The sequence below is a fragment of the Salvia miltiorrhiza genome, chromosome 7 (assembly GCF_028751815.1).
Source record: "Salvia miltiorrhiza cultivar Shanhuang (shh) chromosome 7, IMPLAD_Smil_shh, whole genome shotgun sequence".
Taxonomy (NCBI): domain Eukaryota; kingdom Viridiplantae; phylum Streptophyta; class Magnoliopsida; order Lamiales; family Lamiaceae; genus Salvia; species Salvia miltiorrhiza.
Window position 1 is genome coordinate 7,992,398 of NC_080393.1, and position 70,883 is coordinate 8,063,280.

General features: G+C 34.9%; 8 protein-coding genes across 18 annotated transcripts in view; 4 read left to right on the forward strand and 4 right to left on the reverse strand.

Moving 5' to 3' along the window:
• LOC130992261 (protein REDUCED CHLOROPLAST COVERAGE 3) overlaps positions 1–8,385 on the reverse strand; it is a 15,207-nt gene extending 6,822 nt beyond the window's left edge. Inside the window, exons 1-11 of one of the 2 annotated variants that reach the window (XM_057916815.1) lie at positions 8,229–8,385; positions 7,873–7,995; positions 7,712–7,773; positions 7,495–7,587; positions 7,278–7,350; positions 2,339–2,647; positions 2,178–2,242; positions 1,786–1,917; positions 1,411–1,452; positions 801–1,328; positions 362–516 (exon numbers count right to left, since the gene is read on the reverse strand). In XM_057916815.1, the coding sequence (XP_057772798.1) occupies positions 362–516; positions 801–1,328; positions 1,411–1,452; positions 1,786–1,917; positions 2,178–2,242; positions 2,339–2,647; positions 7,278–7,350; positions 7,495–7,587; positions 7,712–7,773; positions 7,873–7,942 (1,529 nt within the window). In that variant the 5' untranslated portion in view covers positions 7,943–7,995; positions 8,229–8,385. The other variant, XM_057916814.1, reaches the window with a different exon arrangement.
• Positions 8,386–24,532: 16,147 nt separating this feature from the next.
• On the forward strand, positions 24,533–30,522 carry LOC130992263 (formamidopyrimidine-DNA glycosylase). 3 transcript variants are annotated; one of them, XM_057916818.1, is made up of 11 exons: positions 24,704–25,030; positions 26,134–26,185; positions 27,132–27,189; positions 27,542–27,610; positions 27,744–27,869; positions 28,332–28,382; positions 28,673–28,750; positions 28,829–28,921; positions 28,982–29,084; positions 29,547–29,581; positions 29,665–30,522. In XM_057916818.1, the coding sequence occupies exons 1-11, from the start codon at positions 24,802–24,804 to the stop codon at positions 30,088–30,090; spliced, it is 1,320 nt and encodes a 439-aa protein (XP_057772801.1). In that variant the 5' UTR covers positions 24,704–24,801; the 3' UTR covers positions 30,091–30,522. The 3 variants fall into 3 exon arrangements, with proteins under 3 accessions (XP_057772799.1, XP_057772801.1, XP_057772800.1); XM_057916816.1 differs by lacking the exon at positions 28,829–28,921 and having other exon boundaries at positions 24,533–25,030; XM_057916817.1 differs by lacking the exon at positions 28,982–29,084 and having other exon boundaries at positions 28,829–28,928.
• A 365-nt stretch (positions 30,523–30,887) lies between these two features.
• LOC130992264 (uncharacterized) lies at positions 30,888–33,935 on the reverse strand. Of its 2 annotated transcripts, none has more exons than XM_057916819.1 (11): positions 33,595–33,935; positions 33,344–33,419; positions 33,190–33,275; positions 32,916–33,009; positions 32,745–32,821; positions 32,533–32,660; positions 32,326–32,397; positions 31,929–31,999; positions 31,517–31,592; positions 31,187–31,330; positions 30,888–31,107 (listed from the first exon to the last, which is right to left on the reverse strand). In XM_057916819.1, exons 1-11 carry the CDS (start codon positions 33,832–33,834, stop codon positions 31,068–31,070), a joined length of 1,104 nt encoding a protein of 367 aa, XP_057772802.1. In that variant the 5' UTR covers positions 33,835–33,935; the 3' UTR covers positions 30,888–31,067. The 2 variants fall into 2 exon arrangements, with proteins under 2 accessions (XP_057772802.1, XP_057772804.1); XM_057916821.1 differs by having other exon boundaries at positions 33,572–33,701.
• Positions 33,936–34,795: 860 nt separating this feature from the next.
• LOC130992265 (protein FAR1-RELATED SEQUENCE 8-like) lies at positions 34,796–38,289 on the forward strand. Its single transcript, XM_057916822.1, has 2 exons — positions 34,796–35,016; positions 35,917–38,289. Exons 1-2 carry the CDS (start codon positions 34,948–34,950, stop codon positions 38,173–38,175), a joined length of 2,328 nt encoding a protein of 775 aa, XP_057772805.1. The 5' UTR covers positions 34,796–34,947; the 3' UTR covers positions 38,176–38,289.
• A 220-nt stretch (positions 38,290–38,509) lies between these two features.
• Positions 38,510–43,876, forward strand: LOC130992266 (protein FAR1-RELATED SEQUENCE 6-like). Of its 2 annotated transcripts, XR_009091265.1 has the most exons (3): positions 38,510–38,764; positions 39,634–41,794; positions 42,654–43,876. XR_009091265.1 is itself a non-coding variant. In XM_057916823.1 (2 exons), the coding sequence occupies exon 2, from the start codon at positions 39,634–39,636 to the stop codon at positions 41,653–41,655; it is 2,022 nt and encodes a 673-aa protein (XP_057772806.1). In that variant the 5' UTR covers positions 38,510–38,764; the 3' UTR covers positions 41,656–41,964. The 2 variants fall into 2 exon arrangements, 1 of the variants encoding a protein (XP_057772806.1); XM_057916823.1 differs by lacking the exon at positions 42,654–43,876 and having other exon boundaries at positions 39,634–41,964.
• LOC130992267 (checkpoint protein hus1) lies at positions 42,556–43,663 on the reverse strand. The gene has a single exon (XM_057916824.1). It carries the CDS (start codon positions 43,661–43,663, stop codon positions 42,719–42,721), a length of 945 nt encoding a protein of 314 aa, XP_057772807.1. The 3' UTR covers positions 42,556–42,718.
• A 19,697-nt stretch (positions 43,877–63,573) lies between the features above and the next one.
• LOC130992268 (PX domain-containing protein EREL2-like) lies at positions 63,574–69,781 on the forward strand. 6 transcript variants are annotated; one of them, XM_057916827.1, is made up of 11 exons: positions 63,574–64,139; positions 64,991–65,101; positions 65,596–65,694; positions 65,876–65,962; positions 66,456–66,564; positions 66,711–67,259; positions 67,368–67,498; positions 68,205–68,369; positions 68,447–68,689; positions 69,014–69,226; positions 69,316–69,781. In XM_057916827.1, exons 1-11 carry the CDS (start codon positions 63,885–63,887, stop codon positions 69,538–69,540), a joined length of 2,187 nt encoding a protein of 728 aa, XP_057772810.1. In that variant the 5' UTR covers positions 63,574–63,884; the 3' UTR covers positions 69,541–69,781. The 6 variants fall into 6 exon arrangements, with proteins under 6 accessions (XP_057772810.1, XP_057772813.1, XP_057772814.1 ...); XM_057916830.1 differs by having other exon boundaries at positions 68,456–68,689; XM_057916831.1 differs by having other exon boundaries at positions 67,368–67,381.
• Positions 69,782–70,077: 296 nt separating this feature from the next.
• Positions 70,078–70,883, reverse strand: part of LOC130992269 (signal recognition particle subunit SRP54 2) — a 5,359-nt gene continuing 4,553 nt past the window's right edge. The window contains exons 8-9 of the mRNA XM_057916832.1: positions 70,802–70,883; positions 70,078–70,684 (exon numbers count right to left, since the gene is read on the reverse strand). The exon at positions 70,802–70,883 is cut by the window's right edge and continues 33 nt beyond it. Of these exons, the coding sequence (XP_057772815.1) occupies positions 70,356–70,684; positions 70,802–70,883 (411 nt within the window). The 3' untranslated portion in view covers positions 70,078–70,355. The remainder of the gene's footprint in view (positions 70,685–70,801) is intronic.

The window sequence follows — 70,883 nt, forward strand, 5'->3', positions numbered from 1 at the left end:
CGGTGCTATCAACTTCATTCTAAAACAAATAACATGCATATAACACTGTCAAATCCAGCAAGCAAGCCCCGCATAAGGTACACCTATCATTTAAAGTTTCAAAAACGAATTACAACATGGATCATAAAACATTTGATATAATTACTATTCTCAGTTATCGCCCACTTGTTCATCATTACAGAAATGAGAAAACCTTACAGGTTCTACTAATAACTTACTTCTGTTACAGGAACAGATGGAAACAACTGCTGACTAAAGGAGCTAACATATTATTCCATATTGACTCAGACAACATTTCTTTGTTAAACGTAATCACACCATTAAAGTAAGAATTTACACTAGGAAACATAAATGTTAGAACCTGTTAATATTAAGGGCATTGGCCCCCCCATCAGGTTGGTCCTCAATTTCAATATCTTTTAAAAGGTTCCTTCCGCTTTTTACATCACCAACAACCTTGACTGTGGCAGTGTAGCCACGATGCTTGACAACTACAATACCCAAAGAAGAAGTATCCTGAAAGCAGAGACAGATTGTTTCATGCTCAAAGATTACAAAAGTCACGAAAAGGAAAGAGTTCACTTAAATAAGAGTGTGTGCCTTCAATTATAGGCTTAGGAGAGACGATGGTTGCATATTTTAATGAAAATGGATAATCCTACTGAATGTTTTTGTGGGTGTAGAATGGATGTCCCATTGAACGTTTTTTTCTGCTTTGTATTATTGCAGAAAAAATAAGCTTTTATGCACTTCCCATATTGGCAGGATTTAATAATATAATGAGAGTGGAAGTTACTCACATGTACAACAACACTTTCATCGGCGGTTACTCCTTTTAGTATGTTTCTCTGGGAAACTTCCTTCACGGATTCATTCATTGTTTTGCTGCCGATAATCTTGAGTTCCCTTTTCAAGCTAGTATCTGCCTCATCTCGTTTGACTGTAATATTTAGGTCTCCAAGTCTGGTCTCAAACACAACTGAACCCGAAGAAAATTTTGATGCAGCCATAGCATTAGAGTCTATGACTTTCTGTATGGATGAAACAGCTTTAAAAATGGAGACATCCAGAAATAGATTATGAACCAAAAAAGCCTTTCTATCACGAACAACTCTCTCTTCCTCTGTTTTGCAAGGAAGGCTTGCCAATATTGCAAAATCTGTTGCCCATGGCCTATGATCGTACTCTCCCTGTCTTCCCTGGCCTCCACCATTTCCTCCCCAGTTTTCATCCTCCATTGGGAGGGGCACATAGTGAGATGCGGAATCAGCAATCGAGGGAGGAGCAAGCCAAGTATTGGCACGGAAACCATATGGAAGGTTACCAAACTGTAAAAAGCATCATAGTGAGTCATCTATCCTTTCAATAACTCCAAGTTAAGATAGTTACTTAAGCTAAAGAGATGATCACCTTATTGTGTTCAACAAAAGCTTTCATCAAGGATGCATATGCCTGCAAATAAACATCACATTTTTAGTCTTGTCACCAAAAACAAGGTTTTGCTGCAAGTATGTGCATTACAGTAATCAGAACCAACAGTCAGCTAATGTTCAATTATTTGAGAACTAGTTTCTGGATTCTGGACTGTAAAATTCTTATAGTCAAAATAAATATTTAAGTATACCGTGGATCAGAGTCATCAAGGTTTGACTGAATAGTGAAACAAATAGAAACACCTTTCTCCATGTGCTTCTTTTAGTGCATCTTTCTATCTGATTCTGTTTACTAGATTCAGATGGATAAGCACTGAAATTTGGATCAACAAAATCATATAGAATCACTCACATTGGCAAAAGCTTGACTTTGCTGTTGCAGTAAATCCACCAGAGAATGGTTCTGCAAGTATTGTTTCCCCAAAGTATAGAAACCTTTCGCGGATGCCATCACTTGTATGATCTTCCCATTGCATATCTTTATCTGCAAGCATGTTGCAAGACCATCAGTCCTCAATCCCCAGGAAAATATACCATGTGTACCAAAAGTATTGTTACTATTTGCAATAAGCAATCGTTCTACGCAAACTAATTATTTCATTTTAAAGAAAACTTGGAACTATTAATGTAGTTTTGCTTCATTAAAGAAGTGCGATAATGCCAACAGTTCTTCATAAATGTGGCATATTCATATTCACCAAAACACGGACATTTCCAGAAATAAAAGGATTTTCAAATAATGACCTGCATTTCGAAATAATCGCCATCTCGCCTCGTTTCTCCGTCTTTACTTTCCACTCTTTTCAAATCTAAAAATGGCAAAATCTAAATAAATAAATAAAAAGAAGAAGATAACGACCAACATATGAAAGCATATGACATAACAGAAAAGAAAATAAGCTCACGTAGTATGGGCGGAGAGAGGTGTGAAAGAGAGAAGAACTCATAGAAATCCGAGAGCTTGGGAATGGGGTGAATCGCCACCATCTCGTAATTCCCCGAAACCACCGACTGCGTAGTCTCCGGCAACCGAGATTCTCCATCTTGCCGCGCTGGTACAGCCGTGCTCTGCTGTACTTTACTTTTCTTCGGACGAGATTCCGCTCCACCGCCGCCGCCGCCGCCCTTAGGCTTCGCGAAGCGCGTAGTACACGCGACGATATCGAGGAGCCTCCGCACGTGGGACACGGCACGTGACTCATCAGTGTAATCCTCTGTATTGACAGTGGCATTTTTGTTAATAATAGGGACTTTCCGGGCAATTATTTACTCATGCAATTATGACGTATAGTGTAGTGTGGGGGATTTGATCACGTTTTTTGTTGCGGTCTTATAGTATTTCAAATGTGATAATTAAATGTTGCTACGCAAAGCTAAACAAGATCTTTTATTGGAGTATGATCCGAATCAAATACTGTACTTAGAATAAGTATATAGAGAAGGGGGCCGTGGCAGAGGACCACATGCTTGATTTGAAATTTATGGACTTGTTTCACGTGTTAGGTTTTTTTTTTGCGAAAACGATATGTATTGATTGAACAAATACACTTTAAAGGGAAAAAATAACCATAATTGTCAATATCGTAACAAAAATATTTAGCTGACTTATATTAATGAAATGATACCTAACAACGCATTTGGTGATAATGATTTCAAATAGTGTTAGCAAAGTGATGTGGACTTTCTCCTGTGCATTGAGAATGGCAAATTTTGTGTTACATGTTTATATATACGAGCTTGTCGAGAGAAATCTATATTGAAATGTTAAAAGAAGATAAATCCAAATTTTAAATATCAGTTGAATATATTAATTTCATACTCAAACTTTTAGTTCGTCCTCAAAATTCTATCCAAGTCAAGTCAAAGTTTCCTCGCTTTAAAAATGAATGACAAAAATTAATTAATATATCACATATGTATATATAAGGGGTGATAGCATGTAAACTATTGAATTTTAATCAAATTTTAAATTTGTGATTATAAATAAAATAGTGCATGTAAATGAGTATACTTTTAATTGATTCGGACATGCAACAGAGATTGATTTACTCCAAAATTGATGCTAACATGACTACCTGAAAATTTAATAAATCAATTTAGGTCGCAAAATGACTCAATTGGACACGCATAAATTTTTATGATATGCAAAATTAAAATTAAACTAAGGTTTTGATAATAGACTATTATCCTATAAATAAAGGTGGGTGGGTTTGACTCTGCATACATGCGCGAATATTTAAAGGTAACGTATACATGTATATTATTTTATCCTATACATCATTGTATATTTTATTGGAACTAACTCTCTCTTAGTTGAACTAGGGGAGTTTCCCCTACATTGTTTGAATACTAGTATTATGTAATTCCGGACGTTCATGGATAATTAAAGTATCTAATCAATGCATCCATTATTTATCTGACCCAACTTTGTAATTAACAATACTTACACGAAATATTAATAAAATATCTAAAGCTATCAAACATGAGGTGTTAATAATGCGACAAGCGATGCTGCATAGCAGGACCACAAGCTAACGACGCTCTATAAAACAATATAACCATGTTTGAATCGGTTATAAAAAAAGTAATACTCCCTCCGTCCCTGAAATAAGTTCCTCTTTTTCCTTTTTGGGACGTCCCCCAAATAAGTTCCTCTTTCTTTCTTTCCATTTTTGGACATTGACCCCACCACTAATAATACTTTATTTATTCTTACTTTTCACTTTTTCACCACTCCCAATACTAATTATAACATTTTTTCACCTTTTCACCACTCACAATACTAATTATAACATATTTTTCTCCCCTATCAATACACTTTATCATTTTTCCTTAAAACTCGTGCCGTCCCCAAAGAGGAACTTATTTTGGGGACGGAGGGAGTATTATTAACATTCCGAAAGTACTCCACTTTTTACTGCTTCAACTTTTTTCTATTAAAAAAATATATCATAGTTTCGCTGCTTATGATCATGCAATGCTCAATTTATTTCAAAACAACATAAAATAAATAGTAGTAGTAGTATTTATTTTATTTATAAAGCAGGCAACTCAAATAAAAACAACCACTTCATGTATTAGTTCATGCATGTTTATACTAAGAACCCCAATTAGCAAAATATTTTTCATTTGAGGAAATAAACAAGAAAATGAGAGTAAAACTTCGAAAAACTATGAGTTCGCAAGAATGCCGTATTTGTAGACGTGTGTGTGGGAATAATATATAGTACTCCCTCCGTCCCACTAATGAAGACACACTTTCCTTTTCGGGCTGTCCCAATAATAAAGACACATTCCAAAAAAGGAAAGAATTAGGGCATAAGATACACTAATTAATCTAGCTTCTCTCACTCTTTCCTCTCCGCCTCTCTCACTCTCTCGTCTCTCTCTCTCTCTCAATCTAGCTTCTCCGGCGAGCCTCCGACCACCGCTGAGCACCCCTCGCCTCTCCGACCACCGAACGCCCCTCGCCCCTCCGGTGAGCCTTCGATCGCTCGCGCACACACTGACGGGGGCAGAGGGCCGAGACCTAGCCCTAGCCCCGCCGAACAGCGCGGCGCCCCTCCCCCTCTCTTCTCCTTCTCCGGCCGACGGCGGCTCTGGGGCCGCGCCGCGACCGCCTTCCTTCTTCCCCTCGCATCTCTCTCTGTCCGACTCCTCTCTCTTCCCCGTCTCGGTTCTCCCTCATCTCTCTCGCTCATCTCTCTCTCCCTAGACTCTGTGTGCCGTGATTCTCATTTTTGGGTTAGGGACTAGGGTTTGCCGCGATTCGATTTTTGGGTTCGATTTTGGGTTTGATTTTGGGTTTGATTTCTGGGATTGATTTGGGGGTTGAATTTTTGAGGTGGTGGTGGTTGTCGTAGGCGGCGGTAGTGTCGATTTTGGGTATGAATTGGGGGTTGAATATCTGAGGCGGCGGTGGTGGTTGTCGGAGGTGGTGGTTGGCGGCGGTGGTGGTTGTCGATTTTGGGTTCGATTTTTGAAGTTAAAAAATTTAAATTCCAGCATAAACATTAAATAAATTCACTAAACTTAAACTAATCAAATACACTAATGATGTGGGCCACACCTAAACTATCTCACTTTATCACCTAAACTACCTCTTCTTAATCTCCGTGCCCAAATGAAGTGTGTCTTCATTATTGGGACGGAGGGAGTACTGTATATAGTCCAAAAATGGCATAGTATCTTTTTTAGAGTAAAAATGGCATAAAACTGAACAGACTCTTGCTAATAAAAAAAACAATACCCTGGTCCCCAATTTTAACACAAAATTATAATAAAACTTAATAAGAGAATCACGCCAAATAATTTGTGATGGTTGTGTTTTTCAATAGTCTACGTACCAAACTCTCGTTTTCATGTGAATTAATTGTCAATGATTCTCCCCATATAATATGCAAAACGGTAAGGGCATTACTCAAAAATAAAAATATAGTAGTAATATATATGTGCTGCAACATTAATATTTAGTCAGATTGCGTTTACTTTGATGGATAAATTTATTCATAGAAAAGGGTGGATAACAAAAATTTATATCTTTAAATGTTTTATTTCTTTTCCAACATTTGATACAAAAATATTTTTCCTTCTTTATTTTCACTTCAAGGATGGATAATATTATCCACTAAAAAATGGAGGGATAATATTATCCATCTTTGAAGTAAAAATAAGGAATGAAAAATGTTTGTGTCAAATGTTGGAAAAGAAATGAGACATTTAAAAGCATAAATTTTTCTTATCCATCATTTTTCATGAATAAATTTATCCACCAAAATAAACGCACCCTCAAAAAAAAGTAGGAGTATTAAATATTAGGCCTAAAATAAATGGGAACCACTTGTAAAGAGAAAGATGAAAAATAAGTTTATTGTATAAAATAAGTGGGGATCACTTGTTTAGAGTGTAAAGCAAACTGAGCTCCGAGTCTTAGGGAGCCAAATTATTTTTATTTTTGAACTAGGTGATTATCGATGCGACACACGATAATGGAAAGTAATCCATTATCAATGAGACGAAGGAGTAGTATTTTAATGCGCAGTTCTATTTTCAAAGCTAGCGGAGTTTCTTTTCAAGAATTTAAAATGAAACGATCAAAAATACTAAAATAGTAATGTAGCCACCCTGTAAGGTATATTCTTTTTCACCGAATAACTAAATGATGTTAAATTATGACATTTACCACACACAAAAAGAATAAACAAAGACACAAATAAATAAAGTTGTTGGGAAATCCGTCTAGTTGTACTAATTTTTATCGAAAAAATGGAAGCTGTTGTTGAGTAAACATAGCATTCAACTTCAAATAAAATTATTACTAAATTAAATTAAATTATAATTTTAAAGTACTAATATATAATTATATTATATTTCGAATTATTAATCACAAGATGACATCTTTGTCATATTTTTTTTATTATAGACAAATTTAATTAATGTAAAGTTGAGATTCAATTATTTTATTTGTAGAAGTTTGAATATATGTTTACCTTCATAAATTGCTTATGCTCCCCAAGAGAAGAAAACATAAAATAAAAGCCAGTAGAAAATCGTTGAAAATATATATACACATATGTATCTGATGTGTCTCTTTCTAGTTGTCCTTTTTGACTTGAAGTTTTAAATATTTTACAAATTTGAGTTTTTTCAAATATTACCCTTAAAAACATAAATCTCCTTTAAGAAATCCAAAATATTATTTCGCACCCCAAAAAAGGAGTTAATAATAAAATTAGATTTTCCAAAAAGAAAAGGTAGAAGAAAGAAGAAGAAGAAGTAAAACATAGAGTTGGCCACACAGCTGCCTAAAAGTGTTGTACCTGCAGCACTGAAATTGATACCTACCTTCAACCATTCTCAGCAAACATGGCTTCAGACCAACAACCTCCAACTTATCATTCAATTTGTGGCCTTTAACCTGTTTGCACACAATTCAATGCACCGTCATTTTCTCATGCTTTTACACATAATTGAATTCCAATAATGAAATTAAGCTACGTGAAAAATAAACACACAACAGCTCGTGAGGGAGAGAGAGACTGACTCGTTGCAGCTGAATTACCTCATGAGAGAGAGAATACTGTGTCAGGTGGCATGTTTCAACATTAACTGCCAAAAGCTTCTTCACATCCAGTATCTTATCAGTCGATATGCCCTTCATTTTCGTTAACAAAATTTAGGAGAGAGAGAGAGAGACAATTAGTTTTTGAGTTGATATTAATTAATTTTGAGTGTGAAGAGGGAAATGGAGAGTTAATGTGCGCATGGCTGTGTTGTACCTTGAGCACAACTTGAGTTTCGTATGGGGTGATGACAGCTATGTCAACAACACTTGGTACAACTGCAAAATGAAGGTTGTCAAAATTGATGAGAAAGAAATCAAAAATTAAAGAAAGAATCGAGAAACAAATAGATATGAATTTTGGGATTAATTTCTTACCTTTCTCTTCTTTCTTCTTCTTCTCATTCTTGGCTTTGTTTCCCTTGCTCCTACTTGACCTTGGGGCCATTCTCTCTGCAAATCTTTTTCTTCAAATCCTTATTTACTTTGTTTTTTTTCAGTCTAAATAAAAGGCGATTAATAGGTTAAATCCAAAGCTATATGAAACTCCAAAGAAAAAAGAAGATTAAAATTAAAAAGTGAGTTTGTTTTATGGGAGAAGAAGCTAAGAAACCATGCAAAAAGGGGGAAAAGGGAGAGGAGATTTAGAAGAGCAAAGGCAAAGTTTAGGAGATATAGAAAAGTGGTGAAGGTTTGGGAGAAGATAGATTGAGATAAGGGGGTTTTGGTTTTACCTTTGGATATGATGAGGATTTTGTTAAATAAATTGTGGCCTCTCCTTCTTGCTTTCTCCTGATTATCTATCCCCCACACAGGACTCTCTCTCTCTCTCTCAACAAACACACACAGTCACTTGTCTCACTTCTCTCTCTTCTCTCTTCAAACGATACATGTGAAGGCCCTTTTAAGAGAGCAATGTGTAGCCCATGCGGTTCGGAGCGGACCCAAACAGGAGCGGGTGGGGCTTAGAGGGTGACCGCTGATATTGCGCCACGTGGCGTTGCGGATGGGCCGGTCTTAATTTCTTCTCTTGTTTCTTCATTTGTTTGCTTCTATTCTTGTGTTTTTGTCATTGCTCTAATTGTGGGTGATTTTGAGACTTCCATTTTGGCCTCTCATTTTCATTTTCATTTTATTTATATATACTTTTGCTAGCTGGTCTTCCTGAGATTATGCTAATTAATTTTGCGGGTATATTATTGATACTAAGTTGAGTGATTATTTTTGAGCTCGACATGTGTAACGGCTTAATTTGTCGAATACATTTGCAATACAATGAATATTTGTTTTAAGTGTACGCCGCGGGTGTATAGTCTTCGATATAAAATGTTGGATTCGAATTGAGATACTTTTTTATGATCGAACGAAAAAATTATGTCGGTGTATACGACAATTTTACCATTATATATTGGAAGTGTTAGATTGAAATTGATGAACTTTTTATGACCAAACAAATAACTGTGATGACGTGTGTAACGACGGTGAAAAAATGTTGAATTTGAATTGAGATACCTTTTTTATGATCAAACGAATATTTATGTCGACGTGTGTGACAATTTTACCAATATATGCTGGAAGTGCTAGATTGAAATCGGTGAACTTTTTATGATCAAATAAATATTAATTGTGTCAGTTAAGATTCGAAGAAAATATTAGATTCGAATAAAGATATATATTATTTTATGATCAAACGAATATTTGTGTCAGTGTGTATTACAGTTTTATCGTTAAATATTGAATGTAGATTGAGATCGATGAACTTTTTATGATCAAATAAATAATTGTGATTACGTGTCTTAACAATTATATTTTTGTTTATTAAAAAGTGTTAAATTTAAAAATGTATTTCCCTTTTTTATGGTCGTACAAATGTTTGAATTGGGGTGTCGAAAGTGCTGGATTTAAATGGGCTCCATTTTTTATAATCAAATAATATTTGTGTTGGTTAAAAGAGCTAACTATCAAAATTATTTCTATTTACTATAAATATATCGTCAAAAACATGATTTTAAGGTGCATCATAATTACCGTTTAACCATCTCACTCTAAAACCCTTTAAAAAATAAGAATAATGATAAACACACATAATATGTGCGCACATAATTGGACTTTTTTGTCATTTTACATATTTTCGTAAAATAAGGAATTATTTTTATTTTATTTGAAATTACAATTTACATAAAGGGCCATGGAAATTATTAAGGAAAGGATTATCCATAAATCTTTCCTTAATAATTCAAAATCATATTCCTTTCAAAGTTCAATTATATGAACGGGATCTTAAGAATAATTAGTACAATCCCACGTCAAATAACTACAACAAAAAGTCAGCTTTGAACTAACATATGAGAGAATATAGGAATTATTTTCTTTGCTATTCTTCAATTCAAATAGGTACCATGGATATATCATATGAACTTCTAATACAAATAGAAGTTAGTTTTAAATTTTTATATACGAGTTTCTGATACGAACTTTTAATAAAAATTAAAAAATTACTCCTAATATGAATTGAAATAAAAATTAGAAAATATAAATGAATGACTATAATTGTTTTTAATAAAATCATAAGTTAGGACGTCGATCAAAAACAAAATAAAAATATATAATAGAACAATTTAAAAATTAGTGAGCTCAAAATAAAAATATTTAATAATTAAAAAGAAATGACCATATATGTTAAAATAATAGCATATGTTGAGCATATCGATCGCTTACTCAATAAAAATATGTTGTAGGATATTATTATATTATAATAATAAATTAGTGAACTTAAAAAAATATATATGAAGGAATCACTATCATCGTTAGAATTATATCATATGCTAGTTATGTTCTTTGATTATTTCATAAAAGTATAGGTTGATGAAAAAAATCATAAAAAAAACTAATGAAATAAAATAGAAAATAGAAAGTATAAATGAATGACTATAATTTTTTTGAATAATGTCATACGTTGAGATATTGATCGATAACTCAATAAAATTACAGTACAAGATAATATATTATAATAAATTAATGAACTCAAATACTATAATTGTGTAAATAATAGCATACGTTGAGCATATCGATCGATTATTCAATGAAATTATGTTATAGGATATTATGTTATGACAAATTAGTGACATTGAAACGAAAAATTGGAAGAAATCAAGAAATTATTATAATGGTTAGAATAAAATCATACGCTAGCTACATTCTTTAATTGTATCATAAAACTATAGATTAAAGAACAAATCTAACAAATTAGTGAAATTGAAATAAAAGTTAGAAGATATAAATAAATGGCTATAATTATTATTATTATTTTCTTTAATTTGGAACTTAACCTTTTGTCCTTAAGGGGACGCCAAGCGGTGCAAACTCCTGTCTACGAACAATGAGGCCCAGAGTTCAAACCCCACTGCTTCCACTCCTCCAAAGTGTCAAAATAAAAAATAAAAAAATAGAAAACTAAAAATAAAAAATAAAAAAATTAAAAAGAAATTATAATATTAGTGAATATAATGTCATACATTGAACATATTGATCGACTACTCAATGAAATTATGCTATAGAATATTATATTATAATGAATTAGAAATCTCGAAGGAAAGAAATAGGAAGAAATTATTATAACGATTAGAATGATATCATTTACTAGCTACATTATTTGATTATTTTATAAAAACAATAGATTAATGAAAAAATTATAACAAATCAGAGAAATTGAAAAAGAAAAGAAAAAAAGAAGCTAATATAAATAAATTACTATAATTGTGCGAATAATGTCATATGTTGTGCACATTGATGACACGGATTTTAATAAAAGATTTTTAGATAATGTGTTAAGTAAAATGAGTGGTTATAGTTAAATTGATTGTAGGGTCATGTATAAATGAGTGGTTGTGGCTTAAGCCATGCCCCACAACAGAAGTGATATTTTCTCGTTAGGCGGACGTAAATGGAAAATATGATACTTTCTTATGGGACGAAAGGAGTATTACAATAAACGGGTGAACTCATAATAAAAAAAATAGAAAATAAAAATAAATTACATTAAATTCTTTTACTAGGAGACAATGTCACTATTATAAGAAAATAGTATTATATATTACTCCCTCCGTCCCAACGAAAGCGGTGCGCTTATTTTCGGCACGAGATTTAAGAAGAATAAGATTGTAGTGTAAAAGTATGTTGGGGCCATTATATGTAGTGTAAAATTATTACCAAAAAAGGAAATGCACCACTTTAGTTGGGACTGCTCAAAAAGGAATACGCACCGCTTTCGTTGGGACGTAGGGAGTATGATTTATGTTTAAAAAAAATATATAAAGTGGTCACAGTAAAAGAGAATATTTTTAAGATAATAATACGTGGATCCATTGTGTTAAATTGAATAATTATTTTCTTAAATTGATAAATATTAAAATAATTATAAGTTAATAAGTTAAAAAATTAAGAGCAACTAAATAAAAAAAATATAAAATATGAAGGAATAGCAAAAATAGTTAGAATAATTTCATACGTTAGTTACATTATCTGATTATTTCATAAAAGTTTGATAGATATATTAAACTTTGGTCATTAGTGAATTTGTGTATTTTTTGAAATAAAGAAAGAAAAAGAAGAAAAATATAATTAAGATCAAATGGAAAGAAAAAAAAAAAAAAAAAGCTTAGTAACGTGATATTCTCTCTCCATGTTGCAAGGAATATGGTTACAATTTGGATAATGCCATTCCTTTTTAAAATATTTAAAAATTTACCATCTAAATTAATTTGAAATTTATTTCAAATTGAAAACTCCCGTTTTGGTATAGTACTAGCATTTGCACCCCGTGCAATGCACGAGAAATATTTTTATATTCGTAAATTTATATAAAATTGATATCAACTCAATATCATATTTATAAATATAATAAAAATTAACTTTAATCAATTAGATATATTTTATTTGAATATTGAAAAACAAAAAAAAAATAAAACAAATCACAATAATAAAAATTGATATGATGTAAAGACAAAAAAAAATTAAAATAATTAAAACAATAGATTTATTCAAAAAAAGATGAGAGAGGAGAGATTTTTTTTTAAATTTAATCTTTAAATAAATATAACTTTTATATTTCAAATGAAATATTTACATAAGATATATCAAATTAAAGATCTTATCGTGATCTTTAATTTGATTGCATATGAAATATATTATAATTAAGCGAATTCCATAATTTTTGAAAAAAAATAAAACAAAGAAATAAAAAGTTAAAGAAAAAGAAAATAAACCTTTTTATAAATTATAGAATTGTAAATAAACCTTTTGTGAGTTAGTGACTTAAATACTTTAATTAGATATGGGAAAATGTGAGTGAGAGATGGTGGGGTTGTGAATGGATCATTTAATTCGGAACCTTCATATTAAAAATATTTTCAAAATTGCCAGTGAAATCAATTTCAAATTGATTTGAAATCAATTTTAAATTGAGAACTCCCCTTTTAATATAGTATAGATAGATGATTATAATTGTAGGAATAATGTTATACCTTGAGCACATCAATCCACATCTCAATAAAAATATGCTATGTGACAATATATTATAAATAAATTATTAAAATCAAAATAACAAATTAAAAAATATATATGATTATGAAAATAACATCATACATTGAGCACATCGATCAGTTACTCAATAAAATTATATCATAATAAATTTAATGAACTCAAAATTAAAAATATAAAATATGAAGGAATTATTATAATTGTAAAAATAAATTAATAAAAATAACAAAAAGAAAAAAACAAAACAAAAATGAGAAAGGACATGGAAAGGAAAAACGAAACAAAAAGTATTATTACTATGTTATACGTATAATGTATAATTAAATTTTAGAGGAATATCGTGAAATTTTTTAAAGTATATTTTAACAAATAAATCGTAGTATTATTTTATCTATGAATTTTTATTCTTAAAAGAACATCAATAGATATGATCATGATAAATCAAAATAATTGCACTTTAAATAAAAAAACTAACAAAATCGTTTTACATCTTTTCTAAAATGAAGTGCCAATTTCTATGTATATAGGATCTTAATTAGTGGCCATATCAATATTTTGTTTCCAAAATTGTTGCAATAAATAAAGGGAAAAAATCTTTTGAAATTTTCCAATATTAATTAAGGGTAGTTTAGTAATAATAATAATTCAAATTAGGTAATAAATTTTCAAGGGCATTATGTGCACACATATTATGTGTATTTAGCAGTACTCTTAAAATAAAAATATATAAAGTGCATTCCTTATTAACTTTATCTAATGAATATGGTTGGAAAACGACTATTGCTAGTCGAAGTCAATTCTAAACACGGGCTACCCAAAATACTTTTAAAATATATTGTATAGTCAAATATGGATTAATATTTTTGTGTTTTAGGATTTGAAGAAAAAACTTGGTAATTATTGTACAACAGTTGGTCCCATATCAGATGTGTTTTATAACATTACTATATTTTTATTTGAATATAACAAATATGATTAATTACATTTTGTAGTACGATGAGCTAATTAATTTATAATAGTTGCATGATCCTTAAAATATGCAAAATAAACTTCAATTTTTTAAATAAATATGGCACGAGACCAAATCTCCAGCTTCGAAATAATAAACTATATATATTGTTGATTTTTTTTCTCATGCCATATTTGCAATCTTTTGCTAAAATGGTCAGAATCATCGTTTCCAGGCAAAAAACATTTATATCATGCTTAAGTCAGTGATTCTTACATATTATCAAAACCTGACTATTTTTGTAACTCGCTCTAAAAATTGGATCATATAATGTACTTAATTTAAAATAAAATAAAAACAACCCGTCGTCTCAAAAAAAAATATATATATATATATATATATATAGAGAGAGAGAGAGAGAGAAGGGTTCAACAAAGAAGCTAAATATTGTGGAGAATAGAGAATTCATAAAATAAAAACGAACAGATCTATAATTTTAATGAACAGATGAATGTACCGCATGAACAACAATTTGACCCAGGTTCGAATACTGCTGGTGGCGAGTTTTTCTATATTTTTACTAAATACGTCTGTTCATTAGTTATGTTGATCTGTTCGTAAAATATATAGATTTGTTCATGATGAATAAAAAGATAATTCTCTGTTGAACTCAACCATATATATATATATATATATATATATATATATATATATATATATATATATATATATATATTAGAGGCATGAAGTCGATATTTTCGTAGCTTGTTTGAATTTTGAGGATGGTTGTCCTAGTTTATAAGGGGTTGGTGAATGGTTCCAAGATTGTCTCGATTTCCTACTAAGAGCATCTACAACTACTTGTATTTTTCTCAATAATTACTACGGGTGGAGAGCTGAGGATAGAATCGAGTTGCAGAAATGCAGGCTATTACTACGATATGGACAACAATTTTGGTGCCAACCTAGAATCTATACCTTTTTCTCTTTTTTCTTTTTTTGTTATAATTTTATGTAGAGGAACCAATTAAGAATCTAAATTTAGGGGGTGTTTGGCTAAATTTATTATAGCTATAAAATATTTCAAGAGCTTAAAAAATATAATGAGTTGAGAGTTTTATGAGTTGGAGAAATCATGCATAGTTAAAATAAATTAATATATGAGGAGGTATGAAGTTTGAAAGGTATATATGTTGGAAATAAAAAAACTATTGTAAAGTTACTCCATTTGTCTCGTCTATCTTAAGACACTTTTTTTGGGGCGTCCCACCTATCTTGAGATATTTCCTTATTTGACAAAAAATTTACTCTTTATTCACCTTTTCACTTTTTCACCTATATAGTTTATTCACATTTTCACTTTTTCCACCGACACACAAAATACTACTTTTTTTAATTTTCGTGTCAAAAAAAAAATCTCAAGATAGCTGAGATTGAGGGAGTATTTTTTAAAAGGGACATTACAGAGTACATACACGAATTTTGAAGATTTTCTTAAATTGCGTACGACTTTTTTTTTGTTGACTTGTATGACATTTCAATTGTTCTAATTTTACATTTGATTTAAAATTTTCTTCAAATTGAAGTTGAGTAGGCAATTGGGATTCCAACGTGGTTAAATCGGCGATGAAAAAAAAAGATATAATACTGAAACACACCAAAAAGATACTTTTTATAACTAAATATAAATTTCAAATCCAATAAGCAGTTTCAAGTGCTATCAACAAGCTCAACGTCAACAATGGTCTTGATGCCCCATCTCTCCCATAAATATGTCATCATTATGTAAATTTTTTCTTGACATACTCATGAAATTAAGTTGGACCTCAATTCAGTCATGAATCTTTTTTGAACTTGTCGTGAATTTCCCTTTTTCCCCTTGATTGAATGATTTGTGGATTTGAAACACATATTTTGTTGTTATAAATAGTGATGTTTTGGTTGTTTCTATAACATGGCGTTTTTCCTCGCACAAAATCTTGGGTACACCTGGATGTACCGTACAACCGGATTGACCCGTACCCAAAATAGTGTTATTTATATGAGTTGGGTCAGGATATGGGTTCAAATCAGAGTGCGGGTCAAAATTTAAGTGAAGGTGTGACCCGGTTGTACGGTACACCCGGGTGTACCCAAGACCACCTCTTTTCCTCGTCACCAATTTGGGAACATTTAAATTTTTCATTATCATCTCAGCCTCGATTTGGAGAAAATTTTAAATCGTGTATAAAATTATAAAAAATATATATGAAATTGTATATTTTTGTTCCAAAAAAAAAAGGTTGTGTGAAATTTCAAAAAACATCCAATGTCCCTTTTAAAAATAATTATTGCTTATAATATCATGAAAAATAAAATGAATAGAAAAACTCTCTATTATTTTAGCTTATATTTATAAGGGCAAAATGCATGAAAATATCCCACTTTATACCTAAATCTGGTTTTTTGACAATCTTTTTTTTTTTGTTGCAAAAATTTCAACTACCTTTCAATTTGTTGCAATGTCCGACCCGTTAAATTTTCCGGCCAAATTAAATCTGAGTTGGCAGCCAGAATGCTAACATGGCATCAGAAATGCCAAATCACACCCACCCTCCCCTCCCACGTCACCGGGCAAATTGCATGAAAATACCACACTTTAATCAAAATTTGATTTTTTGACAATCTTTTTAATTGTTGCAAAAAAAGTAACGAGCTTTCAATTTGTTGCAATGTCCGTCCGGAGAAATTTTCCGGCCAAATTAAATTTGAGTTGGCAGCCGGAATGCCAATGTGGCATTAGAAATGCCAAATCACACCCACCCTCCTCTCCCACGTCACTCTCTCTCCCACGTCACCCTCTCTCTCTCTCTCCACCCTATTTCTCCTTCACGGGGCAGCAAACCCTCACCCTCCTTCATCGACCTCCGCCGCCATCCCTCTTCCCCCACAATTTCCGCCGCCTCGTGCCCCATCAAACCTTCCTCCTCCTTCATCAACCTCCGCCTCTTTTCCTATGATTTTCGCGCCCCTGCAAATCCTCATCATTTTGAGCGGGGAGACCCAAGAATCTGGGCGGATCTGGTGGAGGAAAGGGAGGCCGCAATGGAGTAAGAGATGAGAGAGAGAGTGGCGGTCAATTTGAGCCAACACCAGCGGCTTTGGAGGGGTGGAGGAATGGGAGGGTTCGCTGGCTGGAGAAAGATGCGGCGGCGTCGGGGTGGATGAGATGGAGGGGTCTGCGCAGGGGGAAGAGGATCGACGTTTTCCGGGGGAAGAGAGAGAGAGCCGATAGGGAGAGGAGGAAGAGGGATGGAGGAAGAGAGAGAGAGAGAGAGAGAGAGAGAGAGAGAGAGAGATGATGACGTGGGAGGGGAGGTTTGGATGTGATTTAGCATTTCTGATGTCACGTTGGCATTTCGGCTGCCAACTCAAATTTAATTTGGCCGAAAAAATTCTCCGGACGGACATTGCAACAAATTGAAAGCTCGTTAATTTTTTTGCAACAATTAAAAAGATTGTCAAAAAATCAAATTTTGATTAAAGTGGGGTATTTTCATGCAATTTGCCCGGTGACGTGGGAAGGGAGGGTGGGTGTGATTTGGCATTTCTGATGCCACGTTGGCATTCCGACTGCCAACTCAGATTTAATTTGACCGGAAAATTTCACCGGACGGACATTGCAACAAATTGAAAGCTCATTAATTTTTTTGCAACAATTAAAAAGATTGTCAAAAAATCAAAATTTGATTAAAGTGGGGTATTTCCATGCAATTTGCTCTATTTATAATAACTTATATGTTGTTTGAGATCTTATATTATGAAACACTTATCATGAATCTATAAACTTCGACAACATTTATAATTGCGAGGTGAATTTATTGAAATTTATTGCGAGAGGTCAATTAGTTAGACTAGTGGATTTTTGTTGAAATTTAATTTTTTTTTTCTTTCAAGAGCATTTTACAACATTTTGTAAATTCTTTGAAGCATCTAGTGCCGTTATTTATTTATTTATTTTTTTTAAGTATTTTTGAAACTTAAACCTGCCAAAATCCCAATTCATTCAAAATTAATACTATATGATGTTTTGTTCATCGATAAATTGTGAGTATTTATTTTGGTATTGATTTTTTCATGAGGATACAATCGCTACATTTAGGAGTCATATATATTCCACATTACTAATTTTCAAATTATGTTCAATAAAATCTACACTGTTATAGAAATTCTCACCTACCCCTGCTTGGATGCTAAGTTGTCCTTGGTTGCTCCAATTTTCTTGAATCAACCCCCACACTAATCTCGCTAGAGCCCTAATTAAAGCGGATAAGAATTTTTATCTCACATTTTATAGTATTACATTACATTATCCGTGTCCACTATTAATTTAATTACTTTAATAATTATTATTATAAAATAAAAATTTATTATTACATTATGAACTCTAATTAACATTTATTAAAAAAAATGGAATTAAAAAAATTAATATACCATAATTTTGAAACAATAAACTTAAATAATTCTATAAAAATACAAAATAAAAATAAAAAAATAATTATGAATCCTAATTGGGTGGGTTAACCATATAATAATTATAAAATTAAACTAAATCACAATATATTAAAATTGATAAAGAAAAATAAAATTGTAATTAAACATTGGTAGTAGGACACAGAGTGGAACACTAAAGTTGGGATAGAAAATCTCGAGTATAATTAAAGACTAGACCCCAATTTGCCTAATGTCTTTTACAACATTAAATTAGTAAAATGAATAGTTAAAACAATTATTTTTTTCAAGACTCAACTATATATATACGAAGAATTAAATAAAAACGTCCATCTCCCATATATAAACGTCCACCATGGAAGATCAAATAGTACTCTCAATCAGGTCGGCTCCGATTTCATCTCGGCGATACTTTCATAGAGATGGGATAAGAGATGGTTTCATGAGGCGTCGTACGATGGATAGGAAGAAAGATAGAGAGATTATCAATTAGGGTTTCACTAGAGAATATATAGGCGTGATTAGAAGATCTTAATCAAGTCTTAATTAAGTCCCCAAAATGAAATAGACCACTTATAGTGGGACGACCCAAATTGAAATACGAGCCACTTATAATGGGACAGAAAGAATATAAATTTTGCGTGTGAACCTAGAATTTGACGAGAATTTAGTAATTATCATATTGCCTTTTAAATTTTTAAGTAAAATCAAAATTTGATGAAAAAATTCAATACTCCCTCTATCCTTGAAATAAACTCTCATTTGGTGTTTGGCACGAAAACTAAGAAAATTGGTAAAAGTATTATGAGTGGGATAAAAGGGTGGGTAGTGATAATGATATTTAATTAGTTTTGTTAATCTTTCATTAAAAAAATGCATTCACACTTAATTAATTTTGAATATTTTAATCTCATTAATTAAATTTACAGAGATCTCACAAATCCACACACACGTGCAGTCTCCCCCCTCTCTCCCTCAAATCCATTTTCCACTAACATTGTCGATTCTCTCCTCGCCGGCGACAACAACGGCGTCACCACCGCCCCTAACTTTCCCCCTTTCCAAAAATCCTAGATCTCCAATCCGGGTACCACCGCCCTCTCTTTCTCCTTCAATGACGACAACAGCCGTCGTCGCCGACTCCCTCATTTTCAACGATCGTAGAGGTGGAAGAGGAGAATTGGTGAGGCTGAGCACGACAAGATCTGATATTTTTTTGATGAAAATATCAGATCTCACGAAAATCAACAGAGATCTCCCGAATTCGAGTGAAGGTGGAAACGAAAGAGCTCCTGCGCTAGGGCGACATCGCCAAGTAGGTGCGTGAGGGCGGATCGAGTCGGCGAGAAATTTTGTCGAGCACGACAGTGGATAAGGGTGATGAACGGGTCAGGTACGGTATAACCGTACCCAAAATTCGGGTACCTGTACTTAAAATTTAGCATTTATGTTACCCGTACCCGAATCCAAACGATATTTGATTACCGATTAAACGAGACGGTTATATGAGTCAGTTAAATGGGTAACCGAAATACCATTAAAAAAAGTTAGCTATATTAGATGGTAGCTATTTAGTATAACTTATTTAATTAATTCACCTTCACGATTCCTTGTGCGATGATTTCATTGAGTTGACTTAATATTTTAATAGAGTTTAATAGTTTATTATTGATTGTTCTATTATACTTTGACTATTTATAAGTTTATTTAATTATTAAATTTTAAATTGATATATTTCCTTTCACGTAAAGTTGTAGTTATATTATAAATATCAAATTAAATATATTTATATTAATAAAATTATATTTTATAATTTTAAAATTAATAAAATTGGTTAAACGGGTATACCCGATCGGTTATCGGGTATACCCGATAACAAAAAAAATTCAATACTCATACCCATAATCGTACCATTTAGTTATATATCGGGTATCGGTTACCCGATAACTGACGAATTTCGATTCGGTTCGAATATAACCAATACCCAATATTCAAATAAGCAGCCCTAACGGTGGAGGTGGCATAGGTGAGGAAGGCGAGGTAGATGGTGGATTGCTCGAGGTTGTAGAGGTGGTTGGAGGGGATGGAGCTTTCGGGGGCGAAGAAGACGATGGAGATGGCAGAGTGCTGGAGGTTGCTGAGGTGGTTGGAGCGGATGGAGTCATTGGGGGCGAAGAAGGTGAGTGAGATAGCAGAGTGCTTGAAGTGGAGAAGTCACTCCCAAATCCCCGAGATATCCTCTCGATCCCTGATACTGACGTTTGAGCTAAAAAATACCCCGACTTATGATAATTGATGGCCTGTCCAGATGCTAACTCATAAGTATGAAGAATATGCTTGCCTCGGAGGAACCTTCAGGAAAATTTTCCGATGAGGGATTGATTACAAGATCCATAGAGATAGCACCACGTCGCCGCTTTCTCTCATCAATAATAGCCGAAGAAGAAGAACCATCGATTTGCATGGAGTTGTTAACGTTGAATTCGTGACTAACATCGCGTAACACCGGTCTAGAGGAAATCTGGGGGACTAATTCCGTCGAATATGGGATATCATTAGAAGGAAGATTGATATCCCTATTTTCTTGGAACCTTATTTTTGGATCCGGGATTGGCGTATCACATGAAACCCTAGTAGCCACCACCTCCTTACTACCATCGTCGCTCCTTAACCACTTGTCACCGGAGAGGCTCAACGCTCGTCTATCCGTTGCCTTAAACCACACTCCCCATTCACGAGTAGAATCTTTCATAGCCGGATTAAACATGAGATCACGAAAACTTTCCGAGTGTCCCAACTTACCACAAAGAAAGCAGATGATATTAAGACGTTCATACTTGAAATTAACCACAAACATAGAACCATCCTTCTGCTTAAGTTTCTTGAAATGCTTGAGGGGCTCATTGACACGAATACCCACCCGCACTCGCATATACTGTCGCCACACCCCTGACGAGTTGGAAGAATCATATTTAAGAAAAGAGCCAATAAAATTACCAAGCAGCCTGCCGACGCCCTCGGTAAGAAAACCCGCCGAGAGATCATGAATTTGGACCCAAAATGGAAGCTGATCGAGCGGGACTGTCAAGGGAAATTCGCTTTGTTTAAGTCTGTGGAGTATCAACGGGTAGTTTCCAAAGGCCCACGGTCCGCCGTCATAAACACGCAACAAATCTATCTCATACAAGAACTGAAATATAAATCTTCCCTGGCCGATATCCTTCATAAACACCCTTCCCCAGGCCGCCACGCGCTTGCTAATCGGCTACGCATAAGGTTGAAGTTTATGGGTTGATCCGTGAGATATATTCCCACCAAGCACTGATCTACCGACACAGTAGAATCACCCTCAACGTCATCATCAAGGAGGAGTTCCTCGTCCTCGTTAGATAAACTAAGGCTAGCCATCGACTCTTCCATGGACAGAGGACAGAAAGGTAACTAAGGTTCTCAAAGAGGGAGAAAAACAAGGGTTCACAACGAAGGGAAGAAACTAGGGTTCTCAACGAATGAGAAAAAACTAGGGTTCTCAATTAAGGAGAAAAAACATTTTTTAGTCTGGTCTAATATAAAAACATAGGAATTTCAGTCTTTCTAATTAATATAAAAATGACAATTAGAATAAATATAGACAAGAAAGCCAGTTCAAATGACAAATTAAAGTTCTAAGAAGAAGAACCTGAATCTTTTTATTTTTTATTGAGAGAAAGATATATAAATGAAGAGAAAGGAAAAGTCATTTGTTTTCGTTCCGTCACAGATGCATGTATATCAAAGTGATGATATATATATGTGATATAAACATTTAACGAATTTTGAAAAATAATAAGAAACTGGAAAATAAGGAAATGGAGTATAAATGATAATATTAGTTACTACTTGACAAGTTCACATATTAAATAATTTAATTTATATTATATAGTGATTTAAATTACGATAATGATGTCTGTAAAACTAATAAAAATAAAAACACAAAAAAGTTACTGTATAGCGATAATACTTCAATTAATCTAACAATTTCCAAAATCTTCTTAAGTTTCTCAATAGGATACAAAGGCACAAGGTGACGACCAAAAAAGGCAATATTTTATACAAAAGTAAATGCTAAACCATGCTTATAAATTTCTCACGGAAATGTAAAGGCAACATTTTGTACTAGAATAAATGCTAAATCATACCTTCAAACTTGAGAAATTTAAATAGTGTGGGCGTAGGTGATTTTTTTTAATACGAAATAATCAGCAATGCAACATTTTAATATACTGGCTATAGATTTGGCACACCTATGAACCATAATTAGTGCCGTTTCCACATCAGGTTTAGTTGGCACGTTTCAAATTTTAGTAACTAGCTAGCCTATAGGTTAGTATTTTTTTTATTTTCTTTTAATTTATTATTTATTATTGTAAGCATTCAAAGCACAATAGACTAATTAGCCGACTATGGGATATAAAAAAATTAATACAAGGCGCGCCATATTTAAGACTCGAGCAAGCAAAAATGTCAAAAATTCATGCGACTGAATCATTATTTGAAACATTTGCATTTGTCAATATCTCATCTATATGGCCGAATATTGGACAGTCGACGTCAAAAATATTCTTGAGTTTTAGCCATATTGAATTATTAAACTAAGCTTAAAGTCATTATTATTTTTTAAATTATGATTGTTTGACTTAGAATCTAGATCAGTTTGTTTGCACCGCGTGCGGTCATGATTTTAAATAATTTAAAATGAAATATTCCAAAGAAAAAATCTTGGCGTTTTCATAGTCACCTATAATCTGGAATTAAAGATATGGTTCAAAAATCTCAACACAGTCACTCATAATTTAGAAATATCATTTCTAAGAATATTGGTAAATAGATGCTTTACTTATAAGAAGTCAAGGCAGACAATGTCTGGTCTGCTTGGGTAGTCATAGTGGACTTTATTAAATCAAATTATTTGTGATTTGGAGAAGAGGAATTAGATAAATAAAAAGAATATTTGTTTTCAGTTTGATCAGATGGTTTTCATGGTAAATGTTTAACCAGTGGGCTAAGTTAAAGTGGGAGGGGTAGGCTACAAACCTCTTTTAAAATACAAATTACAAACCATGAATTTTGAATAATCTTCTTCAAAATTCGTATAAATTTATTGTGAAAATATATGAATTCAAAAATTAAAATTACCTTCTTGTAGGATTTAACCCAAAATTATGAATTCATCCAATAAAATTATGAGTTCACCTTAGGTTTTCAAGATCTAAGGATTAAAAATAATTCCTAATTTATATTTTAAAAAATATTTTTGTTTTAGCCTAACCCCTAAGTTAAAATATGATGGTCATTTAATGATATTTTGCTTTGAATATAAATATAGATATAGATTCACCACATGTCTATAAACTATAGGTAATAGAGTTAATATACTAATTTCCACAATTCCATCCCCCATTTTTTTGAAAAAGACATGGAAAAGGAAAAAAAATTAAAAAAGAAGGAAAAATTAAAAGAAAACAGAACAAAATTAAGAACACAATAATTTTAAGAATATGGTTTGGGAAATATATTTGTGAGAAAAAAATAAAATAAATTATTTTAAGAAGTTTGAAGTAAAGTTTTTCTATAGATTTCTAAAAACGGTTGAACCTCAACATGAAATTTTGGCGACATCAGAGGATAGTACTTATTTTAAGAAGTACTTCCTCCGTCCCACGAATCTTGACACGTTTTCCTTTTTAGGCCGTCCCACGAATCTTGACACATTTCCAAATAAGGTAATAATTTATCACTTTATACTTTATTAACTACACACTTAAAACACTAATTTACAACTCCTTAATTCCCGTGCCGAAACCAAACGCGTCAAGATTCGTGGGACGGAGGGAGTACTACTATGAATTAAGGGGTACTCTCTTGATTGGGACAAACAGTATACTACTTTTGTTACTAACATTGTAATTTTTCAATAGAAAAATTGACTGTATTAGTGGATATAAGTGAATTGGATCAAAAAATTAAGAATAAATCCAATTCGTTATTACAAATTAAATTCATGAAAGATATGTGCTCTGTGTTTCTTCAAAGAAAAACTAGAACGCAAAATCAATAGCTTAATACTCCTATGGGCTATGGCAATGGCATGCAAATTTTCACCCATTTGAAGCGGGCTCTAATCTGGACTTTTTTACGGCCCGGGCTGGCCCAGGCCCACAACCAATAGCTTATTCTACGCCATACAAATTTACAGTACTACCCTCCCCGTCACAGGCGAAAGTGCGCGCCAACTTCTCTCACTCTTCTTTCTCGGCGTTGGAGCAGAGAAGTTCTACTGTCACCCTACAATGCCGGAGCTACCGGAGGTTGAGGCGGCGCGTCGGGCGCTGGCAGAGCACACCGTCGGGAAGAAGATAATAAAAGTGATTGTAGCTGATGATTCCAAAGTCATTGACGGTGTCTCTCCCAAGGACTTCGAGGCAGCGCTCGTTGGAAAAACTATCGTCGCCACGCATCGGAAGGGAAAGAACATGTGGATTGAACTTGATTCCCCTCCTTTCCCCTCTTTTCAATTCGGTACTGTTGCAATTATTGTCTTTTTGATTTTTTGTTAAACCCTAATTTCCAAGCATACCTGTCGTTTTCCGTTTGTTGAGTTATTACTAGTGCTCGATTTTTTGTTAATTTCATGACACTGGTGCATTTGCGTTCTTGTTACAATGTAGCTTGGTTGTATTTCGGTGTATTTTACAAATTTGAGAATTTGGTAGCTACTGGTTAACTTGGGCAAGTAGTTTAATTGGTTGATGATTTCCCTGCGTACAACTACAAGGATGCTTTATTTACAACATACCTGAAGCCTACTGCAACCCTATTGATGACATAGAACAATGATAAAAGGCTGCTGTTTTTGTGGCATGTGGTGAGTAGAAGGTTAGAGAACTTTGTTTCAAATAAAAGAAGTACAAAAGAGATGTACTCATGCAGTTATTGATCAAAAAGGATATCTTGTTATGTCATTGTTTGCTATTGCTAGTTTTGTCCTAGTACCATTTATTGGTTATTGGTTGAATTCTAACCCCTTCTGCAGTTTTGTATGAAATAATTAAGAGCCTCCTTTCTTCCGGTGAACTGAAGTCATGCATAGGTCGTAGAATCATGTGCTTAATGCACATTCAGTGGATTAGATAAATTGTGGCTATATATAATCTCGAAGTCATTGGTAGGTCCTCGTATCACTGGCTATGTGAAAGCCTGTAGCTGAGTGATCAAACTGGGAGGATGGTAAATAGTGTTTGCACTGGGTGCTTAGGAGTTTGTCAGAATGGAACAAGCAACACTTGGCTTATTTTTCTTTTGTCAATGTTATGTGTTTTGGGAAGATTCTTCTTTGCATTGCCCTCTCAATGAAATGATAATTGCTACACATTTTGTTTCTATATCTTGTTGGTAAGATTACCTACTTTCTGGAACCATATTCACAGAAAACTTAACAATAAACATATTGCATGTTAAAATATGATTTTTTTTACAATGCAACAGAAGTTTACTGTTGGTCAATCTTTCTATTCTGGCAAGCTAATATTTTAGTTCGGTTTGCTTGTATGCAAAGTTTAAGAACCAAAATGGGTTAAGAACTTGTGATTGGACTTAAGATTTCTTTCATTTGTTTCTTTCAGGAATGGCTGGGGCTGTATATATCAAGGGAGTTGCAGTCACCAAATATAAAAGGTAAGCAGACATTTTCTTTGTTGTTCATAATAATATCTAAGCGTGTCACATGTAGTTCTCTGAGAGTCAGGCTTACTTTGGATCTTACCATGCACTCTGACAGTTTGGTTGTCAGGCTTACTTTGGATCTTACCATGCTCTGACAGTTTGATTGTCTAACCTTGGAGGCTTTATCAACAAAAAGGGCAAAGTGTTACGTGGGTTCCGTCCTTGGGTTGATTCTTTTGGCTTGAAAGGAATAGAAGGATCTTTGAGGATAGAGATAAATCTTTAGAAGAGGTATGGGGTACTGGGATAGGATTAAGTGGATAGTTACTTGAGGGGTTTCAAATCCTAATCCTAATAAGTTTAATGCTCGTACCGTGCTAGAGTTAGGTAGTAGATATTGAAAGTTGTGTCGTAATGACTCTTCTCATTCTACCATCTTATAATAAAATTTTCTTTTTCTTACAAAAAGAATGAAAGAATAAATGAAGAAACAAATAGTGCTGACAGTGGAATTTGCCAATATGGCTCATGAGGCTGGCACAGTGGCTCTGTATAAAAATGAGCCAGCTGCATTTATTTTATTATGATGTTTTTGATTTGGCCATCATACCTAGTCTTGACTTTGTGGATGGTTTCTTATCTGAATCCTTTAGAGGAAATAAGTAGTTCAGTCTTCATGATTTGTGTTTTTACTTCGACTCAGTTAATTTCAGGAATATATGACACTAGAAATTAGACTGAAATACCTAACGTGTCTCCTTACTTTTACTGGTTATCCAAGAACTAAGGATATTAGACCAAATTTTTACTTACAAAAATGCTGTGGTTGATGGAAGAAATGAGGAGATGGATTAAAAATTATTTCAATCAGATGCTATATCATCATCTTTTGCCTATTTTATCATTTCTCAACTTCTTTGATAGTAATAATTTGTATTACATACGTTACCATTGACAGGTCTGTGGTGAAGGATACAGATGAATGGCCTTCCAAGTATTCCAAGTTATTTGTTGAAGTGAGATCCTGTTCCTTATTTGAATAAAATTGAAACTGCAAGCTCTTAATAAATAAAACTACAAACTTTTACATACTACATTACAGTCATTGCTTGACAAAATTCATAATGCGTACTGTACTTCAACGGAAAAAGTTAACAAAGTGTACTTGACATGCACATATTTATGTAAAGTGTTTAATTTGCATCAATCTACAACCATGCTGTAAGGGTCTTGGAACATCAATTCCTCTGTGCAATGTCGTGCATTAAGTGTCGCTGCTTATTATATTTGGAAAATAATCAAATATGCACATACACCAAAATTGATGTCCATATCCTGAATTATGTGATCTATTCATTTTTGGTTCAGCTTGCTGATGGTTTGGAATTCTCATTTACTGACAAGAGGCGGTTTGCTAAAGTTCGCCTGCTTGACAATGTAATATCTGAAACTGTAAACCAATCTGCAGACTGCATATATATTTTTTTAAATTTTGTTTATGTATATTTATTTTCGTCCTTCTCTTAACCATATCAAACTCAAATTTCAATATGAACGTGAGCTTTTACAGCCTGTTTCTGTTCCCCCAATCTCTGAGCTTGGGCCTGATGCATTAACGGAGCCCATGACAGAAGACGAGCTCTGCAACTCATTGAAAAAGAAGAACATTGGAATTAAGGCTCTTTTACTTGACCAGGTTTGAATGTTTTATGATGTATGAGTGAGTGAAATGTAAAGGCTATGCCAAGAATTTTCTTATGCTGTGCTTATTATGGTACTCTTTTTCCTTCGTGAGGTTTTCCCCATGTTGGGGGGGGGGGGGTTACAAGTTTTTAATGAGGCCATATAAGTACCTCTTCTTGAATCTTGGCTCCGGAGTATGCCCTCTTCTTGTATTCAGTTTGTACTTTGTTTTATTTAAAAATTTATTTACCCACCAAAAAAATGTGTGAATGCATTGATTTCTGACATTTGTTATTTGTAATTAATATGATACTTTGCTTAAGCTGAATCAGTTAATTAAGCATATTTTTTCACTTTTTTCCTAATATGGCGTTCTGTTAAGAAAGTTCAGTGTAATGATTAAGATCTACTCTTAATGTTTGTGCTTTTGTCACATGGTGGTGTTGGTTTATTAGATGTCTGTTCTTCTCTGCAGAGTTTTCTTTCAGGCATTGGCAATTGGATGGCTGATGAAGTTTTATACCAAGTTAGTCTGCTTTATTCTCTACCACCTGTATCCTTTTACCTGAGAAAAATCTGATGCAAAGTGCTGCTATAGAGTTCCTTGCTTTTGTCAGATTGATGACTGAATGCCTTCTTTTAGTTTAAACCTGGGGCTGTAATTTTCAGTTTCCGAGCAAGTATAAGCAGCAGTTTCAGTTCAAATTTCCACATATGGGCTTTTGCATGTATTTATGTTTTCACCTTTTAACCTTAAAATATAAATGGAAAAACTGTGACCACTGCATGTTTGATCAATTAATGGTGTTTGGACAGGCAAGAATTCATCCACTGCAAACTGCTTCCAGCCTGTCGAAAGAATGCTGTACAAACTTGCTCAAGTGCATTAATGAGGTATTATAGATATTGTCTACATATCTTTTAAGATTAAGCTTGCAACCATATGAATGTTACTGGAGACAATACTTTTAGGTTACAGACTTTGCCGTCAAAGTTGATGCTGACAGCCTTCGCTTCCCTACTGAATGGTTGTTTCATTTTCGCTGGGGCAAGAAACCAGGAAAAGTTAATGGTGAGATGTTTGGACATTTGTGATAAATTTGACATCAATGGTTTATTTTACAGGTAATTGAAAAGGCACTTGAGGTTGGGGCCGACAGTAGTCAGTTCCCTGATAATTGGATTTTCAATTCTCGGGAAAAGAAGCCCGGCAAGGCTTTTGTTGATGGTTGGCTCTCGACCTGTGTGGCATTTTGCTTCAATCTTTTATTACAAATATTGCAGTAATGTCAATGATTGAATTACTAGCTTAATTGGTGATACCAAATGATTTCTATTTATTTAAATGAGGATCTATGTATTTTCCTGGTTTCTTTTGGCTGAGTCATTCTTTTTTCCTCTCCAGTCTTTTGGTTTCACTTAGGCTTTGCCAATGCTTATATGATGATTGTGCATAATCATGTGGGTTCTAAAATTAAGAATGTGAAAAAGTTGACTGTAGAACTAATAATACCTCCATAAGTTTCAATATCTTGTAGCTGAAGTGAAATCACATGGTACCACTTTTCTTATGTTGGAAGAAAATGGGAAGCTGAAGCTCTTGACCTTGTGTTGCAACAGTTGATGTTACTTCCAATTTAGATGTTTCAGTTTCATTTCAGAAAGCTAAAAAAGATTTCTGTTTTTTCAGGGAAGAAACTTGACTTCATCAAAGCTGGTGGCAGGGTATGTCCACTTCAAAGCTAAGCATTTGATTTATTATTTATGGCGGCACTTTCTCCCTGAGATTCAATTCACATCTATTGCAGACAACAGCTTATGTCCCTGAGTTGCAAAAGTTGAGTGGCAACCAAGCTGTAAAAGAGACAGATAAAAGATCTAAGCGCACTAGTTCTGGAAAAGGTGGCGGTGTTGATGAGTCAGGATCGGAGGATGAGCCTATGGAACCAAAAGTTGCGAAAGGGAGGAAGAGTAGTAGTGCTAGTAAGTCCTCAAAGAAAAAGTCCAATGCCAGTGTTGAAGACTCTGATGGTGATGATGTACCTTCAAAGAGAAAAAGAGGGGCAAAGAAGCCTCCTGCAAAGAGCAAACCCAAGGGAGGCAAAAATGGAGAAGTGGAGCGGAGACAAACTAGAGGGAAAGGTGCTTCTGCAAAGAGAAAGCACGAGGAAAGTGATGACAACCTCAGTAATTCCAGTGAAAATGGAGTCGAGGATGAGGAGGAAGATGCTTAGAAGGTAATGAAGGCAAAAAGCTGCAGTAGCATCCCAGAAATGGCACTACAAAACAAGTAATCTACCAGAATATTATATCTGGCCTTTCTCCTTCCAAGTTCTGTGAAGGGGAGATGTAGGGTATCTAACAGAAAGAGGTGCTATTTTTTGTGTAATTTAGATTGATTGCTCTTTCTAATTTATGAGATTCTTAAACAGAATTAGTAGAGTAGTGTTTTGGGCCTAAGCAGCATTTATCATATGGTTTTGGATGGAAGGAATTTTGTACGCGTACAGTACAAGTGGTGTTTTTTGTACTGACTTCCACATGCATTGCTAATGACAATGCCGTGTTCAAAGTTATGGTATTTAGGTGTCTTATCATCTATGTAGTGCCACTTCAAGGCTTGCTTATTTGGCGGGAAAAGAATATACGTATAAATGTTTAGTTAATACTGTGTATTATGTACGGTAAATGTTGTGGTTTGTTTCTAGACAGACTTTTGCAATTAATGGCGATTATTCATATAAGAGTGCAGTTTTCATTTTTGGACACCATCCATATCCCACCACATAACATTATAATAAAATGGGTTATCTTTTTTATTCACAACACACTCATCTAGTAATTATTTTAATTAAACCTTAATTATAAAAAAGAAGAAAAGTATAATAATGCGGGTTATTTTTTTTACTCACAACACACTCACCTAGTATTATTTGAATTAAACCTTAATTACAAAAAAACAAAAATAAGAAAAGAGGGTTGTACGGTGCGGCCTTGAGCATTAGCAAGGTGTTGTTTGATATGATGATGATTAGTAGAATAGAGGTTTCCTTTTTTCTTCTTTAACCATTAACATATACACATAACATATATGGTACCTTAATTTACAAATTTTGGAGTTGAAGTGATACTGACTGACATTCGTCGAGATTTACATGGTATAAGATGCCAAAATCTACCAGTTCAGTTGTGGTAAGAGGCAATCTGCACTTCAGAAAAATACTCTCAAGGCGCCGACAACTTTCTCCGGCCTGTAAATATGAAATGTTGTTGAGAGGGTAGGAAAGGTTCATGTTTGCAGAAACGAACAATTTCCGAGAGATTGCTTACCAGTCCTCCTGCGGCATGTGGCCTGCACCTTCGATCACCTTAAGCTGTACTCTATCCGTGTTCCCTTTCTGGAATTCTTCAGCAACTGACTGCGGCAGATACTTGTCCGACATTCCCCAGGCAACCAGTATCGGTTTCTCCCAGCTGAAGAAGCCATACCAAGTATGTTTGAGAGACGAGAAAGGTATGGTGATAGAATCATCATGGAGAGATTGCTCGCCTCTTCTAAAAATTAAATTTTATGATCTAATGTGCTGAAATGTTAGTGCTATCGGAGACATGTATAGGAGGATTTCATATCTCTTTTTAGTTATTAGTGTAATAATATACCTTCCAGATGCAAATCCAGCTGATACTCGGCTGTTAATATCTTTAAAATTAGCTCTTTTGGTAGCCTCAAGCAAAGCTGTAACACCAAAAGGAATAGAATCAGTGAAACCAAGCAAATATTTAACCTATAATCTTTTGTCTTTCAAATGGCTTTGATAAGACAAGAAGCTACAATCGTTTTGGTTGGAAAACAACATTTTGCAGAGATAATGAGATACAAATAATATTATAACACATTCCTTTTAAAAAAATAATATCCTGAAACATAAATTTTATTTGCGAGTTGAAGTATAGTTTGCTGCATGAATCAGATATCATTCGAAACCAGAACTCAAAATAATCTATGGAAGATGGATGCCATGGGAAATTTGTACGCATAAAATTAGTTACAAGATAGGATGATATTACAAACCAAATCCAGGGCCACTGCTAGAGAGGTATGGCAACCGATATACATCTGCCTTTTCCAGCTTCAAGACATAGCTGCCATGAAAACATCTTTTATTAGTGATAACACAGTAACATAATGTAGATCTAACATCCAAGTAACTAATAAAGTTTCTCGACTCTGATTTTCATTGGCCACTTCTCTGCCAACTCACAAAAAACTGAAATTGGTAGTTTGTGTTCCTAATGTCAGGGGCAGTAAAATTGAGCTTTATCTGTTAAATGTAAGTTTAGTGCAAAAGTTTCTAATATCTTATGATGTTCATTTATCAGAATTAAAATCTCAAATCAGAAGTAGGCATCTCATTGAAAGTAAAGGTTTGAGGTCTCTTAAAATGGAAGAAAACTTTCTTGATACGTACGCGCTACCTGCTTCAATAAAACGCTCAGCCATAACTGCATTCTGGCAAGTGAATTCACCAAGAAGTGGAATCCTGGAAATTGGCAAAGAGGCAGACACATCTACTATCAGAAAACCAATAGATAAAACACACCAGTATTATGTAATAGAGGTTTGAGATGGTCGTTTCCATAGACAAATGCATTAATCGTTCAAGTAAGCATAAAACCTGAGCTGTTGAAATAGCCCGGGAAGCGGTGATGAGGTCGTCAATGGCGTGTTCAGGATTGCAAGCTTTGACACTCTGCTTTGATTTTTCAAAGCCCAAGTCAATCCATACGATCCCACAACAAATCCCTACAAAACGCAGGGAATTCACGTAAAATTTGCAGACATACTAGTTTCAAAAATATTATGAGGAAGCAGGACAAAGATCCAAACCTGAACTACTAGGTAAAAGGGATCAGTAAGCCCAAGAGTATCCAGTAATTTGTCAAACACTTCATGGAATTCTTCCTCTGTCAATTAAAATTTTCAGATTCTCGTCAACAAATCCAAAACTATTTGCCATATAATCGCAAAATGAAATAAAGGATCGGTAAGCTGCAAAACCTGTGTAGTCAAATCCATATCCAGCCTGTGGCTTGTCACTAAAACCAAATCCTATCCAGTCAGGTGCAAGGCAGTGAAACCCAGCATCCGACATCTACGAAACGATAGCCATGGAAATCAATAAAAGACAAACATAATTTGTTTAGAATTCAATGGTCACAAAAGATCATAAATCCCAAGACTCATTTAATGGCTGTAGTTGAACAAGAAAAATATGCTCAAAACACTATGTTGCAAAATCTATGAACTCAGTTATTAGATCAGCAGCAGTTACCTGAGACATAACAACTCGATAGCTGTACGACTGTGTTGGAGCACCATGGAGAAACACGATGGTTCCACGCCCTCTTTCACGCGATCCTGCAAAGGAAATGAACCAAATTTATCTGATTTCAACTGAAAAAAACATGTTGATGCGAGTGTGTTACCTGTTTCTCTTACAAACCATCGAAAACCTCCCGACTTAATGTAAGAGCCATATTCCTTTCCCTTGCCTTCTATTTTCTTTTATAAGAGAAATGACATCAAATACAAATATCAGTTCATATTCCCCAAATAGAAGCATAACGTCATCAATTTCACCAACATAACACTTAAATAAGAAACGAAAAAAATAAATTAGAGACAGATTAAGGGCATCTAAAGCATAATTTCACCTAAAATGTTAAATAATAATTACATAAAGCATTTGGCCGACGTTCCCGTCCTCGGCAGGGGATTCCGGTAGCTGAATGGCGCTGCGGCTGGAAGGATTATCGGTGACGAACCCAAACGGATTGAAAGCAGTTTCGTCATCGTCGTTTTTGGAAGCTTCCACGCTTATACGGGCGAATCGTTTCTGATTGAATAATTTATTAGATAAGAAAGTAGAAGTGGGCGGGGAGATGAGAGGCGGATGAGAGAGGAGAGAGAAAGGCATTGCGGCGGTGGAGAGGTGTGGCGAGTGGTGGAGGGACTTGGAATTTTAACGACCTCCAGCAGTCACTAACTACTCATCCTCAACTGAATCTCTCTGCTTTCGTATTATTTCGTTTTAATTTTTGTCTGCTAATGAATAATGGTGAATTGACCATATTACCCTCCTTCCACAACTCAATAATTATATTGTGCATGAATTGAGGTCAATCAAAATAGGTACTCTTCTGTTCAAGCTTCTATAGATTTCTATTGTTTCTACTCTACACAGATCTTATTTTAACTATCAGTAGAAATAGATGATCTATATATGTATGATAGATGCAAACTTATAAATACGTTAATAGAATTCGAATCTATGATTTTTAATGTTAAAAAATTTACTCCGTCATTTAACCGTGTCAATAAAATATGTATTTCATTATTTATTTTATATTTAAGAGAGGGATTTTATCTCTCTTTTAATCTTAATTGTAGACATTATACATATTAAAAGATGTCATATGTATTTTGTAATTTTGCTCTTCACTAGTTTTAAAATCCATAAAAAAAGTGTTTGATTATGGATTGGTGGGTTAAAATAAAACTAGTGAATTTGGATGATAAAATGCCAAAAGACAAAAGAGGTTTAAATGATTATGTAGCAAGAAATAGCTTCTAATAAAATGTCGAAAAACGATAAATCAATGTAAAATATAAAATAAAATAAAATAAAATAATTTATAAAAATGATAGTTTAGATTGCATTCTCTTTAATTATAAATTTATCATGAAATAAATGAGAAATACAAAAATATGATTATTTTTTATCAGACTACTTTTATTCAATTTTATATTCTCAAATGAGAAAAACATGAGAAAATGTACTCCATGTAAGAAGAAATGTATCAAAAATACATTCCGAAAAGAAAAGAAAAAAATATATAAAAAATAAGATAAAGCAAATAGCAAAAATGTCCTCCCCAGCCCCAGGAAACAAATTCTGATTTTGGTAGTTGGAAAAAATTGGAAAGACCTGAAAATGCAAGGGCCTACAAATAAAATAACTGATGAGCTACGGAAAAGATACTAACCTCTCAGACTTTGACGCAACCAGACGTCAACCTCTCCTCCACCAATGGCCGACGCCGCCGTCTTATCTCCCGCCGGTGACGGCCTATCGTCTAATTCCGGCATCGAAATTACCGTAAGACTTTACTAGTTATTTACTCTCGATGCCGTTAACTGCGATTTATTGACCGCCTGAGGACTGTATCACACCTCTCCCTTTCCCCAATTCGGTGCCCTAATTTTTTTTTAATCATTTCCTTTTCTATGAATGCCAAACATCGTCGCTGGGGAATTCATATAATTTTTTAGCTTTTAACGTTTGTATTTTCTCTTTGTTTTTTTATGCATGCATTTGCTTTGTGATTCATCTACGTGAATTTGCTGTATCAACCTCATTTTTATTTACTTCTGCGTTTAACAGACATGTCATTACCTGCAGCAGATCTCAGTAGAAACTGAAAAATGGAAAAATGTTATTGCTCGAAAGTTATCTTGCTTGTTTGCTAGATATCACAATGTAGATTGCAATTTGTGGTTTTTGTGAAATCTGTCTCTGCTACTAAGTTGAGTAGATGCTATGCGTAGAAAAACACACTAGCAAGGGCCCGATGCAAGAAAATAGTTTGTGGGTGCTAAAATTGATAATTTCCAGACATGAGGGGTGTTAAAATAAAACAAAAATCGGTGGTGTCATAATTTTAAGTTAAAAATTTTGGTTGGGGTTGCTGGAGCTCCCCAAGTACCCTCTTGATATTAGGTGTTGATAGCAAACGGTATTTTTCGGCCAATACACGGGTATGTGTGTGTGGGTGATAGCGAAAATATTGCTTACTGGATCCAGAAGTAGCATACATAAAAACTAACCTTTTGTTTTCCTTCTTGTTTTTCGATCATTAGTATCTTTTTAGGAAAAAAACTATCTTGTTTGTGGTGCGTGACTACTTGCTCGTATTAGTCTCATTAGGGCTCTGGTTCTCTTTCCATATGTGTCAACTTAGTATACTTTTTTGCTGTTGCTGTTGCATTTTCGTGTTAGGTGGATGAAACTTCTGAAAACAGTGAAGAACTGCTGGATGAAGGAGTGGAAGGCTTCAAGATTGAAGCCCCTGATCTTCGAACTGAAGACAGCAAAATGCTTAAACTCAAGAGCAATGATCTTGAGAATGCCATTCAACAAGTGCTTGGAATTGGAAGAGCTGACCTTGAGAATGATGGCAAGCAGGTGCTCGGCATTCATAATGTGGACCTTCAAGATGAGAGTGAGAATGTGCTCGAATTTGAGAGGAATGGCCACGAGAGCAACCGTGAGAAAATGCTTGAGATCCGAAGCAATGACAGGGACAGCAGCAGTGACCAAATGCTTGGTATAACTGGCAATGAAGCGGGTGCTCAAAATGATCATACACTTGGAAAGTCATATCTCCCACCTGTCGAGGGAATGGAGTTTGAATCATATGATGATGCCTATAACTACTACAACTGCTATGCCAAGGAGCTTGGATTTGGTATCAGGGTCAAATCTTCATGGAAAAAACGTAACAGCAAAGAGAAGCGTGGGGCAGTACTCTGTTGCAACTGTGAGGGCTTTAAAACAATGAAAGAAGCATGTACTCGAAGAAAGGAAACAAGGACGGGGTGTCTGGCAATGATAAGGTTGCGGTTGGTGGAGTCAAACAGATGGAGGTTGGATGAAGTAAAACTAGAACATAACCATTTATTTGATCATCAGAAAGCTCAAAACTCCCGGTCACATAAGAAGATGGAAGCAGGGATCAAGAGGAAGTCGGGATCTGCTGTTGATGTGGAAGTAAAAACAATTAAGCTTTATCGAACTCCAGCTGTTGATGCTGTGGGTTATGGAAGCTCAAGTGAAAGAGATTTCGGCCACCACACGGATCAGTTGAAACGTTTGAAATTTAGAAATGGTGATCTTGAAGCTCTTCACAATTATTTTCATCAGGCCCAGCTTGCTGACCCGAACTTCTTTTACATTATGGATTTAAACGATGAAGGGTATGTGAGGAATGTTTTCTGGATCGATTCCAGGTCAAGGGCTGCCTATGGCTATTTTGGTGACGTGGTAGTTGTTGACTCAACATGCCTGTCAAATAAGCATGATATTCCACTGCTGTCATTCAGTGGATTGAATCACCATGGTCAATCTGTGTTAATGGGTTGTGGACTGCTCGCTGAAGAAACCTTCGAGACTTATGTTTGGTTATTGAGAGCATGGCTGACATGTATGTTGGGACGTCCTCCACAAACTATAATTACAGACCAATGCAAGGCATTGCAGGGTGCAATCTCTGAGGTTTTCCCAAGGGCTCATCATTGTCTCCATTTACCACGTGTAATGCAGAGCATTCACGAAAAATTAGGGGAGGTGGGTGAGTCGCAAGTATTTCAAACAATATTAAACCGAACAGTGTACAGCTCAATGAAGATAGAAGAATTTGAAACGGGCTGGGAGGAGATGATTCAAAAATTTTCCATCAGAGATCATGAATGGCTCAATAGCTTGTATGAAGAGCGAGAAAGATGGGCTCCAGTTTACTTGAAAAACTCCATTTTCGCTGGAATATTTACTTATCAGCCTGGTGAATACGCAAATCCATTTTTTCATGGCTATTTAGATGATCAAATGACCTGGACTGAATTCTTCAAGGTTTACGAATTACTTCAACAAAAAATGATCCAGAGGGAAGCTCTTGATGATGTCGAGTCGAGAGAGTTTAGACCAGTGTTAAGAACTAGGTGCAGTTATGAAACGCAGGCCTCTGAACTCTATACCAAAGAGATATTCTTGAAGTTCCAAGAAGAGGTGGCGCTGATGCCTGGTTGTTTCAGTGTGACTCGTGTTCATGTAAACGGGCCAATAATCACATGTATGGTTAAAGAACGAGACGATGGAGGAGATGCAAGGGAAGCACGGAACTTTGAAGTTGTGTATGATAAAATAGGCATGGAGGTTCGTTGCATTTGTTGTTGCTTCAGTTTCAGAGGATATCTATGCAGGCATGCGTTGACCATCCTGAAATACAACGGGGTGGAGGAGATCCCCGGCCAGTACATCTTGACGCGGTGGAGGAAGGACATGAAACGCTTGTACATTCCTGATCTTGGCTCCAACAGTATCGACATTAGCAACCCTGTGCAATGGCACGAGCATCTGTATAGACGCGCCATGCAAGTAGTTGCGGAAGGGATGGCATCGCAGGATCATCATATGGTTGCGTGGCAAGCATTCAAGGAATCGCTCAATAAGGTTCGGCTTGCTGCAGAGAAACCTGTGTAGTGTAGAGTATAGTAGAGTAGCAATATAGGGAATGTACAGTTATAAAATCTTACTAATTGTATATACATTGATTCTCCTGGCTCTTGTTTATTATACACAGAATAGTTTGCGACACATGGCTGAAATGATGGTTATTTTCACGTCAATTTATTTGTATTGCTAAAGTGAATACATATACATTTTTGACGAGAATCCAACACGATTAAGTTCTTTGGGTTTAAGACATGTTTTGGTTGTTCCCGTTTAAATTAAAAACATATTTTGATTAATGGTTGGGTAAAGTAACGAGGAGCTGAAGGTGGTGGTGAGATTTTCACATTCATGTTTAATCACAAAATATAGGGGCCTAATCGAAATACCACTAAAATGTAGGGGCCTAAATGTATAAATTTTTATGAAATTAATTGGACGGGAACAAAAGTTTGCAAGGGTACATCCGACAATTCGACCAAAATTGCGAAGATGTGATAATGTGAACCGGAGGCACTGCTTTGTCTGTACAACCAACCACATCTGAAGGACTGCTCCACCGCCGGACCGCCGCGATTTCCCGGCCGCGCCGCCGATTAAATATCGCCATTAGTCGAGAGTAAGCATATCCCTCTGTGTGCGTGATCCTATTTGCATACGTATTTAAATTGTATATTGATTTTCTGAAGGCAGGGATTTTGTGACTGTAGAATGATTCGCTTTTGAATCTCAATGCTTCACCTTTTTTTTATTCTAGTGACTTGTTTTTCGGATTCAAGGTCGAATTACGAGTGTTTTTCTTTTCTTTTTGAAATTAATACTGGAGCTTAGACTTTAGGTGACAAATAAAGTTAGCAAATCGTATTATATGATTATTTTTAATATTCAAGTGAATCAACCATAATTAATCATTTTTCTAAGCTACATGGAGTTACGATTTTCGTTGCTTCTGATTAAATTGGAACTATCATTCGAAGATAATGGAAAAAAAATGAAACCTTTTTTTTTTAAGTAAAAAAAAAAATGATTGTCTGTTATCTTGGCATTTGGATAAAATAAAAAGTTGCTTCAGCTGAATGTGGTGCTGGAGCTGGGAACTTTGCTGTTTCTTTTCTCTCTCACCCTCAGAGAATTATAAACTTCGGTCAGAAGCTTATTGGCCCAATTATGGCAATTAGTCGTTTTGATACTCAAATATGTCGAAATTGTTAGCTGGATTTGTTGAAGCTGTGTTTTTTGGTTCCAATTCTATCTTTCCTTGTGAGTAGGTGAAGTCTACTTTCCATCTGTTAATTGATCTGCGATTTCCTAGTGTCTAGATACATTATGTTTACTTGAATTTGCAATTTTCACACGAATTTTAGAATATTGCAATTACAAGAACACTTTTTTTGATTTTTCGCAACTGCAACATCTCCATTTTTTTCTGTGGTAAAACTACTTCTTTCCTAGCTACTGGTTCTTATGTTGTAATTTTGCTTCCAATAGATGGATGACGTTTCTCTCAATAGCGAACCTACGTATGATGAGGAGGCTGAGGAATTTGAGATTGATGGAGAATGTGCAATGACAGAATATGTTGGCCAAACTGGCGACGTTTTACAAGGTGATAATCCTCTGCCTCCTGCTGTTGGGATGGAATTCGAGTCCTACGATGATGTTTATTTCTTTTACAATTGTTATGCAAAACAACAAGGATTCGGAGTAAGAGTAAGTAATACATGGTATAGAAAGAGCAAGGAGAGATACAGAGGAAAATTAAGCTGCAGTAGCGCGGGGTTCAAGAAGAAAACCGATGCCAACCGGCCAAGACCTGAAACTCGGACTGGCTGTCCTGCAATGATCAAATTTAGGTTGATGGATAACAAGAGGTGGAGAATTATAGAAACTGAACTAGAGCATAACCATCTAACCAGTCCGACTAATGATAACATTTATAAGTCTCATAAGATAATGGATCTTGGAAGTAAGAGGCCCTTGCCAATAAATGGCGCTGACGAAGTTCAAAGAATTAGGTTGTTTAGAACTGTGGTCATTGATGCGGAGGATAATGGGGTTTCAAATTTTGATGAAGGTGATTTTAGGGATAATATTGATCAGGGTGATAATAAACTGAAGCTCAAACTGGGGGACTCTCAGGAAATGCTCAAGTTTTTTACGAGGATGCAGTTGAATGATCCTAGTTTCTTTTACATGATGGACATTAATGAAAAAGGATGTTTACGCAATGTTTTCTGGGCTGAAGCAAGGTGCAGGGCTGCCTACAGTTATTTTGGTGATGTTTTATTTGTTGATACTACAACTTTAATAGAAAACTATGAGGTTCCGCTGGTGGTATTTACTGGTATCAATCACCACGCACAGACTGTGCCACTAGGTTGTGGTTTGGTTTCAGGTCAGACTGTCGAGTCCTTTGTATGGCTGTATAGAGCATGGCTAACATATATGGTCGGACGGCCTCCACAAACCATCGTTACCAGCGAGTGCAAAGCCTTGCAGACTGCTGTTGGTGAGGTTTTCCCAAGAGCATCTCATTGTCTTTCTTTGACAAATATTATGAAGATGGTTTTGCACGAACTAGCGCCTCTGGAGGAATACGAGGTAATCAGAAATGGGCTTACTAGAGCGGTTTATCACTCGCTGAGATCAGATGAGTTTGAAGCAGCTTGGGAGGACATGGTGCAGAGCCATGGACTTAAGAATTATAAGTGGCTTCAAAACTTATTTGAAGATCGTAAGCGGTGGGTCCCAGTCTATCTGAAAGAGATCTTTTTTGCAGGAATGTTTCCTGTAAAAGAGAATGAGAGATTGGCTTCACCTTTTCAGGAATATTTGAGCCAGCATACTTCACTTAGAGAGTTTCTTTGTAGTTATGATCGAGCTCAGCAGGATATTTACCAGAGAGAAACATTATCTGACATAGAGTCTAATAAATCAAGTTGTCTGCTGAAGTCAAGTTTGTTTTTCGAATTGCAGCTCTCAAAATTATACACAAAGAACATATTTGAACATTTTCAAGATGAAGTGGAGGGTGTGTACTCATGTTATAATATAAGGCAGACGAACATTGAGGGGTCGGTTGCGACTTTTATAGTGAAAGAAGACATCCAAGTCGAGGAAAACAGGAAGGAAACAAGAGACTTCGAGGTGGTATACAATACTTCTGATGTTGAGGTGCTGTGTGTGTGCGCGCTATTCAACTTCAGGGGTTATTTGTGCAGACATGCCTTATGTGTTATCAACCAAATCGGATTGGACGAAATTCCACCTCAATATATCCTTGCACGGTGGAGGAAGGACATCAACCGTAGTTACACTTTTGATTACAGATTAAACGGTATTGATATCAATAACCCTGTGCATAGATATGATAACTTGTACAGGAGTGTTGTGAAGGTGGTCGAGGACGGAAGGAAATCACATGATCGATACAGGTTCGTTACTCAATCCTTGGAACAGATGATGAACAAAGCTCATATCCAAGATGATTATCCAACAAATGCCGTATAGATTATGTGCGCTGTTCCTTTAAAACCTAACCAAATATGCAAGGCAGACACAATAATCGCGGCAAGCGTGTGAGCAATTGCCACAACCATGCTTGGGTGCGTCGTTAGCATAGGAATATCATTTACGTATGTATATGCAGGTACGCAATATAGAATTTAACATTTTACTATTGATTTATTGCTTCGAAGTGAACATTCTCATGGTGCTTGATGTTCATATTTTTTGTGAATTTTGTGTGTGTTGCACGTTGTACATGTAAATATGCTATTAGTCAGAGAATAAATAATAATTTTGGTGATTTTCTATGTATACGGTTTTTTCATCTTCATGTAGTGTCAGATTTAGCAACAGTTGCGTTTATTTATTTTGAGAAGTAACATCATGGTGCATTTTTTGTCCTTGATTCATATGATCTCTGGAAACAATTATATTATTGGTATTTTAAATTTTAATGCAAACAAATTGTATATATATGGTGCATAGTATTAGCTGAAAATATTGTGCGAACAAATTGAGTTGAAAGAATATATTGTCAAAACACTTCTAGTTTTCAATGAACTTAAAATTGATAATTACTTAATTAGTTATATTGCTCAAGAGTTCTTGTAAATAAAGATCTAAATAGTGATGTAACTAAGTAAGTCTCTGCATGAGTTAGATTTGTTTTCATGTTATCTCATTTGGGTTAAAAGTATCATCTCATTTTTGTTGGTCAGATGTATATACAACTTTAAATGCTAAGAAAAATAAGCTACTCTATACAACATTTATCGACATACTTAAATACTTTACTGTTTATTCCATGATCTCTTTCACTTATCTAAAATATCTAAAAAACAAATATGATTGCTCTGCTTATGAATATGATGCATCAGAGCCTAAAACAAGTGAGTGTTTGAGTTGATGAAAAATGTCCAGTAATTGACAAATGTAGACAGAAAAATGCAAATTCAATAACACCACAAAACATTACCAAAGCATTTGGTTTCTTTTTTCAGTAGTATTGTTATAATCAGCATGAGCTCAAGTTGTAAGTTGTAAGAAGCAGAAATGGTCGTCAGGCTCAGGTGGAGCCGGTGTCGAGCACAGGCAGCCTGCAATGCAGACTGAATGAGTTATCGGTGAGCCTGGTTCCCGGTACAAAGAACTGGAAGAACAGCATGAGGCAAGCACTCTGCGGAGCAATCCCGAAGAAGGCGCAGTCGGGCTTTGCCAAGCTACACTGCAGACTCTTGAAGAAATGCTTCACGCTCACTTGCACACTCATCGCATCCCCCCTCTGCACGCCTCTCTCCGCCCTAATCTGCGCGCTCACCCCCTCGTCCTCCGCCACCGGATCCGCCCTCTCCCCTAAAACCCTCAGCTTCCTGAACTCCGCCCCAAGCGAGATCAGCGAGGTCGAGATCTGCAAATGCAGGTCACCGTACTTGCTCACCGAGACCCCCATCACGTCGCCCACGTGCTTCATCCCGTCCACGAAGTTGTGCAGCGAGTTCAGCTCCGGCGCCATGACGAGGGTGGCCGGGAGCTGCTCGCAGCTCTCAACGGCGAGGTGCAGCTCGTGGACGTCGGCGCGGGAGAGGGGTTTGGAGACGGGGACGTCCTGGACGACGGCGGATTTGTGGCCCCGGGCCTCGAAGGTGAGGAAGGGCGTGGCTTGGGTGGAATTGGGGGGGAGCTTTTTGACGAGCTTGATGAGGAGGGCGTTGGAATTGGCGTCGCGGATGGCGAGGACGGAGCGGAGGGCGCGGTGGAGGAGGGAGAGGTCGACGGAGAAGGCGATGCGGTCATCGTTGTTGCTGGAGATGCGGTAGTCGTGGAAGAGGGATTCCTTGCTGAATTGGGCGACGGAGTGGACGCCGTCGGCGGAGAGGAGGTTGTGGAGGAAGAAGGCGTGGTCGCGGGTCAGGTAAAGGTGGCAGACCCGCCCCATTTTGTCCAGGGCGGGTAGGATCCGTTTCTCCAGGAGGTTGATGCCGTTTTCTGTGAGGAAGGCTTTGAATTTCATGTTGATTGGTGTGGGTCGCAGAAATTGGGGAAGAAGATGAAGACACAGAAAGGGTTTTGGGAAATGGAGGGAACGTTTTTATTTGATTATTGGATTTTATGTTTGCCGCCTAATACTTTTTTTCCCCCTTTTTGTTTTTTCTGTTCAACTTTACTACTAGTATGAGAATTGGTAGACTCAATAACATGATCGAAACCTTATTTAACCTTACAATATTTTTCAAGATATAGATAAGGAATCAAATAATAATAATCTAGTTAAATATTTCAATGAAATTATAAGATGAGATTAAATATAATTGCAATAAAGTGAATTTGTTGAAATTTACATATTTATATTATGAGTATAACTTTCTTCATAAAAGTAGTAATTCTTCAGTCGACTTTTAGAAACGAGTTCACCAGAATGCAATCAACATGAATTGAAATAAACAAGAGAGTATTGGAAAATATTACAAAAGCTACCAAACTATTTTCCTCGTTGAATTTTGAAGCAGGAAGTAGATTAACATGAGTGTATATAGAAATCGTCTAGTCTTTCATGTCGTCACTCAATCTCTGAAGAAAATTATGGTCTTGAAGAATTGATTTATTGATTTGAACACCTTGTTTGGGTTCTGAAATAGGATGTTTGTTAACATTTGGTTTTCAAAATATGAATGTTTTCATGTGCTTGTATTGTATTTGACAGCAGCACAACACATACAAATAGGAACAGAGTATTGTATTGTTAAAGTTGAAATGATTCATGTGTGACTCACATATGTTGAGTAAACAATGTGAAATCATGATGTATTTATTAGGTCAGTTTTGTTGTGACTATTTTGCACTGCTTTTGATTATTTTTGTATCAGTTGCGTAGTTGAATATACCTCTACTTGTTACCAGTTAGTAGTAATTAATTCATTAATCGAAAGAAACAAGTTGAGCAAATGCAATTGCTGTGAATTTAATATGATGAACTCAAAGCCAAGAAGTTCCGATCATTCACTTCACCAACTAGATAATAGGAGGGGCTGGGGCGTTCTACTCTTTCACCTTAAGTCCATGAGCTGCCTAATTGCATTCTGCGACTGCGTCTACTCCATCTTCATCTCAATGGCCATGGCTAGGGATGTCAGTGGGTGGATATTACCCGGACCAGAACCAGAACCGTTCATTACCCGTTGAGCTATAAAGCAACGGTTTTGGTTCTGGTTCTAGACCCGACCCATTTAGACCCAAAACCTGACGGGTCAGATCCGACCCGACCCGTTTGTTATGGGTCCGGTCCGACCCGACATGTTTTGCCGCTAACCCACTACCACCCACCCCCACGCCCATCCCATCCACCCCACCCCCCCCCACCCTAATTTTTTTTTTAATTTTTTTTAAAAAAATTTCTCCCCAATCCCACCCCAGCCCCGCCACCCCCACCCACCCCACCCACCCACCCACCCCCCACCCCCCTCCCAAAAAAATTTTTTTTTTTTTAATTTTTTTAAAATTTTTTCCTCCCCAATCCCACCCCAGCCCCGCCACCCCCACCCACCCCACCCACCCACCCCCCACCCCCCTCCCAAAAAAAATTTTTTTTTTTAATTTTTTTAAAATTTTTTCCTCCCCAATCCCACCCCAGCCCCGCCACCCCACCCACCCCCCACCCCCCCACCCCCCCTCCCCCAATTTTTTTTTTTTTTTTTTAAAAAAAAATTTTCCTCCCCAATTCCACCCTAGCCCCGCCACCCCCACCCCCCACCCACCCCACCGCCCTCACCCCTACCCACCCCCCCAATTTTTTTTTAATTTTTTCTCCCCATCTCTCTGTCCAAAAAAATTATTTTTTTATTTTTTAAAAATTTTCTACCCAGCCCCACCCTACCCCCACCGACTGCAACCCCTTCCCCATTTTTTTAAATTATATTTATGTCGTTCGGCTCTATAGCTTCCGATCAACACTCGCACTTTTGTTACGTAATTTCTAATATAATAGATCGAACTATTTAATAAACGATAACAAAAAATTACAAAATGATACACGCCGTTTTCATTGTTCAATCAAATTCTTGACCTATAAAGCGGTGGGGAGAAAATTTTAAAAGGGGGGGGGGGTTGGTGGATGGGTGGGGATGGGGAGAAAAATTTTAAAAAAAAGTATTTTTTTTAGGTAGGGGTGGGGGTGGCAGAGGTGGGATTGGGGAGAATTTTTTTTAAAAAAATTAGGGGGTGGGGTGGGTGGGGTTAGGGAGGAAAAATTTAAAAAAAAAATGGGGGGAGGGGTGGTGGGTGGGGGTGGCGGGCTGGTGTGGGATTGGGGAGGAATTTTTTTTAAAAATTTTAAAAAAAAAAATTTGGGGGGGGGTGGGTGGGGGGTGGGGGGCGGTGGGGTGGGTGGGGGTGGGGGTGGCGGGGCTGGGTGGAATTGGGGAGAAAATTTTTTTAAAAAAAATTTAAAAAAAAAAATTTTTTTTGGGGGGTGGGGGGGGGGGGGGTTGGGGGGTAGGTGGGGGGTGGCGGGGCTGGTGTGAGATTTGAGGAGGAAAAAAATTTAAAAAAATTAAAAAAAAAAATTTTTTTTTGGGAGGGGGGCTGGGGTGGGATTGGGGAGGAAAAATTTAAAAAAAAAATTAAAAAAAAAAAATTTGGGGTGGGGGGTGGCGGGGCTGGGGTGGGATTGGGGAGGAAAAAAATTTTGGGACTTGGTGTATCGAGACCATGGGCTTTTTTGGTCTTTTTTGGGCATTTTTAAGTTTGATAATGGGTATTATTGGATCTATGGGTCTTATAATACCCATGGGTAATTAACCTACCCGCACCATTTAATTTTTCACTTAATGGTCTGGTCCGGTGTGGATCCATTAAGCAATGGGTCGGTTCTGGTTCCAGAATCGTAGCAATTTTAATGGTTCTGGTCCGGGTAAAACCCACCCATTGACATCCCTAGCCATGGCCACCCGAGTAGCTCAGTCTCAGTCTGGGCTAACATTTTTTCACCCAATAAATATTTCACCCTACTGCCTCAAAATAATTCCTTTGCTTTCATTGGGCTAGAGTTGAGCAGCTTGGGTTTAGCTCATCATAATTTTTTACTTTACAGATGATTTGGCATGTTGAGACACTCAAAAACTCTCCTTTTTAAGAGGTTTTGGGTTCAATCCCGTCTGTGTGCGGGTAGTATTCTCACCTTCGTGTGGATAGTGTTCCGCGGCTGTTTCCCCACCTTCGTGTGGTGTGGTGTAGAGGTCGCGCCTATATTATATATTAGATGCCTCTTGTAATTTAAAAATAAATAAATTAAGGTTTACCAATAATCAATGAATGGATAACTTGAGAAATATTCGAAGAATGTTACTCCATATTAAGCGACCAAACTCCTATTTGGGACATTTTGGTTGTTTCACCTTCACTTGTATCACATGTTGTATATTGTTTCACTCCATTTCCCGAGTGCCCACACTGCCTTTGGAATTCCACGCCTAACATTTACTTCCAGCCTCAATTCCGCTCACTGTCACACAAAATGTCGGATATTCTTTTTCCTTCCGTAATTTATTATAGCTCACTCTCAATTTCGCTATTTTATAATTGATTAATATAAAAATGAAAAATATTATTGTATAATGAATTCTAATTGTTATTTATCACTAGAAATTGAGATTTTAAAAAAAATTATATACTCCAAATTTGAATTAATTAACCCTAATAATCAATAATTAATTCAAATAAATATAAAAAATAGTTATACTATACACCCTAATCACTCTAACCAAACGAGAGCTAAGGCTTTAAAAAACTGTGGAAAAATTAATAGTGAATTTGTGTTTAATGTGTTGTACGTAGTGCGCATCCTTCGTGAAAAATTAATGAATCAATTAATGTTATCAAAACTCCTCAAATCATTGGATGAGAAAATAACGCGAAAACATGTATAATTAATAATTCGATACATCTTCTTTCTAAAAAAAATTCTATACATAGTATCATTTTTATTTACAATAGTCTCTTATTTTTAACAATAATAAAATATTAATAAACATATTATTTTATCCGTATAATCTTTAATTTAAAATTTTAATATAACTGTTCAAAAGTTTTGGGGGAAAAATCACCACGAAGGAAAGAAAACAAAATCATTTTGATACATAAAATTTTGGGTACACCGGATGTACCGTACAACCTGGTTGACCCGTATCCAGAATAGTATTATTTATATGATTTGAATCAGAATATGAGTTCAAATTAAGGTATGGAACAAAGTTTAAGTGAAAATGCAATTCAATTGTACGGTACACTTGAGTACCCAAGACCACCTCTTTTTTATATATGAACAAATAATTTTAAAGATGTAGTGGTGGTGATGAGCTGATCCCATGAACTTTTCCCTTAGACATTAAAACAATTTTTTAGTATTGATTTTTGGTGTTTAGCAAATTTTTAATGTTGCACCATTTTTGTTTTAATTTTATGAAAACCATTAAAATTGGTCTTAGAAGCTCATTATACATGTCACGGGGTGCCCAAACCTTTGTTAATTTGTTGGGCCAGACGAAATATGTATAATATATTTGTCACACTGAAACGTTCTTATGCTAAGAATTAATAGGGACACAACTTGTATATGTATGTATAAATTTATTGGTAATACAAATTCCATATATTAGTTTTTATTGAAAAAAATATACTTTTAAGGAATATTTACTTAAAAACTTTTTTGTTTTCATTCCCTTTAGCTAAATCCTTTTCGTTTTATATTGATTCACACTGACTTTGTGTGACATCCACACAAGCGTGGTAATGGGGTGGCTGTCAGGTGAAAGGTGAAAGTAATGAAATTTGAAGGGAAAAAAAACACCATATAGCAGTAAATCAAACGAATTTATTTATTGAATTTTGGTCTGCAATATGGTTTTGTGGACATTTTAGTAACACAATTCCTCAAAAAAAAAAAAAAAATATACGATTTAAGATATAGTATGGTGATTTAAATTGCAGAGGTTAATATGATGGTAGAAATTTGGGAGGCAGAAAAAAAAAGAATTGAATAGCGGAAAAGTGAAGAGAGGTGCACGCTTACGCAGAGGCAGAGGAATAATGATAAGCAAGGTTAGGTTGGTTGTACATTACACGATTGCATGATGCAATGTGGCAATGTGTTCTAAAATGGCTATACATTTCCTGACAATCCCATTCTTCGCTTGCGTTATCATACACTTCCATCTATTATCCCTTCCGATCCTCCATCACCATTCTCATCATTCATCCTTTTCTTTTCTTTTTTATTATTATTATTTCAAAGAATTACATATATATGACTACTTTTAAATAATAATACTTCAAGTTTTGTCTCAATAAGTATGTACTATACCATAACATAGAATAAAGTGTAATTCAATTTGTAAAACATTTCATTTCCAACAAACTTTCGAATCACCTAGAGAAATTAGTTAGTGTATTATATGTATGAGATTCCAACAACCACAACGTCCCTTCTTTTGTGACTTCTCTCTATTTCTTTTTCTATATTAAACCTTTAACCAAAATTCTTCACCGTGGTGAAAATTGAACGTGCCAGAAAAGTTTTAAGAAGTTTCAACTTTGGGCCAAAAAAATTAAATCAAGTCGAGCTAGCTTGCTAAGCTGAATACTATTTTTTAGAAAATCGGGGAATTTCTTTGAAAATTAAAATTGGGGACAATTTTTTAGAAAACGCTGAAAATTGAAGATACAAAACATTTGTGATTAACCCTTATGTTTCTAAAATATATTATTTATGTAATTATATTTTAGGGTTAATTACTTCTATGACGTTGTTTTTCTTCCATGAACTTTAATTTGTACGTATAACTAATAACATGAACTTACAATTTATTGTAATTTTTTCGTAAATCAAAAACTCGTCAAAATTAAATTCTAAAATATTGTAGCAATATGCTAAAATCTTTTATTCTAATTAAGACTAAAATATGATAAGAGTGATCTTAACCAACCTCCATTAGAGATTAATTTAACCAGTCTTTTGTTTTTTAGGGGAAAATGCAATAATTAAATTGTGAGTTGGTGTTATTAGGGTTGAAATCAAAGATCATGGAGAAATTAAATATTTTGTGAAATTTATAATTATTGAACAGATCAATATTTTGATGAACATACATTTGGTTTGGGATTCGAATCCTATAATGACGAGATTTTCAACATATTAAATAAAATACATATGCTCATCAATATTATTGACTTGTTCATCAAAATTATTGATCTGTTCCATGTTTCACAAATTCGCAAAATATAAATAGAAAAGAATAAATTCAAAATAAAGAAAAATTGTAGGATCAATTAATATAAATGACTTAGATTTCTTCTCAATTCCCAAAATATTTGTATTTCTTTACGGATCTTTTCTAGTGAGATTGTTATTTATTGTGAGAAGTGAGGCTATCAAATAAACCACTATATATAGTGTTGAATAACGATATTAAAAAAATTAGTAAAATTTTCGCCCCCTCCAGGATTCGAAACCAGATAAAAAAATTTCCCCTTCAGGTAAATATTAGCCATATGATACATTAAATTAATGCCTACAAATTAATCTAAGATCTCATCTTATATGAGGGATCTCATTGGAACCAATATATACTATTTTATTCATCACTAAATACTGACTTATTCAATAGTTTCAATTTTCACGAAAAATTACAATCTCACTAGAACCTAATCGTTATATATAACACAAATGACACTACAAAAAAACCCCTAATTGCCGACCTGCCTTTTTCAAATTACCGGCATTGATGTGCCGCCGGTATTGTATTAAATTAATTAAAATTAATAATTAAATATATTACCGGCGGGTGGCTTGGCCACCGGTATTCGGGGCATGGAACTAGATTGATAAAAAAAATAAAATAAGGACGGAATCGAGATCGATCCGTAATTAGCAACATCTCTTGGATATTATCTCGACATATTCTAAGGTTATGAATATATGATATTGTATATTGAAGTAGATTTTAAATGAATTAATAGGTACTAGATATATCAATAATACGAGTGTTATGTACTGGTGACCAGTGACCACTAGAAAGGAACTTCAAGGTTAAGCGTGCTTGACTTAGAGCATAACTAAGATGGGTGATCGACTGACAAGTTCATCTAACTTATGCAATACGGTATAAATATGAAAATAAATTGTGGGTATAAATAAATAAATAAAATAAAAAAATAAAAATATTGTCGGCGGCAAAATACCGCCGCTAATCAACGGCGGTAAACGCCGCCGGTACTGCTCCGGCATTCCGGTGAAAAGGCGCCACCGCCATCCGATCACAATTACCGGCCGCAGTGGAGCCGCCGCTAATGAACGGCGGCAAAACGCCGCCGATAGTGATCCAGTACTCCGGCGAATGGCGCCACCGCCGTCCGGTCATAATTACCGGCGGCGGTATGACCGCCGCTAATTACTGACGGCAGTTGCTGCCGGTAAAATGTCGGCTTTGCTCCGCCGTTCAACGACGATGTCGTCGTCGTTATTTGCCGGCGGCATCCGTCTGCCGTTGGTAATCGACTCACCGACGAGGATTGTGCCGGCGGCATCTTGCCGTCGGTAACGCCGCTAATAAACTCCTTTTCGGCGACCACCTCCCTATTACCGACGGCAAACGCTGCCGGTAATAACATTTTTTTTTTGTAGTGTGAAGTTAGGCAGTGACTTAATACAATTTGTACTACTTATGGTGCAGAAATATAAGTGTTATCTAATTACCTAGTTAATAATTTTATTTATATTTTCAATTTAAATCACTTCAAGAATTTGCTCACAAACTAATGAATCAAATATAAGTGCTATCTTGTTAGCTAGTTAATAGTTTTATCTTTTCAATTTAATTCACTTCAAGAGTTTGCTCACAAACTAATGAATCAAATATTGTTACGTACAAACTCAACTTATTTAACTAACAAGCTTCATCGACTCAAATGAACTTTTATCGAGTCAAAATTCGAATCGCCGACAAGTTAATTTACGGCTTACATGCAAAGCAACCTGTGGCAGATTTACGGGGGGCTGAAGCCCTCTCCCAATTTTTGAGTTTTTTTTAAATTTAATTTTAAATATAAATATATATTGTATTTTATTTTATTTTATATATCTATATATATGTGTATAAATAAAAAATATAATACATTATTTATAGTATATCCAACTATTCATATTAATTATTTGACATTGTACATTGATTTGTTACATTTATATTATTTTTTTTCTTATTTAATTTTTTATGTTGAATTTGAGTCCATTCTAAAGTTAAAAGTAAAATTACTAATTATTAACAATGAAAGTTAATTTATTTGTTTAGAAAATGAAATATAGTTTTTTAAAAGTATGCTTTCAATCTACTTGATGTTGAATTAATTGAATTGCAAAAAATTATCTATTATATTGAGTGATTGTTAAAAAAAATGCATGAAAATGAAGTGTACGGAATGCTAAAAAAAAATTGTTCCGAGGGACTTCAGCCCCCGAACCCCCGTGTAAATCTCTGCAGACCTCGTAGATCAATAAATTCACCCCCCTCCCCCAACCTCAAATTCAGCTGGACCCGCCCTTGAAAGCAACCAAATTTCAAGATCCACATTTTGCCATAATCTTCATTCTAAAATCTTAGATTTATGGGTTAAGTACCAATTCCCCCCACCCCCAACATTGACACCCGTATCGCCTTTAACACCCTAACGTCAGGGCTGGCGCTGTTTACTACCTCAACGTGTCAAAATTGAAGCAAATCGCCCCTCGCGTTTTAACGGTGCTTAACCCCTTTAGAGTTACGTAGGAGGTTATTTATTTCAGTTTTGACACGTTAAGGTAGTAAATAGTGTCAACCCTGACACTAGAGTGTTAAAGGCGATAGGGGTGTTAATATTGAGGGAGAAAGTGATACTTAACCCTAGATTTATTTGTAGCGTATACACAAATGTTTAAAAATCTAAAATGACTAAATGAGGACCATTTACCAATTATATATTATGGCAGTGCCTTGCAAGTAGATCGATGCCTCGAGTTTCTTGCATTTTGTTTGGTTTCGGTTTTGTTATAAGATTTATTTTTCTAATCTTTATGAAATTAAGATCAATTACGACCACCCAACGTATATTTTATTGATTTTTATGTTCTTGTTGCATCATATGATAAATTTGAAACAAGATAGTAATATATATTTTGAAAAGAATAGTGAAATTATGTGTCACAAGACAAGACAATCAAATTGAATAAGCCTCAAACTTATCCTGTCCCCACTCTATAGTACAAGCAATTGTATTATCTTTTGTTTCCCTATCATTACAACCTCATTGGAATCTTCAACATCATGAGTACGAAGTTTACGTGGATCATATCACTCGTGTCCACTCAACTTAACAAATTACTTCCTCACTCACTCCCTATAATATTTAAATTACTAGTATAATTTTATGCTTATATACTCAATAACTGATTTTATATTAAAAATTAAATTAAATATACAGTTTTCTTATATTCACATAAAAGGGGGTTTACTCATTCCTATATCAGTTGTCACCTATCATTTATAGTGGAGTTCGTCTTACGCGCTTGTACATGTAACACAGTAACATGATCTTCTACGACTACAACATTTATATTTGAATTACTTTTATTATACTACAAAATTATTTACTAGTCATAGAAATGCTATCGTCTCATTTCATTCCTACAAATTATTCCTGCAAATATATACTCCATATAACATTTCCCTTAGATAAAATAAAATGCATGGTGTCTCTCAAGTCCCTAGCTACTTAATTAGATGCGCTGACAATGTTATGTTTGAGTTACTTTGTATAAGGTTAATGGACGCTATATTATTGACTTTCCATAATTTTTAATGTGTTGATGATATTTTAAAATTTTACAATTATAATATCCCAATATTGAAAAATTAGAAATTAATATTCTAATTATGAAAAGATTAAGACATATATGGTGTTGAAATGCCATGGCAATTAAATATTGATTGAGTTGAAATGGCCTCACTCTATCAGAAGGCATAGGGTTAATTTTCATAAATATTCTTTTTTTTTTTTTTGATAAATATTCTTAAGAAATAGAAAGAAATTTTCATAAATATTCTTAAGAAATAGAAAGATATTTATAGTTTATCTGAACATCTTTATAATTTAGTTGTGCTACAGCCTACTAGTGGCACTACAGTATTTGTTCGTATCTTCATTATTAAAGTAGCTAGTATATGTAAGTGTAAGAATTCTAGCAGTTAATAAGAGGACACTCTTAGAGAGAGAGAGAGAGAGAGGGAGAGAGAGAGAGAGAGAGAGAGAGAGAGAGAGAGAGAGAGGGAGAGGGAGAGGGAGAGAGAATGGACAATGGGGTATAACTGTGACATGAGGTAAATGGAAGTACTTCAATATCAAGTTTTTTTTTTTAGTTATATATTTGTCCAAAAAAAGTTTAATATGTTATTCTTTTTAAAAGTATATATGTATGTGTCATAAAGGAGTAAACCAATGAGCTTTTAATTTTATTATGTTATATTAAGTTTCCAAAACTAGTTTTTTAAGTTCATATCATTAGAGAATATATATTCATATTTTTTTAAAAAAGAAAACTGATGCTACACTGTTGACTATTTATGATAATGTTTTATTTAAATTTTTTTAATTTATAATTAAAATTAAAGTTTTTAAGTCGTATTATTAAGTATAGTAAGTGATCCACGGGGTGGGTTTTTCGGGGTTTTCACTATGATTGAAGAGTTTACATTTTACAATGAGAGATGAATGAATCAAAAGTCCTCTAATCTAGTGATAAAACTCATATTTATATGCATTAAAGTAAACCTAAGACCCTTAGGCCCATTAGCTAGCACTTGGGCTTGTTAATTCAAGTAATTAGGCTCAATCCTTGTTCTGATCTTCGTCTTGTAATTGAGCTGTCAGAGATAGCGCGACATAGCTGGAAGGCAGAGCTGAGCTTGTCAAGCCGAGAGCCGAGTTAAGTGCCATAATAACTCCCGATTGAAAGTCAACCCTGTCAAATCAGAACTGCACAAAATAATAATAATAATAATAATAATAATAATAATAATAATAATAATAATAATAATAATAATAAAGAAAAATATTCCAACCATGTTCTGCGCTGGTGCGTATTTATTTCTTCATCAGTAAGAATTATGAAAAAGAAATCACATTAAAAGCAATTATTTTTAGAGTGGATTTTGAAAATAGCCACTTTTATATAGTAAAAATAAATTTTACCCACTAATATAAAAACTTAAAAAAATACCCACATTTACCATTTTACCCTTACATATAAAAATTTTACAAATACCCACGAATTCACAACCAGTGAATTCACAACCAAAATTTATTTTGGTTGTGAATTCAAGCTTTAAAACTCGAATTCACAACTGAATAACAAGTATTGGTTGTGAATTCAAGTTTTAAAGTTTGAATTCACAACTATAAATAGTGTTAGTTGTGAATTCGCTTGAATTCACAACCAACATTTTTTCAAGTTGTGAATTCACAACCAATAAAACTTGAATTCACAATCAACACTATTTCAATTGTGAATTCACAACCAACGCCGATAATTCAATTGTGAATTCATAAACTTGGTTGTGAATTCAAGAACATTTGTACAAAATTGCATGATTTTCATCAATTTCTTCATTGGATTTAAACAATTAAATTGAAAAAAAAAGTACTAGTTTTTTTAACCGAATTGAAATAACTGAACGATCAACTTGATTCCGATAAAAAAAATTAATCCGCCGATCCACCACTAAAATATGAACATGAATAACTCAAATAAAAAAATTGATAACTAAAAAAAATGATTGGAAGTTGGATACAATAAAAATGAATAACTCAAATTTCAAACCAAGAATTGCTACAAACACCATGAAATTCAATACAACAATTGTTGCTGGCATAAAAAAAAAAATCACAACCAAAAAATTCCCCCAAATTCAAAATCTAGGGCTCAAAACCTCAACACACCACCGAAAGCAAGCCGCCCTCGGCGGCGTCGCTCTCATCCAAGAACAAATCCTCCGTGCCCCTGCACGCCACCAGCGCCACAATCAAGGCGACGAGGACATTCAACCCGACGTGAGTGAACACCAGCGCCATCACGGTGACCAACCCCAGCGACAGCAGAACCACGCGGTCGTCGACGATTCTGCCCAAGATGACGACCGGATCTTCGCAGCAGAACCACGCATCGGACCTTCGCCGGTCCAAGGCGGCGGTGGCAGAACAGATCGAGAGGGAGAGATCTGCGATGAGAGAGAGAGAGAGAGAGAGCGGCGGCGGCTGCATCGGACCTTCGCTGGTACAAGGCGGCGGCCACCGCGGGAGAAGAGACGCGGCACGGTTGGCCGTCGCTCATTCTTTCACGGCGGTGTTGGCCGTCGGAAGCCTGCCGGAGCTCCGCTTCTAAGCTTGAGGCTGCTGGAGAAAGCCAATTTGGAAGGATTGGAGGCGAGAGAGAAAAGAGGAGAGAGAGAGAAAAGAAAAAAGAGAAGAGAAAAGAGGAGAGAGGTGCTCTGGACCGGGGAAAAAAAAAGATGAGAGAAAGTGAGGATTATTTTTGGAAAATTGCAAATATTTAAGGAGGGGTATTTTAGTCTTTTCGCCCAAAAAGTGGGTAAAATTTTATATTTTTATTTTAGTGGGTAAAATTTATTTTTGCTATATGAAAGTGGGTATTTTTATATATTGACACTTATTTTTAAGGCAATAATTAGATATGTAATAATCATAACCACAAATGATGAAATAGGTTCTTATACCAACAGCACAAATAAATAGTATGCCAATAATCAAATTCTTTTCATTTCCTTTTTTAATTAGAGCAAAAATAATCTTTTCTTAATTAGTAATTGTGTATTTGTGTTTGACTAAACAGCAATTTTCCGAAAGAGGGTTAACATTAATTAAGAAGACCATATGTATTATTATAAAAGAATATAATTAGGGTGCGTTCCCTTTTATTATTGATAAATTTATTATGAGAAAAGAAAAAATAACAGAAAGTTATACCTATAAATACCTCATCCCCCCTCCCCCCCTCATTTTATACAAAAGAAAATTTCACCATATTTTATTCATTCTTTTACTTCAATGAGGGATAATATAATCAGATTAAAAATGGAGTGGTAATATTATCCCTCCTTGAAGTGAAAGAAGGGACAAATTAAATATGGTGAAATTCTCTTTTGTATAAAATGAGTGGGAAAAAAATGAGGTATTTATAGATATAAATTTTTGTTATTCTTTTTTTTCCATGATAAATTTATCAATAAAAGAGAACACTCCTTTAAATGTATAAAGCATAAAAGAATCACAAACTGAGTCGAATATATTTGAATATGCATTGACATAACTTTTTAGATCATAGCTGGAACCAATTCGAGCGCTCCTTATTTTCATTTTTCTTTAATTTTTACCTCAAGTTCACATCACACAACCACAACAAGTAGAAATAATTCTGAGAGGAACAAAATAAGATGAATATAAAGGCAGAAAAATACAAACATATAAAAGTGAAAATAAAAATTGATGTGTAAACATTTTAATTTAAAATTTGAGGGTTCCAATCACACAGAGAATAACAGTGGCTTCACGTAGTCATATTGCAAGTACAAAGATCAAAAGTGTCGACATGTGATGGGGTGTCAAATTATCAACATGTCTTTGTTTTTTAATTTTTAATTTTTTGAAAAAAAAATATATTTCTTGAATAATAATTTAAATTATTTTTTTGTAATTAAATATAAATTTAGTGTGATATATCTATTTAGTACCCCACCTGCGCACTCACTTTTTTGTATGTATTATACCTAGAACGTGAAGGGTAACCCTACCTTTCTCCCCACGCTCTGCTAAAGCTGCATTTTTTAAACAGATTGTTTGCTGAATTATATAGAGTGGTCCTGCCCTTTTATTTTTCTCTCTCAATAAATATATGATATATGGCTTCTGTTTTTTTGGTTATATATTTTATGTAATTTTTAAAAATTACAGAAAAGTAATAATAATAATAATAAGACATGAAGATCAAGTTATGGAATGCCCATCACTTACTTTTTTGTTTTTATAAATATCATCGTTTTCCTGCTCATGATCCATTGTTTCTCCCTTCCATTTTGCACACACACCACACACACAAGGATTGATGCAGCTTTCTCAAGAAACAAGGGTTTTTAATTTGGTTTTCTTTCTGCAGATTCTTCAACCTCATCAAACTCACTTTCTCTCTCTCTCTCTAGATCTCTTTTAAACACACAGAGAATTACGTTGAAGCTCGTATGCATATGTAGATGAGAATCCATGTCATGCTTTTCCACAGCTTTCTTGAACTTCTTTTATGATGAATATTATTCAAGAATTTTACCTTGACGAAGTTCAAGAAAGCTGTGGGAAGACATGCCAATGTCTGGATTTAATTTGTGCCTTTTTCCTTTGTTTTATTTTCTTAAAACTCAATTAATCACTCATAATTCTCTTAAGTTTATGAGACAAAAGCCGCTCATTCATCGTGGAAATGGAGAATTTCACACCTCTTATATAGCCATGGATTCCGACCAACCATCTGCAAGCATGGTAATTTTTTTTTTTTTGCCATTTTTTATTAAAACATTTTATATCCTGCATTTATATAGATATTACTCAGTAATTATGTCTACATCTACTCAAAATTGTGTTATACATCTGCTTCTAATTTAGAGAGAATGTTCATCTACATTTCTCGTACAAGTAATGTCGAAGAACGGAACCAAGGTATGTAATTAATTACAGTTTAATTACATTATTAGTGAAAAATGAGATGCTCTTTTCCATCACTTTTTTTTCAACTTAATTATGTGTTTACTTCAGTTTTCTTGAGCTTCTACCTGATCTGCAAATTTGATTAATGACATAATTAAGTTGGTTTAATGATTTAAGTCTCAATTCTGGATTTTCAAATTAAAAAACTTCTTTTGATATATAGTATGTAAATTAATTGTATATATGAATTTATGCAGTGGTTTAATTCTTCTAAAGGGATTTGCTTAATAAATCTGAAGTATTATCTGCTTGCTATTACAAATAATTAATCGCTTGATTATATATCAACATAATTCAGTTTATAAGTACTAAACTTTAAATATCTAATCACTTCTGGTTTTCAAGTACTCGAAGATGTATATTCACTCTTCAAGCACAGCTTGACCTTAATTGTGAGTTAATTGTCGTGTTTCAAATTTATAAAATCAATTAATCTTGTAAGTTTCTAAGTGTTTTTTGGTGAATTTATAACATGAAATTAAACTGCGAGTGCACCCGTGTGCTTTATGATGTATCAATCACATAGTTTTTGTCAAATAATCGAATTTTCCTATTGAGAGATGGTGATTTGCGCTGTGTATATATATGCATATATTTGTGTAATGGTACGTACATATATTTTTAGGGTTAACTGCAAAAGAAATACTCTTCAATGCTTACCCAACTACACGTGGTTTTATAAATGTTGGAATAATAACCAAATTGATATTATGATCTAGTTTGTGGCAAAACAAACATAACCCTAAATTTTGCGACATTTAAAAAATTATCACGGTATGATTTTTTAAAATCCAAAAGTTTATTTCTTCAGCATTAATTATCGCAACATTTTTCCAATTTTCTGAAAATTTATGGTGCGTCTATATATCTTAAAATAAAATCACAACATTAGGTTACACTACCATTGACCAAATTTTGATTTTCGACGAAGTTTAGAAATTTTGCAATAACACCCCCTCTTGGGTAATCTTCGTAAATAATTTATTTCGGCAATCTTCCTAGAGTTAGAGGGTTAAAATAAAAATAAAATTAGGACATGTACACTAATTAATAAAATGCACCTGCAAGATAATTTTCAGCCCATTTTTTTAAGTGTCGGGCTTACTTGAAACTAAAATAGGTAAAAAGTTAAATTTTCAGGCTTGCAAAAGTAGGTCACTAATTAAAATGGTAGTAATGCATCCGAAAGACAGTTCTCCACGTATTTTAATTAGTCCTATTTTTGGAAGCTCAAATTTTTTTTTCCTAGTTTTCAAATCAATCTAAGTAAAAAAAATCATAATCCTATCTTGTGTACGTAAACTTTATAAAGGAACCAATGAAACATACATTTTAGGGTGCATGTGTTTGTTTTGACATATTTATGCAGAAGTAATTCCAGAGAACTGTAGCAATTCAATTAGGTCGAACATTAAAAAAAAATAAAAAAAATTAGTCTAGTTGGGTAGAGAGACCGACAAGTAGGATGTGTGGATTTTAAGTACTAATTACAGCTTTGTAACGATACATGTATGCTCCAAACCTTTGTGTTTGTCTCCCATTAATGTGGGGTCGTTCCTCGTATATGTAATAATTTCCTTATATATCATAACCGCGCGAATTCAATAAATTAATTAATTAATTAATTAAGGACGACTATACTATGTATATATAGGTGTGTGTGTGTGTTGTTATATATACATATATAAGTATATTAGTTTGTGCACATGCATGATGTCTAACATTTAGAAGATGCATTCCAATCTGGTGTTTGGTTCCAGTAGTGTACGTGCGTATAAGTTGATGATAATGAAATACGAGATTGGAATATAATAAGGAATTAGGGAGGGCACCCGTGTGTGTGTGTTTGTGTTTTACTGGTGGGCATGCATCAAGATTTACTGCATGCATGAATTGAGGGGGCCGGGGCCCCTCCCCCTCCAAGTGAAACAAGAGTGGGTGAAGAATGTCATTTCAGGAGTTTGGTTTGTATCACAAAAATGGCTATAATTGTTTGGTCTGTCATTGAAGAGAGAGAGAGAGAGAGAGAGAGAGAGAGAGAGAAAGTATGTGTGTATGTGTATCCATACATGCCCGTTTTACACGGATCTCTCCTACTCAAATATTTCAGAAACCTATACTTTTCCATAGCTAGCTTTCTTCATTCATCTTTTCTCTGTCTCTCTGTATATATTTCTTTTGAAATCATATCATACAATGCACTGAATTATTGCATGTGTTCATGTGCACGTGATCATCATCATAATCATCAATCTTTGTCTTATAAGCTTCTTCAATTCGCCAAAACTTTTATTTAACCCGACTACGAATACATTTGATTCGATTAGAGATGTTTGTCGGTCAGGCCAATCCATTCGGTTTAGCACCAATTTTATTGGATTGTCGAGTTATTCGATAATAAGTATTTGACGAAGTTGATTTTCTTTTTTTTTACAAACTCTCGATTCTAACCCTAACTTTCGGGTTTCGTGCGACACCAGCCAAGTTAGAAAATTTACGAAAAAGTTTAACTTCTATGGATGAGTTCTCTTTAGTTGTAAATTTATCATGGGAAATGGTGTGATAATATTATCCATTTGCAGTGAAAATAAGAAATGAGTAAGGGTCAAGTAGGAAATGAGGGAAAAGAAAGGAAGGATTTAAAGGGTGTTATCCCTCATTTTTTCACGATAAATTTACAAGTTACAACCAAAGAGAACGCACCCTATATGTATATAGGGTTAATAGTGTTTTGTATCCCGAACTTTTAGCGTTTTCCACAAAATATCTCGAACTTTCATTATCTTCTAAAATATCCTAAACTTTCAGTTTTTTCCATAAAATGTTCCACCATACAAAATTCGGTGACAAAAAGATGAATTATCTCGCCGAAAGAAATATTTTGGGGACCGCAATTGTTGGAAAACTATATTAGGAATCACCATTATTGGAAAATGCTGAAAGTTTGAGGTTTTTTATCATCTTTCCGTAAATTGAATTTTGTATAACGGGACATTTTATGAAAAAAAAAAACTAAAAGTTCAGTGTTTTTTAAAAGAAAATGAAAGTTTGAGACATTTTATGAAAAACGCTGAAAAGTCAGGACATAAAATAATATTGACCCTTGTATATATGTTCATTAATTTGTAACAAACAAGCACCCATAAAATGAGTGTCATCTCAACTTCGAATTAATTATATGTACAATAACTAATAGGGTTGAGTAGTAAATGCATTTACTATACGATAAAAGGCAAATAGATTTCTAATGTTATGTTTTGTGCAACTAGTTAGATCCTAATGTTTACAAATTGGGCAAATAAAGTACCTATTTGTCCCAATTTATGAACGTTAATTAGAGACCTATTTGCACAAAATATAACGTCAAGACTTATTTGTTTTTGGGTGTAAAACTTTGGTGAGTGTAATATATTGGTTCTTAATCCTAACTAATAAATAATTCTTCGAGAAATAAGGATTAGACGATGTTGAGTTTCAACAAGATAAAACAAATAGATGGGAAGATGGTGTACGTGGCGGTGAAAAATCGGCGAGATATAAGGTAAGCTCCGGACATGCAGCCAAGCTATTTCTCTGACTTCCATCTTCGGCTCTGATTGTCTTTTCGTCAAGTCTGATACAAGGCTTTTTGCAATGCAATAGCTATTAAATTTAGAAATCGACGTAAATGAATTATGGCGAAATAGGCGTAATAGAAAGAGCATAATATTATTCATATTCGACAAACATTTTTCCTAAATGATAATCTTTTTATAGGCGTTGGAGTTAAATGACACAGAAATGATGAAATTGTGAGTATGACTTCCAAATATTTGACCAAAACACATTTTAGAAGCACTTGATTTTTATTTTATTTTACTAACTCTCATAAGCAAAATGACGCACTTTAAAAACAAGTAAGCAGTAAACATTGAGATTAATTAAGTGCTGTTTATTGATTTATAAGTTTATGGCCAAGGAAATATTATGTCATCTGTTTTTGATCTCATAATCGTGCAATCTCCATAATAATAATAATAATAATATCTAGTTAGTAGCTGCATCTGTATAGTTGGTAGTTGGGGCAGTAGCATGGCAAAAATGTTAAATCATGTATGAAAGCAGATATTCTTGTAATATGCATCTACCAATCAAAATTCAAAAGAAAAAAATCCCTCACTTGCCGATCATCCTTTTATATTTTGTTCTTTACTACTTATCTTGTCGTCTCGTTTCCGGAGGCTATGAATTATTTACTCTATCAACATTTTTTTTTCCGTCAATCAATGATGCTATTGTAATAGTGTTATGCGATTTTATATATTTTAATTTATTTATTTCGTTTGCCACAGAGATTATTTGATCTTCTATTTGTTGCTATCTAGATTGCAAGTTGTTCCATATATGATACTTCATCTGTTCCACTCTAATAGGCTCACTTTTTTTCGATACGAAAATTAATAAATTTATTTTAAAAGGAGGAAAATGGTGTACGTGTTCCACACTAATTAAGTATATTTTTTTTATTCAAAATAGAAAACAAATCTATTATAATGGGACGTCTCAAAAAGGAAAACGTAAAATGGGACAAAGTGAGTACTATATACTATCATTCCATAAATTTTTTCCATGATCACGCGATTCGGCTCTCGCCTGTGAGTTACATCATCATATCTTTGTTGCCAATAATTAATCAGATTAGCTCATTGTGTGCAATTTCCTACTTATCATATCCGTCCACCAATTCGTGTCTTAATTTTTTATTTAGCTTCGGATCGTATTGTTGTATGGTGCAACATGTTACACAATAGATTTTGTAAATTTTTTTTAATCAATAAAAGTTCAAATCGGGTCAATTTGCATGAGAATGTTATATTTTTATATTGTCTTCAAGTATTATTTTACTAAATGCTCTAGTCAATGGTATAACTCTTAAGTACTAGACTACTACTAATTGGCTACTTACATAGTTATATGACCTCGTAAGTTTAATTGAAAAAAATAATTCTCAATTTCACCAATTGTAATATAAATATAAGAGTTTTTTATCAATAAAAATTGTCAAGGCAAACCAAAATTCTTATTATAACCATGGAGAAGCTTATTATCCCAATTTATTTATAAAGAAAGTAAAACGAGCGGAATGAAATTAAATTAAAAAAAAAGTTAAAAACAAATAAAAATTTCGGGACACTTTTGCTATTATTATTCAGAATATTGGGGTTTAATTTGAAATACCCAAAAGTACAGGGAGCCTTTTGCAATTTTTCCAAAGTCTCTGTCGACTTCTCACACCTGACCTGACCTGTTGACAAGCATTTCTACTCTTCGAAGCAGCTCAGCTCGTCATCAAGAATCACGCAAAAAAAAAATCTCACAGACAATTCGCCAAACATCTTGCGGCCATGAATCTATACGGACTCGATAGCTCGCTCTTCGAATTTGGCTTCAACGACCCATCTCTCATCGAGTCGATTTCGAGCTCCCACTCGATGATCACCGATAGAAGATACATAGAGAGAGAGGAAGATAATTTACTCAAACTTTCGAATTCAATCTTGAAAAATATCAAGAGGGCTAGCAGTCCGCCAAAGCACCGTCACGACGGCACTTCGCCGCTGCCTCTCGGAATGGATTGGAGCCCTCCTCCTCGCAATTGGGTAATGTTATAGTATGCTGCTGAATTTTCATTAGGAATATGAAATCTTGTTATCTGTAGCGCAGATGATGTGTTTTACATGGGTTAGGTAGTGATATTTGAAATGATTGCGTTGTCAGACCAAATTTGGATGGATAGTAGTGTTGTTATGCTTTTAAGTTTATATGATAAAATATGATATGATTTTTTATTTTATTTTTTTGAGGTAAATTCTTACTTTTTGTTGTTCTTTTGATGTGTGATAGTGACTCTTCTCCACACACACGCACGCACACACACTGACACATATATGTGTGGTGATTGAGGCAATGGTAAGAAATATGATGTTACTATTATTTATCTTTTCCCCAGATGTTGTGCCTGTAATGATGTTAGCTGTTCTGTATTCTGCATTATTGCTTCGCTTTTAATTCAAATCTTACATGGTAAACACCATGTTTGGATACCTTATTTTACCCCCCACAACACAAGGTCTATTGCTTTCAATCGTTTAAGAACATGACTTTAATTATGACACTGGTGGCTTCTTCCTCGGGAAATTCATGAATATGCCTCCCACCGTGGCTTGGCTGAAATTTATTGTTCAGTTATTGTTCTACTAGAAGGACTACCTCATTCTGATGACTAGGTTGATTACACTCAATCTTTATGGACTTCTAGAAAAGCTAAACATGCTTGCTGGATTAACCAAATCAAGGTTTCTGCTACTTTTTAGAATCAAGAAATGATTCATACACCTGATTCTGCATCAAATTTGTGCCCATTATGTTCGTTTTTGGTAAATTATGGCATACCTAAAATTGATCGTTTACTGTTTCTGTAATTGCATGAATTCCTGTTTTTTCAATGTAGGGTGGGGTGAACACAATATGGCCTCATGATTTCCATACAGGATGGAGTTATTGTGTCACAGTTCCTTCATGGAGCATGTTAGCTGAATCAAGAGGCTCTGAACTTGTAGTGGTAAAAGATATTTATTTAGCTTCTTTTATTGTTGTGTAGATCTTTTTATAGCATACAGCTATGCTTCGATGTCTCGTAATATTTTGGTTATGTAATAATTGTATTTAAACTTATGTTACCGTCCATTGTAACATAAGACTAAAAGATGTTTTAATTACTTGAAATGTGCTCAGACTAGTTTCTTGTTTACCCACTTCATTCCTCGTCTTCATCTATCTTTCCTGTCCTTATTCATTTATCTTCCTGCACTTCATCTTCACTCACCCGCATCCCAGCTCGACCTCCCAACTCCGACATACATAGCAAAGAAAAGGAGATGCTGCTCAATTATGTTGAGTAGAAATATTTGTCTTTGTCAAGTTTTTGATTATTTGGCAAAAGTAAGATAGGTCTTCGATGGATAGTAGATACAGCCAGTTTTGCTATACCAAGAAGATCATGCATGTATTAGAAGCTGGGAATTTCGTTCCTGTTTTAACATTCCTACACCACAGTTTTACAGGGTTCAAGTTGGTTTGCAGTCGCCCGAAGGAGCTACCTCCACACGTGGAGTGTTGAGGAGATTTAGTGATTTCTTAAAGCTGTCATCTGATGTGAGTTACATTTATTCAAGATTGCTTATGGGGCAACTAACTAAAATCTCGTAATTAGACTATAACATTCATTTTTATCTTTATTATTGGTATATTTTGGGTAGTGCTCAATAATCTTTTGTTTGATGATGCTTCCAATGAGAACAGCACAAACTGTGACATTTTTCATTGTCTTCTCCAGCTGAAGCAGTCCTTCCGCAATAAAAAGTTTCCCCCTGCCCCTCCAAAGGGGCTTCTGAGAATGAAGAACAGAACACTTTTGGAGGAAGTGCGTAAATTCTACATTCTGTCTTTTGCTGCTCGTATGCAATCTCTAAATTTATCTGACACTGATAAATACTTTCTAGCCCTTTCTGTTTTATAATGAACAAATCTGAAATGATGTCGACAGATGTTTTTATGGGCTCGATGTACAAACTTGCATGGGTGTCTTCAGATTTGGAAGGAGACACTCTTATAACCATTTTTGTTGTTTAAACCCACTAAATAAGCTTGCAACAACATAGATTAGTCAAGTTATTCTGTTGTTCATAATTGTCTAGTACTTCCTTAACCTCACAAGAACACAAGGTAAAATACTTCAAGAAATGTGATTGCGTATTTTTTTTAGAATATTTTCCAAGCAGTAATACGCATGTGAGGCAGTGAATATGTTGTTTCCTGAATTGCTGTCAGATAAAACATGTTAATTTGTTATTTTGTGTTGACGTGAATCACTAAAACAACATTGGTGGTTACTTATTTTATCACTTTGATCACAGCGTAGGTGTTTTTTGGAAGAATGGATGTCACAGGTACTCTCAGATATTGATGTCTCAAGAAGTGTTCCCGTAGCATGCTTTCTTGAATTAGAAGCAGCTGCCAGGTCATGTAATGCATCTCCCTGCTCATCATAGAAATTATATATAAGCTTTTTCTGCTTCGAAGTAATAGTGTAATACACATATATCCTTTCTTCGTGTTGCATGGATCTTTAGTTTTCATTCGAAGCTCATCTAGCTATACTGACCTTTCAGCATTCCGGGAGTCAAGTCATGATGAGGTAGGTTTGAGTTGCAAAAGCAGCAGTTCATCAGATCCAATTTCAAGCCAGAATGACATTTCTGTGGCTCCTGGCACTTCAGCATGGGCATCAAACAGTGGAAGCGGGTCTACTAGTGAAACATCTGAATCTCGATCAGATCTGTATGTGAAGGATAACTACTCTGAATCTGATGAGGGAAATCCAGTCCTTGAAAACAATTCTGTGAGTCCTGTAGAAGCTACCGTAAATGAGGCCTTCTCTGAAAATAATAATGCTACCCTCTCCAAAGAGTTTGGTGAAGGGAAGGAAGAAAAAAATGTGCATAAGCCATTTAATGGAAGAATTAACTTGGATAAAATTCACACATGTCTCTCATCTACTCTGTCACACCATCATGATAGTGTTGAAAATCGCCCTGACCAAGAAAACTTAGCAACAGTTAGCCATCCTAAAGGTTTGTCAAGAGAAATCCCCCAGGGATGCACAACTTCTGCGGCAGCAAATGAAAATTCTACTTCATGGGACGTTCACCAAGACAATGGTAAATCATCTAAATTCTCTGGAAGTGTTGAAACTTCAGCAGCCATAGACACACTTGACATCTCAGATATGCAAGTTAAACCTGATACACTGGTGGTTCTTCCATTAGATGAGCAGCAGAAGGTGAGCAGGCTTCTGACTAACATGCAACAACGGTTAGTCACATCAAAAACTGATATAGATGATCTTATAGCAAGATTAAATCAAGAGGTTGCTGTAAGACTGTATCTTACCACTAAGGTGTGTTCAGTGTTTTCATATTTGCCTTTCCTATTTCTGTATTGAATTTAATTTAAGTACTCTCAACTCATGTCTAATAAATTGTCTGCTCAGTAGGTAGATGAGCGGTGCCTCTGTTCACATAACATGTTGCATAAAATTATTTGAACTCTAAGTTGCATAATAATTAATAACATGAAAAGTGTTATGAACTTGGGAACAACGAGAAATGCACGTCATGGTGGATGAAGAGTCTTATGTGATCAGATTTGATTATGTTGATCCTTGTGTGTTACCATTAGTTAGAAACATCCCAATAAAAACATTGTAAAGAGAGTCTTATGTGGTCCCATTTGATTATGTTGATCCTTGTTTGTCACCACTAGTTAGAAACATCCCAATTAAAACATTGTACTCCCTCCATCCCCCATAAGTATGCATAGGTGCTTCCGGCACATGTTTTAATGAAAAGTTGTTTAGAGTATTGATAGTGGAAAAAGGGTCCCACATTAAGGGTATTGTTAAGTAGATTGTGGGTAAATAAGTGTAAGTTACAAGGGTAAAATTGTTCAAATTATATATGGGGTAGAGTCCAAAAATAGGGTGTGCATAAATATCCCCCCACGTATCAAAAAGAAAAGAGGGATGGAGGGAGTATATTATATCTGAATGCCCTACGAAGTTCAAGAAACTGAAGATAAGCTATTATTATTGTCATCTTTTACAGGTCAAAGATTTGGAAACTGAACTTGAATCTTCAAAGCAGATTGGCAAAGAAAATCTCGAGCAGGCACTTTCTATTGAGAGGGAAAGATTTACGCAGCTACAGTGGGATATGCAGGAATTGAGAAGAGAGGGCATGGAGATGGAGTTAAGGATGAAAGCAGAGCAGGTTCGCATTTGTTCTTGTGCACAACTTGTTCCAATTTCCATTTTTAGGAAAGTTAGTAGTAATTTGACTAATCTCAGGATGAAAAGGTTCATATTGAAGAGGAAAAAGCTTCAATCATTAAAGAGAAGGAAGCATTGCGGTTAGAGTTGGATTCTGCTAGAGAGCAGCTAAAAAATCTGCAGAAATTTAACGAAGAGGCAGACTTAAAATCAAAATCAGATGTTAAACTTCTTGTGAAGGAGGTTAAATCACTTCGAACTTCTCAATCAGAACTGAAGCAGGAGTGCGACAGAGTGTCAAATGAGAGGATAGAATTGAAGGTAATTTTTTATTTAGTTATACTATAGTTTTTAAATTTATGTGTAAAACAAATGGTAACTTCGATACAAAATCTAATGTCGCTCTAAAAGAATTACTGGATAGCTAGAACAGATATGTTGCAGTGAGAGCACATTGAGAGAATTTGCATCTTAACTTAATATGCTCAAACTATGATTAAGGCCTACCCCTTACCATTTTCAATTGATTCCTGAATCACTGTTTTCCATTGCATATGTTGACTGTCGTGGTCTTCTGTGACCTTGGTCTCATTAATGCTACCCTTGATGCAAAATAATGGATAATGCTGATATTCTTCTCAATAGACAAGCCTACAAAAGGAAAGGGCGAAAAGGGATTGTATTGATGCTGCCAACAGAAAGTTGCTGCATGAATGTGAAATTCTTCGTAGTCGGCTCAAAGAATGCGGGGCTAAGTTTCTGGTTGAGCAAGAATATAAGTTAAAGATGGAGTCGCCACCTGATGCTATGGATGTACTAGCAACTTCTGAAAACCGTATTAGTCTTCTTCTGGCAGAGGTAATATCATGACCAACTGCACTCTGTTCAGATGATTGGAGAAATGAACTGCTACTTAACTTATATTAACGATGTATGTCACTAAACAGGCACAACTCCTTGCACAAGAAGTTGCCACTCCAGTATCGAGTGACCTGATGACGATAGATGATGAATTGAGGAAGATGCTGACAGATGTTTTTATCGACAACGCCATTTTGAGGAAACAGGCAAATTCCATTATACACTGCGCTTTAGATGCAACTCATACATCTCCCAAAGAGGATGATGCGCCTTCCAGAACAACTGTAATCAGCAAATTTTTCGATTTATGATGTAATTAAGACTGTTTCTGTCCATAGCGAAAGCAGATTGCAGATCCATATGCATATAATGCTGAGATATCTTAAGTAAGAGTTGATTCTCTCTACTACTGTAAATGGAAGATAATGCGTTTGTGCCTTCAAGATGCTCCGCAGAAATTCATTAAATAATGTATTTGTTGCCCATTTGTAGTTCATACATTTGGTGGGAAATTACACTTTAATACCCAAATTATTGATAGTTTCATCATTATGTTCCGATCAAAAGGAAATACTAACAATTAGACACCCTAACTATCAAATGTTTAATGATTCTTAGAATTAAATTTTCGACGATGAAAATCCTACATGGCACACCAGATGTGCCACAAGTTGAGCTCGATTTTAATTAAATAAATTAAAAATGAACCTCCAAGGGCTTGATGCCAACTCATTTTGTCATCAAATGACAACTTTTTATGCCAAGTTACATAAATTTATTTTCATCACCAAAAATGTTTTCTGATGCAGAGGTTCAGCATGAAATTAACGTAATGCTGGAGAAAATAATTCCAAAACAAAAAAAAGGTGTAGTTTACTAGTCTCCTACTCGATAAAGTTACAATGAATTTGGGTATTTAGTATGAAAACAACAATGACATCTAATATGAACAACACAAGAAAATAAAAAACGACGTCGTTAGCATAGAAGGGAGAATTACAAGTGCAAATGTGATTTGTCAATACAGAAATGGCATCCTTCTCTGAGCATCACAATCTGTAATTTGGAGCTTGGTGGCCACTAGTCTCTTAGAGCCAGAAACCGAAACAAGCTTGAGCACAAGAGCCTACTTATCTGCGCCGCCAAACATACCCATCATATCCTTGGAAGAACCCATCTGCTTCATCAAGCTTTGTAAGCCGCCCATGCCGCCAATCTGTTTCAGCATCTGGGGCGGAAGGACTTTGCTCATGTGCTGTGCGTTCATGTTTCGCGAAAGTGCACTCATGTCTCCTTTCTTTGGGATCTTAAGACCCTTCATCTTGCTCCAAATCTTGGCCAGCCGCTTGTACTCTTCCAACATTTCCATTACATCCCTTATAGGACGACCACACCCTCTTGCTATCCGTATGATACGGGATTCATTCATGAGTTTTGGGTTGGAGCTGTCCAACTCTGTAATAACTTTTTTGGTAAGTTTATGCAATATAGCTTGATTCATGTATGAGTATTTTATAATGAAATTATGGACTAGCAAACACCTAAACATAACCCCATGCCATAAATACTTGCCTTCATTAGTCATCGAGTCCATCATTGTCATATATCTTTTAATCTTTGCCTGGCTTTCCTTTTCACGGCCCTTGGGCATCAA

Coding starts and splice junctions, on each gene's coding strand:
- LOC130992263 (XM_057916818.1), top strand. CDS start 24,802: ATGCCGGAGCTACCGGAGGTTGAGGCGGCGCGTCGGGCGCTGGCAGAG. Junction 25,031..26,133: donor TTTCCCCTCTTTTCAATTCG/GTACTGTTGCAA, acceptor TGTTTCTTTCAG/GAATGGCTGGGGCTGTATAT. Junction 27,190..27,541: donor ATTCCAAGTTATTTGTTGAA/GTGAGATCCTGT, acceptor TTTTTGGTTCAG/CTTGCTGATGGTTTGGAATT.
- LOC130992264 (XM_057916819.1), bottom strand. CDS start 33,834: ATGCCTTTCTCTCTCCTCTCTCATCCGCCTCTCATCTCCCCGCCCACT. Junction 33,420..33,594: donor ACGTCGGCCAAATGCTTTAT/GTAATTATTATT, acceptor CTCTTATAAAAG/AAAATAGAAGGCAAGGGAAA. Junction 32,000..32,325: donor TTTATTGAAGCAGGTAGCGC/GTACGTATCAAG, acceptor TTTTCATGGCAG/CTATGTCTTGAAGCTGGAAA.
- LOC130992265 (XM_057916822.1), top strand. CDS start 34,948: ATGGCCGACGCCGCCGTCTTATCTCCCGCCGGTGACGGCCTATCGTCT. Junction 35,017..35,916: donor ATTCCGGCATCGAAATTACC/GTAAGACTTTAC, acceptor TTTTCGTGTTAG/GTGGATGAAACTTCTGAAAA.
- LOC130992266 (XM_057916823.1), top strand. CDS start 39,634: ATGGATGACGTTTCTCTCAATAGCGAACCTACGTATGATGAGGAGGCT.
- LOC130992267 (XM_057916824.1), bottom strand. CDS start 43,663: ATGAAATTCAAAGCCTTCCTCACAGAAAACGGCATCAACCTCCTGGAG.
- LOC130992268 (XM_057916825.1), top strand. CDS start 63,885: ATGAATCTATACGGACTCGATAGCTCGCTCTTCGAATTTGGCTTCAAC. Junction 65,963..66,455: donor ACAGAACACTTTTGGAGGAA/GTGCGTAAATTC, acceptor CTTTGATCACAG/CGTAGGTGTTTTTTGGAAGA. Junction 68,690..69,013: donor ATGAGAGGATAGAATTGAAG/GTAATTTTTTAT, acceptor TCTTCTCAATAG/ACAAGCCTACAAAAGGAAAG.